The following is a 60,948-nucleotide window of genomic DNA, read 5'->3' as shown; positions in this document are numbered from 1 at the left end:
CCACTGGCGGATCCAGGGCCTTTGTTTGGGAGGGGCCAAAGTGGCGTTAGAGTAATATGGGGGAGGGGTGTAAGGGGAGGGGGTGGAAATTTTTCTATTGCTGAATGCCCTCAGATCAGCGGCGTAACGATGAGTCTGGGTGCCCCTGGGTCCAAGGAAGGAAGGGCCCCCCTGGCTGCTGCGGAGAATCAACCGATATGCGCGGAGCGCACATCACGAGCGCGGAGCGCGAAGTCCCAAAGGCGTGGGTCCAGGGCCCGCCTTAGGGCCCTGGAAGCTCTGGGGTTCTACAAGCTCTCTGGTGCAATCTAAGCCGTATATGGAACATTTCGTGGTGATTTTATCGACTGAGATTTTGGGGAAAATCTGCGTTCATAGACACATTTTTGGTCCGCCTTGTCTGTCATACTGGGAACATGAAAATACTGTGTTGCAAAGCTAGAATACATTAAGAGATTGAAAGGACAATAAGACCAAACGACCAATGTCCAATTAACATCAACATGTATATTTCCACCCGTGGCGTAACTCCTGTGGACAAATGGTATCCAAGTTCCCGAGAACTTGGAAAGGCTAGAGCTTGAATTTACTGAGCCTGGCCTTCTTGTCAGCAAACATATCGATTAGTCCATCTATATCAAGTGACCATGCCTCCTCGCTCTCGATGGAAAGGATAGCCAGCGAATCCAGCCGATCTTGAGAAATGGTTGAACGTAGGTAAGTCTTGATTAGCTTCAACTTGGAGAATGATCTTTCTGCGGTCGCCACTGTGACTGGAAGTGTAATAAATAGGACCACAGCCGATAACAGCTTTGAGTAGGTACTAAGGTCACACAGAAAAATATGTCCATTGTCTCGTTTATAGTTCCTTTTCCAACGAAAACGTGCCGTTTCAAAAAGAAAAGAAAAAAAGGGTACCCCTCTTCTAAGTTCTGTACATCAGTGCAGCGGGGGCCCCCTTTGGTCGGGGGCCCCTGGGTTTGCCCCGTCCGAGCCCATAGGCGTTACGCCGCTGCCTCAGATGCAATTTGGTGCGACAAAAGTGTACAATGGTGATGTTAATTTACTTCTAAAAAATGTTTCCCAGGTGTAATTTTCTAAAATATTTATAAAACAAAGTTGGGATCATCTTTCTCAATTTTTTTTATTTTTCATAGGTTATAAATTTCTTACAACCAGCCTGTAACTGCAAAATGGTGATAAACTGTAAATCCTCATGCTCATACATTTAATTTTAAACCAGAAAACGTAAAGGTTTAGACTAGTCTACCACTGCTATTCCTCTCGATTTTTTAAATTTCCAATCATATGATTCAGCGGACGTTCGGAAACACTTTTTGGCTCACCTTTGGGGGGGGGTGGGGCATGGCCCCCGTTGGCCCCCCTTGGATCCGCCAGTGTTAGCAACTAGCATGATTTTACCTCATTTTGTCTCAAAAGAAAACTTGTTCCTTGTTTCCCAATTTGCACATTGGATATTGCAGTGCTAGTATGCATATTTTCCTTGAGGGGGGGGGGGCGTTGATGGAGTGATGTGTATACGCAAATAAGATAATACAATAAGAGTTATAAAGGGTACTAAATATAAGGCTGCATCGGTCCAATCGAATTTCTGCAAAGTGCCCTTTGATGTCGGTGCCCCCCCCCCCCCCCAGATGAAAAGTGCTTCCGCCGCCCTTGCACCCGGGTCTTCCACGATGTTAATGTCATCCGGGTCTTTTAAGTATTACTTTCAGCCTGATGATTTCGGTATACAGTGATACAAGTCAAAGCGTTATCAGTGGTATACACTTCAATAAACACATGCCAAGTGTATTACGACTACCAAAATTCTTTAAGACAAAATGTAATGCTCAAAACTATAAATGGTTATTTAATCAGCTCTTTACAGCACAAAGAAATTGTTTCCTTCGGAACAATGCAATTCACTTTGTTGATGCTGAAACCAAAACCGACTATGAAAAACACTTGACAGTATTATCTATAAGCAGGGGGCTACCATGTATAGATGACAGCAAGGAGACTGTAAGTGAAATAACATATGCTAAATCGTTTCCTCAAACTTTAGTGCAATGTTTAGTTTACGATATGATTGGATCAACGATAACTATATTCTCGATAACTAAGCGACCTCTGTTAGGAAGAATATTCAAATATACGTACAAAATATAGAAAAGAAATATTCTTACAAGAAGTGATGGTAGCAAAAAGAAGCACGAAGTAAATTAAGTTCTCTTTAAGACTTACCTTGCATGATGTGCTAAGAAAGCCATATAATCCTTCACGAAAGGGCTGGAGATATTGACGTATAGGCCGTTGTCTTCCAAGAAATGATTGATAGTAAACTATTGTAAAGTCCTAGTGTTCAAACTTTACCGAAAACGAAAGTCAGTAACAAAAGAACCTTTAAAGTTGCAAGTTAATTCTAACATGAGAAATATACGTTAGTCACTCAATATCAAAAAAGACTTTTGCTTTTTAACATCGTGTGTAACAGTAAGTTGGCCTTACGTTTCGATCCTAGCAGGATCTTCTTCAGAGGCTAAATGACAAGTAACAGTAACAGAAGGATAAAAACACCCACAGAATACAGACAGGTTAATGAGCATGGTGAAGCTTTTTAACATCAACTACTTCGCACCTGGCATTGTATTTACTGCAAACTCAATGTTGTGCCGGCGTGATCAAAGCTGGTATGAAGCTGCTGAGCGTCGACAAACCTCTTGCGACAATACGGCATCCGGTGTTAGGGCAGAGCGTTCCCACAAAGAGAAGGGTTTGTTCGTGTTGCAACTAGCAATTTCCTAGCATGAGACACGTTGACAACAGACAGCCTTACGTTCATATAGACAGCTCAAGTTAGTAAGCTTCATTATTTATATCCTAATACGGGGCATAAGAAATCATTTATGAGTAATTGTTAAGTCCTACAGTTGATTGAAAAAGCGACTTGTTCGTGGAAGTCTTATTCGCTATGAATTGGTTCTATATATTTTCGGTGCGGTGACTTCACGCTGAATGTACAGGCTGGCTTGTTATTGTTGTACTATATGTATGGCTAGGATATTTATTGTAGCTGTACCCCATTGCGCTTGATGTTATGCCACGTGACGTTATTACTGGTGTATTTATAGTGATTTACTGTAATAGAGTGGTTTTGAGGATTACTAAACTGAAGTATGTAATCATAACTTTTATATAATGTTTGTCTTATGTTTGCTAAAGTTGCAGATTGAACCATCATCTCTGTTGTCATGATCATATTTGGTCATCTTATCATGTCAGACAGTTATCTTTACTAGAGTCATCTAAGAGAAATCTAGGAGCTATATCATGGAATAAATATGTAACACTGCAAATGTGTGTCTTGCTCATATTTACGAGACTCGCGCTAGACCTAAAACCGTCGAGCTTACTACAAGGAAATATATTGTAAGGTCGCAGTATAAGGGGTTAATTGATTATTAAGACAACATCTGGCAACACCTTAAATACACATGTATTATCTCCCATACGTATCATCTCGACCTGTTATAGTGATATTTTTATTATTACTGTTATGTTGGCTAATGTTGTAGATATGTAAAATATTATTTTTATGTAGTTTTGAATCGCACTAAATGCTAGATGTGCCATATTGTATCCCGTGGGTTTAAGCAAAGTTAACTCAATTTCTTAATAACCTATGTACTTACACTCTAAGTGTATTTAAGACAGGTCACGGCGTTGTTGAATCTATGATCGTGTTTCTTTAGTTCTCGCACTGTGTTAATATTTGCTTAGAAAATTGTGTTCACGCCGTTTTATATGATAGGTAGGACGTCAAGTGGTACACTAGGGAGATGCTGCGTTGCATTGTGTTTTCAAAACGTTTCGTCAGAATTAATTTCAGTATGCATAATATAAGTAACCGACATGTAAGAGTTAGCAGTTACAAGCACGTATTTTTTAACGTGTGTATACCATGAAGTTTGAATAGAGGGTACTGTTGTAACATGGCCACCTGTATGTTGTCTTCATTGCCATTGTTTTGTGCTGAGAATCTCTTCTGTCATGCACAGCTTCTGAAAGCTCACCAACCAGAGAATGTACGTGACAGTATAGAAAATTTCATTTAGGGCCACATAAGTTTACGTCTCCTTCCTTCATATTGCTTACTGTGAGCTGACTGGCTCATGATCCGTTGCCTCAACAAAACAACTAAGTCACATTTCTTGATGAGCCTCGACGTCAAAGATCATTATCTCTAGTATGTATCTTTAACATTTAGTTTTACGTTTAATTATTACCTAGGTTGGCATTTCAATTTCTCGTTGCGGCGTAAACGAGTTAAACGAAATAGTAACCATTAATAAGGAACACGGTGCATTTATTTTGTCCAGCTTTAATGTAATAATGTTTTTATTGCTCGTTTTTCTCCCTCCCCCTTCATTCCTCACCCATGAGAAAATATGTAAATAAAACATATTTCACCTAACCAAAACCTTTGCTCATTATATAACGCACACACAAGTGTGTGGTATCCCTAACGGATTCGATTTTCTTACTAAACACCTATTGCAGTAATGTTAAATATTACACATTAAATAATTGCTATTTTGTTAAGTATCTGTACAGAAATGGGTAATAAGTCAATAACTGTTTAAAGTGTGTCTGGTTGCGCTTGTAGCTCTATAAATTAAATGCTCTCGAACCTGATGAAAGATATGATTTCGTTTAACAAGAGGCAAATTATTGATCGCCGCACGTTCAATGGACAAAATTGCTTTTAGTCAATTGTTAAAAAAAAAAAAATTAAAAATAGCAGAGTAACTTTTGATATACGTTATTGGGAAGATATGATTTGTCAACATGGACAAAGTATATTTATGAATGACTGTGGTAAAGTTATATTGTACATAGTGTACAACATGTTTCGTGTGTTATACAACGTTTAGACGATGATCAAACGTTAAGCGTGTTATTCCGCTTAATGCAACGATGCGCTAGAATGACGTGTTTCAAAATTTTGGCAATTGTTGGATTGGTCATCTTGACACGTTTTAAAGTTCTACAAGGTACGTCTAATCTATCACATCTTTTGATTCATAAGTTACATTTTGCTAATTTTTTATCGATGGAACCGATCTGATCGTTCTCAGATAACGGGGGAGGGGGAGAGGAGGCGGCATGTAAGTGTATTCTACTATTTTAAAACTATACATGGTTCAGATTTAACGTTTTTATAGTAAATTTAACGTTTTCTTTACTGTTTGAAATGGTTTTACATGTTCTTGCCTTTTAGTACCTTCAGTGTGATTTCACATTTTGTATATTGATAGAAAACATGATTTTGAACGTATCACCTACTATTCCAATTATATAGTTTTATTAACGATTTTACCAACAGTATCGTTCAATACACTATTACATTTCAAAGGAATTTACACAGCCTTTTTGGATTGTAGGAACATCGTCTTTCAAAAATGGGTCGACTGACCAGTCGGGCAATTAGACAGAGACCGATGACCCATATCAATAGGAATCCACTGCTCTTCATAGACCCCATAGGCCTTGATTTTCTCCGATGTTTAGTTGGTTTTCCAATTATATATTCCAATAGTGTGGACCTTATCTATGTAGAATATGTTGTAACCAGAGTTAGACAAGTTGTAGACAATTGTCTCTGAATATCATCGATATGTTTGTAATGAAAGACTCGTCGAAACCATTTGAAAAGCAAGGAAATATGATATACGTCATCGTTCGGCTTCTTCGTAATTCACCGCAATTATTCATGCACGGAATGTTTCGTAGACAAATATCAGAATGCGTTAATTCAGAATGTGTACTGAAAATTTATTGTATTGGTTCCACATTAATATTATTTCCCAATATCTTGAGAAAGTTTCCTTTCTAAATTGTTTTGCAAATTTTTAATTTATTAATTGTGCCGTAATGAAAATAACTGTTATCACTAAACACATTAACATTTATTACATAATGATGCCACCATTAGGTGAGCGATATGTTTAAAATGATTACCCAGAATATAGTGTATATTTGTTTTCTATTAACAATCACGTTCATACAGATAAACTTGAGAAATGAGACAGAAAAACATATATTGCCGGAAGATGTTATATATTGTAGAATATTTGTGTATGTTACTAACAATTATGTAATTGGTTAACGTATCATTCCATATATGGTTTAAAATATCGTTGCAAAATATCGAGTGATAGATATGACAGTCTTTACAACAGTAAAATTTTTCTTTTTGTGTTGTTGAAGACGTAAATTAGCACATACATAGGGTAGAGAACGGTTTTCGTGCTGCGCGGACGTTAATTCTAGAATCGATATGTTCATATAATTGCACAAGATAGTCACATGTTGCATCGATCTTATTAAACACTCTTTATTTATAACACCAGCCTCTCCCTCCAGGACGATGTTCAATAACAAATAAATGGTCCATGTCTTTAGTAAACTTACCAGGACATACATGATCATGTACACGGACCTGGAGTATATGTAGTTAATAACAGTATAATGGTCATTAGCTTTTACGACGCCTTAGCGACCAATAATGTGGGAGAAGCCCACAAGAGCTAATGGAATATAACTTACACATCGGGTGGCTTCCAATTCAACATTTTAACTCAAATTTGGAATCTTTTCAATTATGAACTTCATTTCAGATGGTAAAACCGTAGATTGCTTTTGGATGAAGAACACACCTTATTATGACCCGGCCGGGTATCAAACCCGGAACCTCCCGATTGCTAAGCATCATTGCTTCAAATGCCAGCGCCTTTATCCACTCGGCATAGCACCAGTTTATAATAGTGTTGGGAAAAGAGCTCTTTCCTGGCTAATGTAATGTTTGCCTTGATGATGCCTTGATGATGCCTTGATGAATTACCTGATGACCCCATCAATGAATCTAGCGCATTGACTTGCACTGATTAAATTGTGATAATGCTTGCAACTCCCTTTCATCCTGGACATTTACTCCACAATACTCATTTTTTTATTGCTTTCTTCAGCTGGAGGAGATGTAAGAGTCAAGACTTTTGCATGTTCGAATCATGAATCATCAAATGCTGGTAAGCGTTCGTATTCATAGAATTAATAAATGACTGAAACTAAATTGTTAACTTTTTGTTGGTAAAATGAACCAACGCATATACATTTTCTTGTACCAAAATCTCCAGTACTGACACGTATGACTATACATGTAAACTCAAAGCAATACAATTTAACAAAACAAGACAACTTGCCTGACTAGAAGAGGAATCGATTAATCCTTAAACTACTTCAGAATTGTGTCAGCCCTTTTGCTTTAAATATACTTACATTACCATTTTAACAATAGATTGAACTTTTACCAGTATATTGAGGATGTACATTTGTCAAAAGTGATAACTTTTAATACATTTGTGATTATAATGCTCTATTATAAAGATGCTGAGCTAGTAATGTAGAAACTCAGGTAATTGGTTTTATATGCAAGCAATGGGCTTTGTAATCAATGTAGATTGTGTTGTGCTTTACTACAGCACAACAGTGTGTACCTGTGTGTAACTGAAGTGGGTGTTTGGGTGTAACTGAAGCGGGTGTTTGGGTGTGTAACTGAAGTGGGTGTTTGGGTGTGTAACTGAAGTGGGTGTTTGGGTGTGTAACTGAAGTATATGTTTGGGTGTGTAACTGAAGTGTGTAACTGAAATAAAACGGAACGATCTGTGTCAATGAAGTACACTATAAGACTGAGAACATATCACTTTGTATCATACAAACTGAAATTACTAATTACAAACAATCAGTTTATTATTTCAATGAAAACAAAATATCTGGTGGTTCTTGTTAAATCTTATGAAGTGGAACAATGTAATTAAGTATTAAATAAACTAAATGGCATATTCCGATGTGCAGATGGAAGCAGTAGAGTAATGAAGATAAGTTGTGTAGCACAATTTAACAAAACCTATATTAAATATGACTTTAGAACCATGGCTCTTAGAGAAGTATTCTAGCCTTCTACAAAGTTGACGTTTCATTTTATTGAGCGATCATATTGCAAGCATTATTTGTTTACATAGTATTGATAACATGAAGACATCTAAGGGAAAATGTCATATCAGAGGTGTTCCGTTTCCTCAACAGACAATCAGTATTGGCGTGATGACCATCGATGCGGGGGAGATTTCCTAGCACCAAATGGTCTGGTGGCGAAGTGTCTCGAAAACTGTTGCTCAAATTTTCTCTGGTGTGGAAATGAAGACCAATATTGTAGTTGTTCTTCGTGTGTGGATTATAGGGAGGCATAAAAGAATAATAGGGGTCTGTTTGATTTTAATATAGATCAGCTGGTTAAAGACACCATGGAGAAACGATTCTGTTTTCGTTTGTCTTACCGCATCCAGAACGCGTCCTTGCTCTTCATACTGTGGATGTTGGTGTAAGTATCACCACACGTTGACAATAGTAAGACTATGAGTATAAATCGTATGCCCGTCAGTCTTTTCTGGTTCCTGCCAGAATTATTTTTACATAGATAGACAAAAGGCGCGAAACAAAACTGACGATTTGTGAGTCATGCATTCAAGTTTTGCTGTATCCGATCAGCAAACATGTCAACAACATACCCTTTAGACTTGCAATTAATAAAAAATATCGCAAAATTACTAAACTGTTTGATATAATTCGTTTAAGATGAGAGCTTTATAGACTAATATTGACACAGTGAAAGATATTTACTGAAGATATCAAAGAGTAAGCATGAATCTTTATGGTTTTATATTAATAAGATATTTTTTTTACTTAGATTCAGTCGTAAAGGTTTAATGTATAATTTTTAGCTATGATTAAAATTAATGACGAATCAAACTTCAAATAAACAGAAGGAAATTAATGCATAAAATGACATCAGTGTTTTACACTAGCATTATATATCAACAGCTGCCGTGGCGAAGTGGTTGTTCACTTTACTTGCAGTGCGAGAGGTATTTTGGTTCCTGGGTTCGATCCCCGGTGCCGGCAGATTGCTTTTGCCGCGCTCTCATGTGGTCGCTTGCTTTCATTAGGGACTTGAAGTATTATACACGAGCGTTATATATCAACATCTGCCGTAGGTTTAATTTAATAGTAACAGGGAAAATACCAGTTTATTGGTTTATGTTAAAGAGGCGTTTTATAAGGATACCCCTGTCGAAAAAAGGCCCTTGCCGCGACCAGTTGCAGCGACTTCGCAGCAACTAGTTGCAGCGCAGTCGCTGCGACTTCACTTTTCACATGCAAATGAGGCTTGTCGCGACTTCGCCGGAGAGGGGGTTGCGGTGACTTCGCCGGAAAGGGGCCTGCGGCGACTTCGCAGGAGAGGGGCTTGCGGCGACTTCGCAGGAAAGGGGCTTGCAGCGACTTCGCTGGAGAGAGGCTTGCAGCGACCTCGCCGCGACTTCACTTTTCACATGCAAATGAGGCTTGTGGCGACTTCGCCAGAAAGGGGGTTGCGGTGACTTCGCCGGAAAGGGGCCTGCGGCGACTTCGCAGGAAAGGGGCTTGCGGCGACTTCGCCGGAGAGAGGCTTGCAGCGACCTCGCCGCGACTTCACTTTTCACATGCAAATGAGGCTTGTGGCGACTTCGCCGGAGAGGGGGTTGCGGTGACTTTGCCGGAAAGGGGCCTGCGGCGACTTCGCAGGAGAGAGGCTTGTGGCGACTTCGCAGGAGAGAGGCTTGTGGCGACTTCGCAGGAAAGGGGATTGCGGCTACTTCGCAGGAAAGGAGCTTGCTGCGACTTCGCAAGGAAAGGGGCTTGCGGCGACTTTCCTGGAGAGGTGCTTGCAACAAATATAAGACAGAAGAACTTTGTAGGTCTAAACTACTGTACTTTATTTTTAGTTCTATACTGTTAATTGTAAAACTTCTTATATTATTACTGTCTACTCTAATTTACCTCTGCCCCCCCCCTCCCATTATCCCCAACATGTCAGCATCACTTCAGTTTCTTCATCAGTCTCCTGGCTCTGCTGCACTTGATGTTGATTGCCTATGTGACATCAGCATAGATCTTCAGTACACTGCCACCATACACTGGAGAAGAAAGGCAAATTTCCCTCAGGTTAATGACAAATACCAATAAGTATCCTCTTCAATTTATCATTATTCAATACTCATGGAATTGCTGAATTTTTTCATTGTGGATATGAAATTTGAGAGTAATTATAAGTCTTTTCTCTATGCTTAGCCATTACTCTCCAGATCCTTCCTTATACAAGCAAGGAAACTGAAGTACCAGTTTCACAGGAAATATTTGCATTATGTATATTTACAGCTGATTTGGGAGGAAGCTGTACAGAATTTATGTCAAATGTTTTTTTTCTTCAACTACCTAACCTCCTTTAAAATATGTGGGAATTCTGCTAACTTACATCTAATAGCTTCCATCTGCAGGGGAAACAGCTTTACCACGGATGAATTGTTCCCCTGTGACATATCTTGCGGCTCGAAGAAACCGTCCATCATTTTCTTTACAAGAAAAGCCTCAGATTTGAGACTTGGAGAGAAGGGTACTATGCCAAGCAGCTGGTATGGCAACATTGCAGTTGACAAGTCTCTCCAAATGTGGTGATGCATCCTCCCTATCACTCAAAATGACCTAAAAGAAAGAAAAAAAATAACAACAAACTGATTAGAAGCAATCTGGATCTCTGCAAATTAAACATATTATTCATGGCATTTTTGGAATATCACTTCTGGACACTTAAACACGCCTCAACCCTAACACTCATCAACCCAAGTTCTGTTAAGAAATATAGCAAGAGAATTATGAGCAGAATCTGTTGATCTGTTCTCACTGATATCTATGTCATGACGTGTTAGCTTGATCAAAACTCAAGTGCCAGCCTTCCCTTAAAAATGGAGTGATCCTGAGGGTGGGTACTCCATGCATACAGGTCATTCTAGTTTCAGATATCAACAATTGGGGCTTTCACATTTGGTGCTCTTGACTCATTAAATATGCAAGATAATAAATACGCCAAACTTGTGTTTGGCTTATAACTGGCTATTCAAGGAAGATCGGCGAAGATTGAATGGCTATTCAAAGAAGATGTTCAGAGAAAATTTGCGCACTTTGCGGATATCAGGAAACCACTGAAGAACTTTCTCTTTCTGTGAGATATTTTCATTTACATTTGAAGAAAACTTAAGTGCTCAGTTTGCAAACTTCAATTTAACTTAAAAAAAAAACGTATTGGATCTAAGTATTGTGAATCATACTATCTATATTTAATCACTCTCTAGGGTCCACCACAACAGAAACACAGGCAATATCTTCACATCATTCTTAGAGGAACACACAGTTTCAATATTTGGCATACTGTAGCATATTTATCCCATTTCACATCTGTCATATAAAGACAGTACAGACTCAATTGTTTTGTGCTATGTCTGTGGTTGAACCATGGTTCCAATTAAAAAGTTCACTGGCTGGTTTGTTTGGAACTGGAACTTAGATTGATAGCGAATTTAACCAACTAGTTACAGTAGCTTAGTTATACCCCTTTAGACATGGGCAAATTACATTCCAAGCAGACATGCTATAGGCTTTAACATTTAAAGTTAACTTCAGGATTCTTTGCACTGAAATACTCTAAAAGAGTCCCTGAAGTGATAATAGTGATGCATGCCGCCTAGGCCTAGCCTACTCTGTGTTCTGCTAAAATATGCTTAACTATACTGCCTAGGCTTAGCAAGGCTATAGTCGATTTATATCCTTTAGCTTACTGGAACTTACCACCATAAGCAAACGATGCATCATATGTTTCTGAAGCTGTATAAAATGCCCGGAATTTTCCCCCAAAGGCCATTGAGATTTGTCCCTCGTCATCCATTAGCTACACCAAATTGACTGTCTATCAACCAGAAAAGGCAGATATGCTAGCAATCACCTCCAAGCGAAGATGGCAGCCCAAGATCCCTAGCAATTGTATCCACTTCGTCTTTTAAAAATTGCATTTTTTTCGACGTTAAGAGTTATGCAAAAGCAAGAAGGCTGGATTAGGTTTGCTTCGTTACTAACACCAATACTAACAGTAACCTACGCACTAAGTTTAAGTTAGGCTACTCAGTCAGGTAACGTGAAAACTTAGCAAAGTAAAAACGTTAACCAAGTCACAGAAAATCTCGATTTCTGTTCAAAAATATAAATATATTCCACAGAACAATGGTCCAAAGTATTGAGTATTTCGTAAAAAATTTTAATAAAGAATTCATGTAAGAAACCTAAAAGTCGAAAGAGCTAGAGAATATGAATGTCGATACAGCCGGTATTGTATTTGAAAGATGGATTGTTACGCAATCGAAAGCGTTCGCAGTTTCTGATTGGCCAATCATTTTAATAGACAACATCTGTCTCAATTTGTACATTTTTACGTTGTTGGTTATGATGTAAATTCGATCGTGTTGATGAAAAATGAATGAAATGGAGTACAAATTTTTAAAGGAATCACGCATCCAGACATTAAAACCAACTCAATTCAGTATCCCTTTGTCAAACTGTACGAGATGTTGTAAGTCTATCACCTTTTATCAGATCCTTTCTAGCAACTTATTACTGCGTACTTAAACCTGGTTGAAACCAGCCAACCTATATGATTGTATGGACAAAATAAAACAGTAACCTGTTGTGTAGACTTGTTTACTTCAAATTTACACAACAGTCGTCGAAGTTCCTGTGCTGGTAGAAGTATCATGAGCAGTTGCACGAGACGTGAAAAATAATTTTACACTCACTATACTACAGTATTAGTACAGTCACTACTCGGTCTATATTTATTTTACTATCATTCCCGGCAGGCTGCAGCATTCGATTGATATACATGATGGAGTAAGTGGTTAATCATTTTTTATTTGGAGATGCCAAGCCAAGTAATAACGATCCCATCGAACTACTTGAATACTAATTCTAGTAACGCTCAATCTAGGCTAGTGTTGTACTGGTAGTACTACTAGTAGTTAGTAGGGGGGCTTATGAGTGAGGCTACTATATGCCTTCATGCACAGTCAGTGTAGGAGAGTATCGATACAGAAATAGCCTATAGCCTATGCGGGTCAAGTCTATGTTTTGCTACAGTTAGGGTGAGGCTTAGTAGTGGTACTACAATGCTTGTAAGTAGTAGCCTAGGTCTAAGAGTATTTTACTAACTCTAATAATTAAAGATTAAAGTAGTATCCATTGGCTGCATATGCTGATTAATTATGTCTGTGCCTACACCTAGTGTCATTGTACCCTTTTTTCCCTGTAGATCTACTCAAAAAATCAACGACTCGGAATGAACTTACAGCAAACTATTTCCAGCAAACAAATATTGGTGAGTACAATTCCTATACAAAGCCTAGTCAGCAATTGAAATTAGCCTGCCCCCCCCCCCCTGCAGACATGACATGCTAGATTAAACAGCATGAATTCACAACCTTAGCCCTGGCTTTATGTCTCAGTCAATAAACTCTGCGTTTTAATCATAACATGTGGTGCCTGCTATTAGGCCTAATGCACCTATCAACTGTATGATGCACCTCAGACCCCCAGGATAGTTGCGTCATGTCAAAATTAAGCTGAACATTGACACTTCATTGCGCATATAATGTGACACCCCATTGCATTATTTAAATTTGACAGGGATTAACTTCATTTCATATATTATTTTCAGAGCCCAGTGTTACTCCTGATTTCAGAGGCCAACTTAGGCCTACTTGGTACAACCAACCACGTAGAAGAGAAATACCAGCTTCATCCAATGTTCAGTCAGTAGCTTTTACTCCAGCCTTATCTGAATTTTATATGGCTGGCCATACTGAAGGTGGCTCATCATCCTTTGTTGAGAGCTTGCAGCCAGATTATCAGTGCACTGATGAAAGTCCCACAACAATTATCCACCCATCATCTACCTTTAGCAATGGAAGTAAGTGAACTAATGAACATTACAAACTGGCAGGCAACTCTTGACCAAGATGGTCACATTTCTGATAAGTGGGAGGATACGTTGGGTGAGCCCGATGATACCTGTGATGCTTCACCTTTGGAAGATGATGAAGAGTCAGAGACAGAGTCCAGGAGTGGTTCATCATACATCTATAGAGGATATTGGATGACGTATAAACAAGTCTTCTACTGATACTCACATTTGCAACTACGCATTCCATCACTGATGTCCAGCTGTCTGATATGCTAGCACTAATTAGTCTCCATTGTATGGAAACTCACTCTGCCATTGGTAGTCTAAATATAAGTTTAAGAACTATTTTGAAAAGGCAGATTCACCAGTGCAAAAGTATTATTACTGTGGGTCCTGTTTTAGCTCTGTTGAAGATGGCCAGACCAACGTACTGTAATATATGCAGGATGACAATTGACTTTGAGAAGAACAAATTCCTCAATGTAACACTAGAGCCTCAAATTCAAAACTTGTTTCAGCATCCTGGTTTTGTAGATAAAATTCAGCATAGATTTAAGGGAACTATATATGGATTGTTTCTCAGTGACTTTCCAAATTTTAAGAACCTGATTAACATTTTAAACCTATTAACTCAAACCTATAAATTGATTAACAGAAACTACAGTGAAGTTTGGTAGAATAATGAATAAGAATCTTCCTGAGTTTTGTTCTCAGAGTTTTGAGATTACTTTTAAGATTCTAAAGATTTAATAATTTGCATTGCTTAGTGTTATTTGTGGGTTTCCTGTACGAATTAAAAGAAATGAAAAGATCAGTAATTTTTTAATTGCTGATCTATAAGCCTTGATGTTACAGTAACCTATTTGAATTAAAGTACAGAAATCATAATCTCTAATGTGCCTCTCCTCATGTTGTAACCATTACAGTTTGTTCAGTGGTACCACATATTTTCTATTCCTATAGGAAAAGTTAAAACATTTAAAAGATGATGGCTCTTTAATTGAAACCAATAAAAAGAAATCCTAAAAAATGTATGATATCTGTTTGGTTTGTGTAGAGTTTGAGTCTGTAAGATTGTATGTAAGTTTCTCCTTGTTGTAAAGATAAGTTAACTGCAGAACCCCTGCACTACACTGAAAAAATAAACTAGTCAATATTGCCACGGACTAACGTTAAATTAGTCTGTAACGTTAGCCAATGCACACGGACTACCAAAAATCTTCGTTTCATCGCTGCTTCTTAGTCAGTTTACACTGACTAAGGAAAATATAATCGCAGCTTAGTTGGTGGCGACGGACTAAGGTATTTTAACCCATGGACTAAGACCGATACGGACACCCGATTTACGCCATAATCGTAGCTTAGTCGGTGTCGACGGACTAATGTATGACGGACCACTTCGATTCACTTCAAATTGGAAACCGAGAGGCAACGGCAGCTTGCTGGACTTGGCATAGTTCCATACGATCACTCTAAGCAACTTTCAACCGTAAATCACCCAAGAAGGTCTTTAGTAGAATGGAGGTATTAACTGCCATCGTCGGCCTACCTGTTATTCCTTTAACTTGAAGGTAAAATTAAAGTTAATTGTTAGGCCACTGGCACTAGTACTGTATTATGGTTAGTGTAACGCTACCGTTGTAACGCTACTGTTGTCACGCTGGCGTTTCGCAATACACAAGTGCAATGACAGTGAGTAGCCTATAGGCTTCTATTGGGTACTGCAGTGCATTCTCAACACTAAAGTGTGCATTCTAAACACCAATTAACAATGTGTTATGTGTGTATTGGGCTAGATTGAACAGTGGCACATAATCTTCTAATTTATTCCCAAACAAATGCTGGAACTATAAGTCTCAATAGTTTATCATTTTTTAGTATTTAATTTCCGGTCACACCCAGGAAACAATTGCGACATTCCTTCACGGTCGACTTGTTTACTGTAAGAAGTATTAACCGTTTTTTCTCAGGAAAGCTTGATAGTCTGAAGTTATTATAACATGTGCTTTTAGTATACTGCCAAAAGAGTAAGTTGTTGTATTTGTATTGATATTTTATGTAGAAGTAACGGAAAATTTAGTATGTTTAGTTTGGTCTAATTGCACGTTTTTTTTCTTCTGTCCAATGTAGTGCAGGGTTCACTTGCGCGAATTCAAATTATTCTGTTTATGTATATGCATCGATTCGTAGATTATGATGTTTTTTGACATTTATTTGTAATTCAAGCATATCTGTTTAGTAGCAAAGTTTAAAGGTTAAGATTAATTAGTTTTCTCTTTTTGATCCTAGATTGAATGAAACTCATTGACGTAAATAATTGATCAGATCATACAGTTTAACGCAGTTCCTAAAACTCTGGGTATTCTCTAGTCTTCGCCGGTCCATTATATACTTTAGTACTACTAGTAAGACTAAATCAAAACGACCGAAAGACAAACTTAGTGTAACAAAGTACTGATTCTCCTCTAGCCTAGGTCTAAACAGGCTTGTTATGTGAGCAAGCAAAATAGCAACTAAAAACGATTATGCCTATAAATAAGTTGGCTCAGTGCATTTCTGTTTCTAAAATTTTATATTATTAAAGATCATAAAAACAAACAAAGATTTAGCCCATGTTTTATTATCTCTGTATTCTGGGCATTTGATTCTGGTTGCAATGGTGATGACACTCTCGTTCAAATTTTCAGCTTTATACAGTCTGCTTCAAACTTTGGGATTGTTTTTTGAGACTATAGTGGAAGCAAATCTCACATAACTTTGTGGTGACAACTTTTTTTTGTTCTTTTTCAAATGATGAATACTTTGCTGTTTTTTTTTTCCAGCAGGAATTGAAAAGCCAAATATCTAAGTCAAGGGTGAGGTTTCCTGTGATGTACGACACCAGTGTGGAGGCAACAACAGAAGAGGAGAACTGTGTTATATATGGCTTAAAGACATGTTTTAAGATGATATATTGGTACCCTTCGCAGAACAAAAGAGTTTATCCAAGAGTCCAAAAAGCAAAGGAACAAGTACCATAGAGAAAAAAGATGGAAGAGTGAGTTTAATTATTGTACCCAACTGTTTAATGATATTAAAGATACTTTTCATAACCTGTTTTAAAAAAAAAACAGTCTAGTATATCATTTACGTGCAAGCTTCATAAGTTTGGTCAAATTTTCACTGATCTGTAGAGCGGGAGTCCAGAGGGTTTGGTTAGCTGGGAAGGTAACCAATTGCCTGGTACATCACAATGTTCACAATGCATTCCTGTATATGAAACCTGACGACTGGCAAACCGACTGTGGTGGATGTGGCTGGGAGAGCAATTTAAAGTCACCTACCCTGTAATAGCTAACCTAGATCAGCTTTCATGGTAACCACATCAAAGTAAGAACAATGTGTCATGTATGGCCCCAAGAGCAACAAATGGCCATCGCCAGTAATTATTGGTGGTGGGGTACCCCTGCCAGTGATCAACAATTGACCCCTCACGGCTGACCTAGGTCAGCTCATGAGGTAACCACTTGAAACCTACTGGAAAATGTTGGTTAGGACTTCAGATAAAAGGGATGGGCATTGCCAGTAATTTTTATTGGTGGGGTACCCCTGCCAGTGGACCCCCAATATGCCCATCCCCTCATTGACCTAGGTGAGCTCATGATTTGACCAGTTGAAACCTACAGGAAAATGATAGGTATCACTTCATATGTAAGGATGGGCATTTCCAGTATTTTATATTGGTGGGCCACCACTGCCAGAGTTCGCCCATCCCTTACATATAGAATCCTGTCAATCATTTTCCAGTAGTTTTCAACTGGTTAAATCATGAGCTGACCTAGATCAATGAGGGGGGGGGGGCATTTTGGGGGTCTACTGGCAGGGGTACCCCACCAATAAAATTACTGGCAATGCCCATCCCTTACATATAGTGTCCTGCCAATCATTTTACAGTAGTTTTCAACTGGTTACCTCATGAGCTAATCTAGGTCAATGGGGGATGGGCATTTTGGGGGTCTACTGGCAGGGTTACCCCACCAATGTAAATGACTAGAAATGCCCATCCCTTACATATGAAGTGATACCTATCATTTCCAGTAATTTTTCAACTGGTTATCTCATGAGCTGACCTAGGTCAATGAGGGAATGGGCATTTTGGGGGTCTACTGGCAGGGGTACCCCCCCCCAATATAAATTACTGGAAATGCCCATCCCTTACATATGAAGTGATACAATTTTCCAGTAGTTTTCAACTGGTTACATCATGAGCTCATCTAGGTCAATGGGAGATGGGCATTTTGGGGGTCTACTGGCAGGGGTACCCCACCAATAAAAATTACTGGCAATGCCCATCAGTTGTATCTGAAGTCCTAACCAACATTTTCCAGTAGGTTTCAAGTGGTTACCTCATGAGCTGACCTAGGTCCTTGAGGGGTCAATTATAGATCACTGGCAGGGGTACCCCACCACCAGTAATTACTGGCAATAGCCATTTGTTGCTCTTGGGGCCATACCTGACACATTGTACTTACTTTGATGTGTTACCATGAAAACTGATCTAGGTTAGCTATCAGGTGACTTTAAAATTGCTCTCCCAGCCACACTCACCACAGTCGGTTGCCAGTCGTCTGGTTTCATATACAGGAATGCACTGTGAACATTGTGATGTACAAGGCAATTGGTTACCTTCCCAGCTAACCAAACCCGCTGGGCTCCCGGTCTATTGGGATCATTATTAACATGATTAACATAATTATTAAGCTTTGAAAAATAACTTGGTGTTATGCTGTTCAAAGCTAATAATTATTTGGTAAAGCTGCTATTCCTGGCTTATAATTTGAGGGACCTAGATTTAAATGTATACCTCCCAATATGTTATAAAATTTTAATGTAAATGTATGTTTATGATAATGTGAGTTATCATGTGCTATATCTGTATCTGCGCTTACACGTATATCATATTTTCTGTTCACAGGTCAATAATGGTGCAGATTTTGGCTTCCTGAAGACAAGTGGGAGGCCATTTGTAGTTAAGAGAAACACTCTTTGTTCGTGAAGACTTAACTGGTGTCGATTTGGGGTACCACTTTAAAACGAAAGTCATGAGGAACCCTTGCCCAAGATTCAACTTTGCATTATTGTGCAGTGCTATACTTTTGCGATTCATGTTTGATCCATGAACTTGTCTTAACTTTGTTGGAATAAAATCATATTTTCAGATTTTTGTTTACAGTGATTTCTTCTCTATCTGTCGAAAGTCAGCCTTTGTAGACATCAGAAGTTTTATCAGAAATAAATACTGCCAACGTACACATTATTTGTGTTTCTTCTGCTCTCTTTTCTTTCAGTGATGCTAGTCAGTGAAACTAGTCGGGTATAATTCTTTCAGTGATTCTAGTCAGTGCAACTAGTCAGTCGATACCGACTAAGGAAGGTTAGTCGGGAGAGGCACCATCCTGACTAATGTAAAACCTGCTATAAACTAGTCGGTGGCTCATATAAATTAGTCGGTAAAGACCGACTAATGTCACCAATTAATGTAACTGACTAATATACATTTACCGACTAAGAAATTGTTGATCGACTAAGCTGACGGACTAAGATGACCTACTAAGAAATCCAACTGACTAAGGAATAAATTAGTCGGTATAGCAAGTGACTAAGGCTATGTTAGTCGGGAGAGGCACCAGATGGACTAACGTTATGTTAGTCGGTGAACCAATTTAAGTTTTCAGTGTATGAGCTTCATTATGCTGCACTATGAAAGCTTTCTCACTGTGTAGTAAATACAGCTAATTGCAGAAGGGAAACCTGCCCATGAATCATGATCATGCAGTAATAACTTGAGTTCCCACAACTAGTTGCAGGAATGGTACCTTTCTGTAAAGTGATTATTTCTTGACGTAAAGTATCTGCGACTGGTTGCAACAAGAAGGCCTGTCCTGCAAAGTAACTTTCCTTGCCGCGAAGTAGCTGCGACTGGTTGCAACAAGAAGGCCTTTCCTGCGAAGTAACTTTCCTTGCCGCGAAGTAGCTGCGACTGGTTGCAACAAGAGGGCCTTTCCTGCGAAGTAATTTTCCTTGCCGCAAAGTAGCTGCGACTGGTTGCAACAAGAAGGCCTTTCCTGCGAAGTAACTTTCCTTGCCGCGAAGTAGCTGCGACTGGTTGCAACAAGAAGGCCTTTCCTGCGAAGTAACTTTCCTTGCCGCGAAGTAGCTGCGACTGGTTGCAACAAGAAGGCCTTTCCTGCGAAGTAACTTTCCTTGCCGCGAAGTAGCTGCGACCAGTTACAACAAGATGGGCCTCCTGCGAAGTCATATTCCTTTGCTGCGATGTTGCTGTGACTAGTCGCAGGAGCAAAACCCTGCGGCGAAGTAATATTTCTGCTGTCGCGAAGTTACGGCAAAGTCACAGTAAAAGTGAAGTACTGCGAAGTCTTGTAGCGAAGGAATTCCTTCGCAGCGAAGTCGCAGCGACTGCGCAGCGAAGTAACCCTTTTGGTAGGGGCAAAACTAGTAGTTATGAACGCCAAGAACCAATCATTAAATGAAGTATGAAGGATTTCAAGTTAATATAAAGTTTGTTGAAACTGGGGAAGATTGATTGATGTTAGCATAAAAATAACTAGATTTAATTTTAATTTTGTGTTTATGTTTAAAACGACACAGCGACATCATTGACTACATAAATACAAAGCCTTGGATCGTCTTCATTTCTGAACATCTTTCTAGTTGTAAGTCTTTCAAATTTGTAATACTTACCACAGTAGTATACAAACGAAAGACCGTCTTAAGTATGAAGTATATGTACAATGGTTGTTTTTTTTTTCATTCTTTGCGGTAACTGTATACTATACCGAGACATAAACATGAGACGGAGCGGTAGCATGTACTCAAGAGTTAATATATTTCTTCATTATGTTCAATAAATCTGTTGTAAACAAAACACTGAGCAAGCTATGTTTAATGCTGTATTCATTCTTTCATTATACTTTATATTCCAACTAACCATTTGGCGCAGGAGACCGAAACATATAACATATTATAAATGTGACCGCATCTTCATATTATTTCTCTACTGAATTAATGTTTTTCATTCTATTCCATTCCATTAACATACAACATTAGAAGCTATTATACAAGACAGCATTTAATTTGAACATACTTATTTGGAAAGTTGTGTTAAATAGGACGTTCAATCACTATTATTGATACATATGCTATAAAACAATTAAATATTGCTCTTAATTTCATTCGACATAGGAAACACATGATAACACATTAACACAAAACCTTCTTAAACCTTAATTGTCAGTTGAATATTACTTATAAAATGTAAACACTGATACTATATCGTCGTAAATATGAATATGTTCAAGACAAGTTTGTGCTTAATTCCAATTCATTTCATAAACATATACATAACTGAGGCACTGTGTCTTCAGTCCGATTATGCTTTGATGTTATACCTTCTTTTTATTCCATTTCATAATATTCAGTGCATGTACTAAATCATTGTTTATTTGACATGCTTATTCTACTCCATAAACATATCATATCCTATTGTAATGTAGTATGAAGTATTATCATCATTGTATCACTTTAAGCGTGTGCTTTCATGCCTCTTTGTATTAAGAGTAACAACTTGCTTCCTGTTCCTGAACTTATTCATTCCTCACCCACATTATAGTCATACAAGCCCCCTTTGTCCTAATTCCATGAAATCCTCATGCCTGCCCACATATGACAACCTGTTGCATCTCATGTGTTAAAAATGTGGTTAGTCATAGCCCTTTTCTATGAGACTTAGTTATTAGAAGTAAATATTTCAGCCTATGTCACAAAGAGGTTATCGCCTCTTCTCGGAATTTTTAATGACTTAAACACCGTAGTATTTTTAGAATGAAAGGACTAGCATTTCAGACTTAAGAAAGTGCAGTTCAGATACACTATTCTGCATATGCACTCCAGCAACAAAATTGTCTCCGAAGAAATAAACTTTATATTCTACAATAATATCTATGTCTGGAGTTTCTCTTTATCTGATGTTCTACCTATTTAATAATTGAGCCCTGAAATAATTGAGCCGGAGCACCCCAACATAACACTATCATTATTACACGAATGGTCTCATCTGACATCATCGTAGGGTTTACCTTTTTGAATTCCGTTCCCTAAATATGTAACGTCAAAATATTTTTTTTTATTGAACTCCATTCCATAAACATATAACACCAAAGCACTATTAAACGAGAGTTTCTAAACCAAGTACGATCCGAGTTTTCAAAAAAAAGGGGGTCCAATGAGTACCGCACCGAAGGCAGGAATGAGGCTGGAAGTGCCGAATGGGAGAGGTTTCATGAAGGATGTGTCACCCTACCCTTTTAGCAATATGTGTACTATTTTAATTTGTGATGCCTGGGCAGAGTTTAATTTTTCCATTCCTGAATGGGATTATGTTAATCAATGTGTATTAAATAATAGTTTAATTAGAATTGATAACTGTATTATTTACTTCGATGCTTTAAAGCAAAATAATGCGTGTTACATTGGTGACTTTTTTAGGCGGAATGGCCATATTCTCGTATATCGAGGTTTTATTAATGAATAAATATAATTAATGTCCTGGTAATTCAGACATAATTGGTATAATTTCAGCGATTCATGTTAGTTGGAGGGTAAATTTAGGGAAAAAAGAAGGTTTAAATTTTCATGAGCGTTGTCTATTAACATGTTCTCTAACACAGAGTGCAAACATTTTTGTGTATAGACCAGTCTCTTAAAAAATGTATGTTGTTTCTAATTTCATCAAAACAAAATGGGAAGAAAAGTTTTCTTGTAGAAATTTTAGTTGGAGTTTTATTTTTTCCCCTCTTCTTTTCATTGTAGTGCGGGAGGCTAAAATTCAGTATATTTAGTTTTGTTATTCGCAGAGAATTATTGGAACGAATGAATTTTTGTTTCGTATTAAAGATACTCCTCTTTGTTCTTTTTGTGGTTTGGAATACAAAACATTTGAACATTTAGTTTGGAACTGTTGTTGGTTAACAAATTCTATTAAAACATTTGTGGTAAAGGTTTAAGAGAGACCCGTGAGATGGAGTTATTCACTGTGAATTTTGGGGTAACAAAAGAAGGAGAATTTTCTATGCCAAACATTTTATATTTATTTGTAAACATAAAGGGGTTCCTCCCGGTGACATATCATTTTTACGTAAATTCAAGTTTGTAATTGAGGTTGAAGTGTCTATTTTGGATAAAAAAACAGAACACATTTGAAATGATTTGATTTTTATTGTGTATTGTTATTATTATTATTATTGTTAAGATGATTTAAAATGTTGTTCTTACATTTTTTTGTTTATTTTTTTGTTCACCAAGCAAATGAATGAACGAATATATGTGATGCAAAGTAAGAAAGAAAGACGTACTGTATGTAACGAATGCATATTTTAATATATCTAACAGGCTACCACCCAACTTCAGGAATAAACCTCTGATCACTGATGGATGGTGCACCTTCCTACAAACGTCAGCAGTTTAGGGTATAAGTATTTTTACTCCTAAAAAGGGGGTCCGGCCCCTCTGAACCACCCATTGGATCCGCCGCTGAACATATAACATACAAACAGTATTACATAAGAGTTTTTAATCCAAGTTCATCAAAATACTGCCTTTTTCTTTAATTCCGTTCCTTATACATATAACATCAAAACATTATTACACGAGCGTATTTATTGTTAAAACATCCAAGCACTTCCTTTAAAAATTTCAGTTAAATAAACGTATAACATCCTAACTATATAACATTAGTGTTTTTAGTCTGAGTACATCAAAATTAATTTCCTTTTCGAATTCCGTTCTATAAACATATACCATCGAAACATTATTACACTAATGTTTTCAATCGTAATACATCAAAGCACTTTCCTTTTCCATTCCAGTTACATAAATATATAACATCCAAACATTATAACATTAGCGGTTTAATCTAATTACATCAAAATTAATTTCCTTTTCGAATTTCGTTATATAAACATATGCCATTAACACATTATTTCACGAATGTTTTTAATCTTAATGCATCAACGCACTTTCCTTTTCCATTTCAGTTAAATACACATGTAACATCCAAACTAAATGACATCAGTGTTTTATGTCTCAGTACTTTAAAGTAAATTATTTTTTTAAAATACGTTCCATAAACGTATAACATCCAACCATTATTACACTCATGTTTTTATAATAATACATCAAAGCACTTACCTTTTCCATTCCAGTTAAATTAACATAAAACATCCAAACTATATGACATTCGTGTTTTAATCTGAGTACATCAAAATTAATTTCCTTTTTGAATTCCGTTCTATAAACATATACCATTAAAACATTATTTCACGAATCTTAAAACATCAAAGCATTTTTTATTTTCATTTCTAGGTAAATAATTATATAACATCCAAACATTATGACATCAGTGTATAATGTCTGAGTACTTTAAGGTATATTACTTTTCGAATTCCGTTCAATAAACGTTTAACATACAAACATTATTACACGAGTGCTTTTAATCTGAGTACATGAACGTATTTTCCTTTTCGAATTCCGTTCCATAAACATATAACATCAACATATTATACATTAGTGTGTTTTTTCTTCGAGTCCATCACAGTAAATTACTTTTCGAATCCGTTCCATCATCCGTTCCATCATCGATATTTGTACTTGTATAATTCATGCTCGATGAACGTTAACGCATTATTCGGTAAAACTAGACAACTCTCTGTTTCGTGAGACATAAAAAGTAGTGCTATAAAATCAGTGTCATAGTCTAAACATCCCTTATCAAATTAAAATATATATTTGCTACAATTCTTTTGTGACAAACAACGAGTTTATTAGTAGGTTTTAGTGCAGTAAACATAGATATCCTCATTAAATACTCTGGTGATGACAAATATATATATACACCCACTCTGGTATTTATGTCCGTATCTGGTACAGAAACCTATACTGTTGTGTTAGTGGTTGCTTACAACGGAATGCTATAATTAATTTCATGTTACATTATATTACAATAGTCAACAGGCACCTAACAACCATACTACAACACGCGCCTACAGAGTGCGACAATGTCCTGATAAAGTTTCATTTCCTACTACCTTCTTTATATAATTTTTTGACGACCATACTGCAGAAAGATGAAAAAAATTGTTTTTCTCCTTTACTGTCGTTTAATGTGAATATCGCAAAGAAGAGTAGCCAATGTAGGCTATTCCATCCAAGTCGTGAAAATGGCTTTGTGACTTTCTTTTCCGAATGTTCATGTTAAACATACTTCATTGTTATTACTCCTCTGATAGTTATCATATTAAATGCTATTTTTAATAATATTTCATACCACTAGCTTCAACATGACTTCGATATCCTTTGTGATTTTGACCAAGTTAGTATAATCTTTGTTAATCGGAGTTTATTGTTTACTGCATTTAAATCAGAACATTTTCATTGTGACTTATTGTCATTACTTGCACGCGTTGATAAGGCAGACTGATAATTTAATGATATTTCTGGTGATTTCATGATGGGCAAAATGAGGATCAAGAAGATTGCTCCAAAGGCTTCTTTACCATTTAGATCAATTACTAATTAAGCACATGTAACGATTACAACAAGTATAGACAATCCACAGACTAGCAGATCTCATCTCAAAATTGAGATATATGACCATTATGAAGTGATCACTTTGGAGGCACATCAATCATCATACACCTATCAATTGAGAAGTGAATGAGCTTTAAACTCACCTAATTCATTACCTTTGACATTTGACATTTAACAATACACTCTAAACATGTTTCAAAACAATATGCGTTCAAAGGCCAGAAGTGTTCCTTAATAGTCAAAATTCACCAACGTTGAATTTGTTCAGGTTGACATCTAAACCACACAATAAAATAATCTTTTTTGATAACATCGTAGAAGATATTTTCTGTCACTTTTCCTAAAAGAGAAACGAGTTCATGTTGACTAACAAATGGAGTAACATGAACAGCAACAAATAATTCCATATCATAAAATGTTGATGTATTTTGGTGATCTTATTGCTAATTAACGATAAATAGCTAAGTTAGAACACCTTTTTAGTTCATATCCCAAGTATATCGAACTGTTTTTCGTATTGTATTAATGCCGTCAGAATTTCATGACGTGAGTGTTCTTGGCAAGCAGTGCAATATCATTTTTCTGAGATGTGGTGTGAAGGAAAAGCTTTGTTTTCAATTCATTGGAAATGTATTTTGTCGACTTTTTTTCCCTACAGAAACGGATTTCTACTTGATGCCAGACATTTGTGACATTTAGTCACGACAAGCAATCGCAATATAATTTAAGCATAGTACAGTTGCATGGTCATTCATACAACTAGCTAATTTCATTTCGTGTTTATCAATTGTTATATTAAAAAAAAAATCCTTTGTTCTTAAAATAAACTTTGTTAATCCAATCATCTAATAAATTCCACTTGAAAATCAATTCAAGATAACACCCATACATGTTTGCTAACATCATTAAGCGTCAATACTCTGCTCGCAGAGAACGTCATTTATATCGTTATTTGAACAGTCGTCAGTTTGTGTTATATAAGTCTCAGACTCAGTGATAATAAAACGTCTACATGCTCCTTGGGTCATATCTTCCGGAACTGCAAATATGAAAATAAATATGATATCGATATATCTATATTTATAAATATAAATATACATAATTAGACAAACACAGACAAATTCTAATTTAAAAAAAATACAATGCCACTTACACTTACCTAGCGTCATACTTCTATTGTGTTACACATGTTGTACTTTTCATTGCCCTGTCAAGTATTGCTGACGAAGGTCCCAGTGGGACCGAAAATTCCAAATATGTTTTCCCGCCGGGACCTTCATCAGCAATACTTGGCAGTGGATTGTAAGAATAACAAAGTGTTACACAATGAAAGCATGACGCTAGATAAAAATTTCCATAACTATGACGAAAGTCTATGCTACGAACTGATGAATCATCATGAATTATATCCTTTTCTTACAAATAATAATAATATTCAACGTAAATACAGGAAACTTTCAAGTGAACATTATCCTTATTCAGTACAAAATGTACATACCAGTAGGACACGTTTGAGGATTGGTTTTAATTTTGACAACTTTGCGGGAGTAACGTTAAGCCGGATATAGTCAACAACTTTGATATAAGAGATTCAATGAGAAGTTAATAGAAAATAGTATCATCTTAACTTATACTTACCACATTCATATGAAACTTCAAGGTATTTGTATGTGATTGGACATGGATCATCATCATTGAATGTCGCCTTGTTTGCTTTTACGTTACATGTACTCTTATTTTGACAATTGTCAGTCACAACTTCGTATGAATTGGTCGAGTTGCAATTCAAATCCTATAAAAGAGCAAATTAAAAGCAGTAAAACACAATTCACATACTTAATCTTTACGGCCATTTACTACTTTTCAGTATTCCTTTTGCATTTTCCAACCTGTTAGTGTACTACAGATAGTAGGTCATGAATATTACGACAAGTACATAGTACAAGTGTGCGTGTGTGTGTGTGTGTGTGTGGGAGGTGGCGTGAGGGAGTAGGAATCAATGAGGGGAGAGGGGTTAGAGCTTCGGGTGAGGGTGTGTGATCGTGCCATCATGTATTTACGAATTCATCACACGACTCTGGTGGGTCTGTAATCAGGAAGCGTAGATGGTCACGATAATAGTGGCGAGGACTACGTTTTAGTTTATCTATATTACTGAGGTATATTACGGGTTATAGTGCCATGTTTGATAGTGTATGGATGTTGTTTATATGACTTGCAATGTCTCCATTTTATTGTTCAAATCGAAAGCTTTTGACGTAAAATTTACAACATACATGAATAGGAAGTGTTATTACAGTTTATGACAACACACTTAGGAGAGGTTTATGATAGTGGATATATTTGACTAAATTAAACTTAATTATGAATTTATAATATATATTTAACACACTTTCGCCGGTTTTCTCTATATATGAGCATTTGATCTAATAACATTGTGAAACTACTAACTTTTGTTTCCAACAAAATAATGGTACGTTTGTCTTGAATAATTTGAAATTAGCATTATCAAATTATCAAAATGTACGTTTTTAGCAAACTAATATAAGTTAATACATGCCATCTAAAAGTATTGGAAATAACATAACGATCATCAAACTGAAGTGCATCGAGTAAACTGGCTTTGTTAAATTTATCATTAAAATGTATGATGATGTCTATTATAGCCAAGTGATATGCAGATGATATATTTACTTTTCATGCTAGAAGCCTAAACTAATTTCCGTTATAGTTTAAGTAAAATTATTGGTAAAGTTGGATGGATCACATTAACAAATGACACCGAAAGGTGACCCTGGAAAGTATCGGATATACTTACCATTATACTCGGATGCGGACAAAACTTTCCATCATGCATCCTCCCATATAAAGCATGTCGTATATTAATATGTCCATGGTCACATCTGATTGCTACGTTTTTTTCTGCACATGCAAATGTTGTATCTAAAAAAAAAATTGAAAGAAAGCATATTAACTAATAAAATGTCAAATAGTTCCAGGTTTACAATATGCTCACAACCAAGTAAACATATAATGTAATCAAAAGTATAATTTCTTCATTGATAGATGCAGGTTTCTTGCATCTTTGACATCAGTATGTAATATTATTTTTATACTGTTTTATTGCGTACCGGATAAAATGCCCGATATCATCGGGTAAAGAGTACGGTGGTGTTAGGCTAGAAGCCTACCAATCACCAATTGGCGATAACTGAAAACATTTAATATCCTGCTATTTTGGGTTCAAGTGAATGTTAAATTATTAGTTAAATGTTCAATCACTTACATTAGAACGGTTGCTACAGTTAAATAACGATCAATGACAAAAAAAATATACTAGAAACTTAAGGACGACTGCTATGATCCATCTACATGAACATCTTGCATCTTAAACCACATTATTCTGGGAATTAGCTTTAGATCATTTCAAAGTAATATCGTTAAAACAATTTGATCACGTCCCAGGAATACGCTAAATTCTTGGAGAGTTATTCATTTTATCTGTAAGTAACTTCAATAAAATTCTTACTATTGCATCCATGGTATTCAAACCTTGTTTTGCTTGGTGACACCAATTTCACCCGATCATCTTAACAACCTCCCAGTTGTTGATGTTGTGACCTTGAAAAGGGGTCTATAGAGCAGGGGTATCCCCTTCCTTTCAATAAGCTTGTCCTTTGATTACAGATGCTAATTTGCAGAACGATGTTATATTTACAATTTTGGCGACCATTCAATAACATTTTGGTGATCCCCGGTTGGATTTATTAGGAAGTTAAAGTGTCTTGAAAGAACATACGAAGTAGCCCCTGTCATCTTTTGGTGAAATTAGTTGTTTGGATACTACCTAAAGTGAAATTATGAACAAGATAAGACATGTGTGCCACGTAATTCTAGGAAAATCTTAACCAGATCTCTATTCATTTGCTTGAATAAAATATCTGATAAGCGTCTTGGATAAGCTATTGTCGTTGCGGATAGTATTAAACTATATAAAACGAATGCACTTAACGTAAATAGGGGCAGACAATAAGTAGGCTTATTATTTCTGTTTAGCGTCACATCGTTGTATTGCTGTTAGTGTTATGTTATAATGCATTTTATGTAATGAAGCCTTCTCTCTAAGTCCCTTTGTAATTAAAATAACCAATAAATTGTAGGTATTTTATTACAAACAAATATTGGTTGCCAGTCAATATTGTTGCCAGTTTCAAACAAGACATTTAACCTATAAAACTCCGAATAAATAAAGCCTTGCTGTTCGTAGGATTAATTATATCTATTGCAGTCATTTCTCAATATCTAGGAACTCAAGTATTTTTACCTATAATTTAGTGTACTAACAGATAATGCGAAATGCCTCGTATTCATCGCATTATAGAAAAATTATTTATATGGAAAGTGGATCTGACACTTGATGTTTAATCTATATATAGTCAACTTGAAGGGGGTACCTCTATCAATGATATCCATATATACTTACGATGCAATAAGACACTAACATCACGGAACTTCATATAGGGGCGGATCCATTTTAATAAGGACGGAATGGCAAAATGGGAGTTGTCAAATCTGGCTAGCCTTTTGGAGGGCTAAGGGGTTCTTCCACAGGAACAAATAAAACAAAATAGGAACTCAAATGCGGCATTCTGAGGTATATCTGGACTATAAATTACGTCTATAATAAGGTATAAAAGCAAAGTTACGCCAATGCAGGGACGTAGCCAGGGGGGAGCAGGGGGAGCGACCGCTCCCCCCCTTTCAGTGTCGATTTTTTTTTTTAAACTGTCGTTTTTTTAGCATGGTATTTTGTCAGTGCTCTTTTGATCTTGAATACTCGTCAGCTCCGTTAACTCGATTGTAATCGTAGTAACATTCATGCCTACTGATTCAACTACTTAGTTTGGCAGATGCAATTAGCTAAATTTAGCTTATAGCCAATTACAAGCCTACAGTTGGCCACTGCGCAATAAAATACATATTGCCTGCCTAACCGCACTCTATGGAATGTCACGAACTGTAAACACAACAGGCGCGTATCCAGGGGGGGGGCGTTGGGGGCGCGCGCCTCCCGGGTAAGAAAAAGAGGAGAGAAAAAAAAAGGAAAAAGAGGGGAAAAAAGAGGAGGAGGAGACGAAGGAAGGGAAAAGAAAAAGAAGAAAGAGAGAAAAAGGAGAAAAAGAGGGAGTAGAAGGAAAACGCCAAGACACCGGGAAGAGAAAGAGGAACAGTGACATCATTACAGCGCTGGTCCCTATTATATACACAGGGTAGTCAGTGACGGATCAAGGATTTCGGAAGGGGCGCTTGCCTCACCCTACCCCTTACACCGACAACTCCATTTTTGACGTTTCCATTTTTCCTCTCTCACTCATGATCTATATACTATATATGGTCTATCATAACGCGTGTGTGTGTATACGCCTTAAACAATTGTAGAATTGTGCTATGAAACCAACTGTGGCTGGTCTCGAACTCGACCGTGTCGTCGGGGAACCTGACGCATTTCGGGAAGGGGGCGACCGCCCCCCCCCCTTCCCCTTCAGCATATTTTTTTATGATATCGCCAGTAATTTCAAAATAGAAAGTGCTTAGATGCAACTTACAAGGCCTGGGAAGTGTCGTTTCCAGCGATCTGGGAGGCATTTTCGGCCAAAATTTACTTGTACGCTTCGCGCCAACAAATGGTCCTGGGTAGTGCCATTTCCAGTGATCTGGGAGGCATGTTCGGCCAAAATTTTCTTGAACGCTTCGCTCCAACTTATGGTGGCGCTACGCTTAGATAATTTGCCTACAGGCTTCGCCCCTCCCTTGGCAAATTCCTCGATACGCGCCTGTTCGAATTTGTAAAGCAACCGCAGCAGATATCACATCATATCAGTGAGCATGAAAATGGCGTTCCAGGATGAACAGCCTCAAAACTGTCCGACTTGCCCGAAACAAATAACCAAAATTTCGTTCAACATGTTATGGTCAATATCATATAAACAAGCATCGGTTATTTACCCAGGGAGTTGTTATGGATCCGTAACAACTCCCTGATTTACCCTACATCGCATGCCATCGTGTACCGTACGGTCCGTGAAAGTTGCGCAGTGTACCGCGGGATGCTAATGTAAACAACCAAATGTCTTATGTAGATGGAGAAAAAGGCATGGAGGTCCAATTATGTCAAAACTCTTTTACATTAGAAATGGCGAATTAGGGGCTGCAGCCCCCCCCCCGCCTCCTACGCCTATGTGGGTAGTGCTCGGTTTCGGAAATATCTGCTATTTTTTTCATTTCCTTCAACCAAGTTTTATAATAGCCGTTATAAGAGGTTTTAATATTTCTACACCAATAAATTAACTGTGTCTGAATTTTCCAAAATTTCTGACCAACATTCTGCATCACACTTCCCTCTACTCGTGCAATTTTGACCGGTCTGTTAGGGGTTGAAGGAGGTTTTTCTATATTGGTTGTCCATAGATGAAATTTTGTGCAACATTATGAATATGTTTTGAAGTGAGTTTATTCACGAGAAATGTGAATTTTCAAATTCTGAACAAATAATGGGCTTGGAACCTTGAAAAGTGGGCCTGACGGATATTGTGGGCCGCGACGTAGAATCACCTATAAAAAGCAATGATCCACAGGACATGCGATGAGGTCGAACATGATTTGTGACTGGTGAAAATCTTCAAAAAGGTTATGGATGGAAAAAAACTATCGGGAAATACTTGGTTCTCAGGCAAAAAGTGTACATCTGGTTGGTCATTTTCAAGCCCGAGAAGTGCCATTTCCGGTGATCTGGGTGGTATCAAAACCAGAAATTTTCTTGTACGCTGCGCGCCAACGATGGTGGCGCTCCGCTTAGATAGTCGTGCCTACAATTTTGAAAATCCATATCAATCGCAAAAAGTGCTCCCCCCCTTTCAAATTCCTGGCTACGTCGCTGCGCCAATGACTACTTTTTAAATGCGTGTCAAATTGACAATTAGGCAGTAAACAGAACCCGAAACGCCCCCACCCCCCCCCCCCCCTCTTTGAACATAGCCTGCAGATTTTCATAATGCCTACCAGCAGTACAATCTCCCCAGATGCTGGCATCAGCAGACAGATCAAATGTCTCATAAACATGATTGCTTTCATCGAAAGAACCAAAGCAAGCCAGATGGGAATTGCTCGAGATACTTTTACAGGACTGGTAGGCATCATTCCAAGTCACACTGGGTCGATGAATTAAACAATAGCTGCTATTGCCAATCGTCTTCCAATCGCCACTGGTGCAATCTGTGGAAAACGTTAAAACGTATTATAAAGAACTGTCCCCTCCGTTTCCATTAATGATGGGTACAGTCATCTCGATCCAGATGTGGCGGATGAATATGTTCAAGGAGATTTTATAACTGCGTGTCAGATTGACAATTAGGCAGTATACAGGACCCGAAACGTCCCCCCCCCTCTTTGAACATAGCCGGCAGCTTACAACGTAAGGGGATCATGACGACACCATTGCTAGTACCATTATTCTTTCGCGTTAGTTCAGACTCGATTGGAAAACTCTGTGTGACAACCAATCTCTCGATTTGGTTAATTGATTTTTTTTCATGTAAGATTGACAGAACCCACCACTCTCAACTCTTAATGTTAGAACTTGACTGATTTATTCAGAAGATAATTCTTTAAAATGCTCCACAAGGCAGAAGTGAGTAATGAACCGAATCAGTCAGGTTCTTTGAAATAATTTGCATACTTTTTAATGTAAGATTAGACCTGCTGTATGTGCAGTGAACAAATGTTGCTCAGTTTTGCAACACTTGTTATTTTAACAGAAACCATTAAGAAAAACGTTTACGCTCTCTAAACTTTAAATCATTCATGAGCATTCCATATTACTTTTTTCCTGTTATATGGCTGAAGCTACACCACATTATGATAGCAACATGCATAACACAACCTATTACAAAGAAGTGAAGATCAAGAATTTGATCCTTTCCATAGTATGACAACAAATTTTATTGTAAACAGGAAAATATTAAAGTTTAAAGCAACCGCAGCAGAGGACATTAATGATAGTTTACATAATTGACATTATTTCACAGACAATTTAACACCGTCTCAAATGTTTACAAACATTGGCAAGTCAAGATCAATAATTCAATTCTTACCAGAATTTTTTTCATAGGACAACAAATTCCATTGTAACCAGAAAAATATCAAATGTTAAAGCTAGATGTCTTTCAAGATAATTTACATTATTTCACAGACAATTCAACACCGTCTCATATGCTCTGATAAGAACTCTTGGTTTTCAAATGCTGAATTTGGTGGCTTCTTTTGGAGGCGGTCCTATTTCGTAACGATTTTTCATTATACATATTGTGAAATATGCTGACCAGTAGGACCAACATTGAATCGCATAAATCAAACGAGGCAGACGAAATTCGAACAAAAGTTATGAAAATAGAAGAATAATATAGTTTGCATTGTGTCTGCTCTGTGCATAACGAACATCGACATCAAGTCCTCCCTGGGTTCACCTTTAATTTGGTAAAAGTATTATTGTATCTTGCAAGCAAAACAGAATGCCAGACTCTCAAACTGTAAACACTTTACTTGATGTCAAGTGACAGCTTATAATATTCCCACCATTATTTTTAAAATAAATCTGTCCTGTCGTATCCATTTTACAATAGCACTATAACCTTCGCTAACACAATACATAAGTCATCGTTCCTATCATAAACGCATAAAGGAGGCCTTTCTGTAATGTATGTATTCTACAATATACCCATAGCATGTACATGTTACAGTTAATTAGCTTTGCCAAAGCCAACCAACCAGTTTGTTGCATTTACATAAAACACTGAGCTAAACGTTTATGTTATTTGTTTCTCAAACAGCTTCACTGAATACCCAATGTTTGCTAAAAGCTTTATCAATTCACTTTTGAGTGATTCACCGATTTGCTGAATGATCACATTCTTTTCACTGTGAGCGCCTTGTTTTATTTATAGTCACTTTATGAGATGAATCGAAACTTAACAGCTTCAGGGCGATTGTCAATATATTTAAAGTCATGTGTCATCAATATTTCATAACAGACAGCTTTCAAATCGATTATTACTTCTTGTACATCAATATGTTTGCTCTGTCGACATCAGGCCCGTTAATGCTTACAAGTACTTGTTCAAAGTGGGTATCTTATACATAATCAGTTAGTGATACAGCAACAGCGTTATACAACGTCGTTATACAGTTCGCCAGTTCGCTTACCTCATATAAAGATTGCAGTAATCAACAACGATTTCATACAAATATGACATGTTTTTGGTTAATTAACTGTTTCATAATGACAATTGTACTGCTGTCAAATTAGCTCTTGAAGGTTTACGAATTGTCGAATTCGATATTGCGAAAATTCCAGTAGTTATGATCCTCTCAGATTAACTTAAATTGTGTATAGGTTTCTATAATAACCCTTTTCATTCATATATACATATTATATTTAAAACATTTTGGTGCAAACTATAAATGCTTTATGGCAAGTGATTTGTTAAGATGTCTTGGTAACCGCAGAATGCAGCTTTTATCAGCAGAACTGTAAGCTAAGATTTAAGCATCCATGATCCATCCATCCATCCATGATCCATCCATCCATCCATGATCCATCCATGATCCATCCATCCATCCATCCATCCATCCATCCATCCATCCATCCATCCATCCATCCATCCATCCATCCATCCATCCATCCATCCATCCATCCATCCATCCATCCATCCATCCATCCATCCATCCATCCATCCATCCATCCATCCATCCATCCATCCATCCATCCATCCATCCATCCATCCATCCATCCATCCATCCATCCATCCATCCATCCATCCATCCATCCATCCATCCATCCATCCATCCATCCATCCATCCATCCATCCATCCATCCATCCATCCATCCATCCATCCATCCATCCATCCATCCATCCATCCATCCATCCATCCATCCATCCATCCATCCATCCATCCATCCATCCATCCATCCATCCATCCATCCATCCATCCATCCATCCATCCATCCATCCATCCATCCATCCATCCATCCATCCATCCATCCATCCATCCATCCATCCATCCATCCATCCATCCATCCATCCATCCATCCATCCATCCATCCATCCATCCATCCATCCATCCATCCATCCATCCATCCATCCATCCATCCATCCATCCATGATCCATCCATCCATCCATGATCCATCCATCCATCCATCCATCCATCCATCCATCCGTGATCCATCCATCCATCCATCCATCCATCCATCCATCTATCCATCCATCCATCCATCCATGATCCATCCATCCATCCATCCATCTATCTATCAATCTATCTATCTACGTATATATATATATATATATATATATATATATGCATCTATCTACGTATATATATATATATATATATATATATATATGTATATATATATATATATATATATATATATCTACGTATATATATATATATATATATATATATATATATATATATATATATATATATATATATGCAATGTTCTGCGTAGCACTGAGAATTCTAGTAGAAAAATAGTAAAGTTTGCTAGTGCTAATGATAAAGAAAACTAACACGACGTTTCGGGTATAAACCCTTTAACAAAGTGAGCAAAAAGACTACTAAAACTGTAAACAGCGAACAGTTTTCTTTATCATTAGCACTAGAAAACTTTACTATTTTTCTACTATATATATATATATATATATTTATAGATATATATATATATATATGCTTCCTAGTCGAGTATGTCTTGCATGAGACAAACACAAGTTTTAACAAATTATACGATTAAAACATCGACGCCAGCTTTGTTAGTTACATTAGGTTCAAGATGTTTGATGTTATATCGTGCAAAGCTGTAACAGCAATTTCGTTCATTTGTTTAACTATCTAAGTCTCATTCAAGTAAAGTAAGTCTCATTCAAACAAAGAAGTAAACGTGGAACGCTTTGAGACAGTCCAACTTGGTGTTAATGTTATTGCGATGAATACTATCGTGGACTGGTCCACTAGTTGTAGAAAACCAAGTGTTAGCAACAAGTACTTGGTCATCAACCAACCTGTGGTAAACAAAAGCCACGGATAGTGACAATGACAGTCTTTTCTTGAGCAATTCTTTTCATTTCGCCTACAACTGAAATGCGTAATGCTTTACAAGTAAGTACAAAGTAACGCAGAAGGGCTTGAAAGGAACAAAACATGTATACAAATGTATTTGAAGACAATCATAGCTCATTTTCTTAATTTAGGACATTCAATAATGTAATCATTAAACTGTTAGTGTTAAACTTACGATCAGTTGTTGTCTGAGTTGTTTCATCCTCAGTGGAATCTTCTATTGAGGAAACTTCAAGGGAATGTCCAACAGTGGACGCTTCCGTAGAATCGCCAATACCTTTTGAAAATATAACATTTCCATTGTGGATTTACAGTTTTCATACGTATTAATTCTAGATCTGGACACGGCTTGTTAATAACCAACAGATTAAATCATTGACTCTAAATAGGTTGGGAAAACATTTTACTGAACACTGATCACGACATTTTAAGCAATTGAACGGCCAAAAAAACTAAGCTGGTCAAAATGGTCAGCATTTTACTTGTAGATACAGACAAATATACCCATATTCTTAAAGCAAAACATTTTAATAGTGTAATATTTATTTATATATATATATATATATATATATATATATATATATATATATATATATATATATATATATATATATATATATATATATATATATATATATATATATATATATGCTTCCAAGTCGAGTATGTCTTGCATGAGACAAACAAATGTTTTAACAAATTATACGATTAAAACATCGACATTTTAAGCAATTGAACGGCCAAAAAAACTAAGCTGGTCAAAATGGTCAGCATTTTACTTGTATATACAGACAAATACACCCATATTCTTAAAGCAAAACATTTTAATAGTGGCGTAATATTTATATATATATATATATATATATATATATATATATATATATACTCTTTTGTTCTCACTCTCAAATATTAAGAAAAGTTTACTAATTGTTTTAAACATTTTAGAATAATAACATTTCATTTTGCCACAAGTGTTCATCTCTAGAACCCACGTGTCCATATCAAGACATTCGTTGTAGGCGTTGCTTACTTGTAGACACATATCCTATTATAGCCTTTCCCCCCATATGTTAGGCAGAGCTGTAGCTAATCGCTCTCGTTCGGCAGATCTGAATTATCAATCGATTCAAAATGTTCTCATCGTGAGGTTTATTTTAAGTTAGGGCCGATAAGAGACCAAATGATTCAACCTTTTAAATTAGGCAATCCAAGAAATGTCCTTAATTTGACCATTCAACATTTGCTAATAAATTGTCTCTGCATATCATGAATGAAATCCTGATATCTGAGATATAAAACAACGATATTCGAGTAGTCGGTTGTATATTTACATCATACCATATTCCATTGAATACTGTCAAATTAGGAATATTAGGGTAATTGTACAAGGTTACCCAATGTTCCTTAGTACTATTTAAAAAAAAATCATTATTGTTTACATTATTGCTTAAAATGGTATCTGGTGTCATGGAATTATTTAGTTTAGTAACTTACCTTGGTAGTGTCTGTCTGGTGTAAAATTTAGCAGTGATGTCACAATGGACGAATCGGGTGGCACTTCTAAGTCATGATCCCCGTGGCAGCTAGTCTGTCTGAAAATGGAGCTACGATCAGACGTTTTGTGGTAAGAGTAACAGATGCTTGCATCTAAAATGAGGAAAGTGGGATAATATGATATATTTGTCTTGTTAGTCGATAAGTTAATTGAAAAATATTGTTACGCAGTCCAGATATCATGGTTTGGGAAACGAAGACAATAAAGTAGGTTAGAGAGATTTTGTTTTTAAAATGAATCTAATACGTGTCTCTTGGTAACAAAAATATATAACTTATCATAAATACATTACATACCTTAATACTTAAGTTAACTTAGCGCGCACGCAAGGTACTACCTCTGGGTTCTCCGTCGGGGTGTCAAATCCCAGGGTAGTCGGTGTTGATTAAGTAACAGTGCGGGTGTGTCTGGAAGCTTCCGGAAGGCGCTTTACGTAAATAACAGTTCCGGTAGAGAACAGGACCAGGTAAGGTAAATGATAAGTCCATAAGAATGGTATTCAAAAGAGAGTTAAGAGAAAGTCACACACAGAGTGGTTGGCATGGTGAAGAGAGGCCGAGACGGAAAAGGTGGGTTTTTGTAAGTGCTAGGCAGACATAGTTGTTTTACGTGGCGTGACGTACAGCTTGGTGCCACTGGGAGAAGAGACCGAGCCACTCCTTGGAACTAATTTACATGACATTCGGTGAGGTAACTCTACCGTAGCTTAGAACTGCATTGGTTGTGCTCTACGTTTACAAATTAGCATAATAATAATACACCATTTAAGCATTGCATAACATCAATAAGCGTAGTAAACCTTTAAAGTAACATGCTGCATCATAACACTATTCACCGAATCACTATTCATAATCATGAGGCACGATATAAACCAACACCCTTAATTAACATCCTAGAAATGATTGATTCAACAGAGCTGTTTTGACAGGGACGATCGTAGATGTGTCATCTTAAACTCTTAGATTGTCTCTAATAGGCCAATAAACGATCAGAGACTATATGAGGTATAACCACTAAATCAGACAAATGAGTCACTTCAACCTGATCTACAATATAGTCTGATCGTTCTGGTAATAACTGTAACATTCTTCGTGAAATATAATAGACTATTGTATAACATATTTATGCCCCTCCACTCCCTTTCCCCTTTAGTCCCCGTTGCGCATATCAACTAATAGGAAGGTGGTTTTATACAAACGATACCTTCCTAATTAAGATTCCATTCACTTACATCTAAATAGCAAATCCAGAAAACAGCAATGGATGAATTTATAGAGAAATTGTTGTCCTAAATACTAACAAATAAACAATGTACAGAAATTGAATACAATCAGATGGTGAGCAATGTTGACAATACGACTTTTTGAGTTGACGAAAATAGAAATGTATCTCGAAAACATCAATTGGACACGTTCTAAAACTGTTAGTGTTAAACTTACGATCAGTTGTTGTCTGAGTTGTTTCATCCTCAGTGGAATCTTCTATTGGGGAAACTTCAAGGGAATGTCCAACAGTGGACGCTTCCGTAGAATCGCCAATACCTTTTGAAAATATAACATTTCCATTGTGGATTTACAGTTTTCATACGTATTAATTCTAGGTCTGGACACGGCTTGTTAAGAACCAAAAGATTACATCATTGACTCTAAATAGGTTGGGAAAACATTTTACTGAACACTGATCACGACATTTTAAGCAATTGAACGGCCAACAAAAACTAAGCTGGTCAAAATGGTCAGCGTTTTTTTCAGCCTCCACCGGGATATATATATATGTATGTATGTATATATATATATATATATATATATATATATATACATACATATATATATCCCGGTGGAGGCTGAAAGTTTTTTCACTGTTCTTGATTTTCCAACGCATTACGATTTTCATATATATATATATATATATATATATATATATATATATATATATATATATATATATATATATATATATATATACTACTATAATACTGAGAAATTTAATGCATCCTTGCGAGCGTGCGTACTGTTTTGTTCTCACTCTCAAATATTAAGAAAAGTTTACTAATTGTTTTAAACATTTTAGAATAATAACATTTCATTTTGCCACAAGTGTTCATCTCTAGAACCCACGTGTCCATATCAAGACATTCGTTGTAGGCGTTGCTTACTTGTAGACACATATCCTATTATAGCCTTTTCCCCCATATGTTAGGCAGAGCTGTAGCTAATCGCTCTCGTTCGGCAGATCTGAATTATCAATCGATTCAAAATGTTCTCATCGTGAGGTTTATTTTAAGTTAGGGCCGATAAGAGACCAAATGATTCAACCTTTTAAATTAGGCAATCCAAGAAATGTCCTTAATTTGACCATTCAACATTTGCTAATAAATTGTCTCTGCATATCATGAATGAAATCCTGATATCTGAGATATAAAACAACGATATTCGAGTAGTCGGTTGTATATTTACATCATACCATATTCCATTGAATACTGTCAAATTAGGAATATTAGGGTAATTGTACAAGGTTACCCAATGTTCCTTAGTACTATTTAAAAAAAATCATTATTGTTTACATTATTGCTTAAAATGGTATCTGGTGTCATGGAATTATTTAGTTTAGTAACTTACCTTGGTAGTGTCTGTCTGGTGTAAAATTTAGCAGTGATGTCACAATGGACGAATCGGGTGGCACTTCTAAGTCATGATCCCCGTGGCAGCTAGTCTGTCTGAAAATGGAGCTACGATCAGACGTTCTGTGGTAAGAGTAACAGATGCTTGCATCTAAAATGAGGAAAGTGGGATAATATGATATATTTGTCTTGTTAGTCGATAAGTTAATTGAAAGATATTGTTACGCAGTCCAGATATCATGGTTTGGGAAACGAAGACAATAAAGTAGGTTAGAGAGATTTTGTTTTTAAAATGAATCTAATACGTGTCTCTTGGTAACAAAAATATATAACTTATCATAAATACATTACATACCTTAATACTTAAGTTAACTTAGCGCGCACGCAAGGTACTACCGACAATTGGACACGTTCTTTATAATTATCTCTACTTTAATGTCAAGCTTCAAAGCACTGTTACTGACAGAATGAGCAGTATAAATATAATGTTACTATCAGAGACAGCTTAAGAACTATTCATACTGTCAGCAAACTACGATGAAGCATGATATGAGAGGACAGTATGTTGTGGTATTAGAATTGTTCCAACTTGCTGGAAAAATAGTGTTAGACATTTTCATTTTAGTTAATCTGCGGACACTCGTCGGTAAAACAAATTTCAAGGAAATATTTGGTAGATTAAGTATTAACGGGTAAAACAGGGTATGTTAGAATTTACCAATTTGTGTTTATTAGACGTTGATACCATCATTGATTTCATGGTATGAGGAGTAAACCAAACTTTAAAAATAGTTTAAAGGTGAAAACTTTGCAGACCGAAGTAGATAAGACAATCAGTTGGCTGAGCTCAATCAGTTTTAATATAGTTATCTACGACTTGTCGGTGTTAAATTTATTGCTATATTACATAATTTAATGACACAAAATATCAATGACATCATTTTAACGACTGATGTATCTTGGCAGCCATGCAGAAATCACAGTAACAGTTATAAAGAAAACATTGTGTCACAAATGAATAACCCATAAAGTTACACAGTACCGCTTCAATACAATTAGATAGATGGTGAATTGGTCACGCGACCACGCATCAACCTTGTTAAATATTATAAGAAGAATGCATCGACATTCGCAAGACAATTTTAGGGTGCAATCCACCAAGATCGAAAAACGGACACAATAATGCAAGCCGTTAGTTCCTTTTCTACTCACCTTTATTTTCCACAGTTTGGGGTGGAGGGGCACCTTCCGTTGATATGAAACCTAAATATGAATTTAGAACAAATGTAATGAATAATACACTAACTACATGTTGACCTGGGTAAGATGAATGCAGCTATTGAGGATCTTTGGGCATCCTAGCTTGTTGACCAAAAGCGATGTACAAACTTTACACCTGGTCTCTGGATCCGCGCCTTGTTAAGCGCTTATCCGCAGACAAACTTGGTTTTCGATTCACGAAATAACGAGCAGTACAGTCAAAGTTAGTGCATGCAGTTATTTTAAGTCTTGAAATTCAAGGTGATGCGAGAACGAAGCAACGAAAAAGAAAGCAGTACAAACCGTATAGGATGAGTAGTATTACAGTGAGTCCTATCTCCATCTTAGTATTTGATGCAGCTTCTTCTTAATAGTAATAACGCTGTTGTAATTATTATGAAAGTGTTCCTTTCCTTCTTAGTCAATTCTGTCTTTTATTAAATATCAAAGTAGTATTTATAACAAAAATAGAAATCAGTGCTACTGCTGATGTCGTTATAACGACCATCCTGTTATCTAATATCAATGGTATAAGCGACTAAGCAGCAATTACATGGTTCGTCATGGCGTCAACAAAAAGAGATGTTTGATTTGTAGATTTTATGAAGGTGTACTTTCTTCAATCATTACATTTCCTTCCTTTGTACCAATGTCATATAAATTTTATATCTTCAGTTGCTATAACAACCTAATACAAATATTCAAATAATACAAAAGAAGAAGCTTTCTCTCACAATTACCAACCGTACGATTTAATGTATTTGCATGTTTTATGTCACCTTAACCAAATGAATAATCCCTTTCATAATAAGCATGAAACGTATGTAATGTAGCATACAAGTCTTTCGATTGATAAAGGCAAATACTTATATTGCGCGTTTTGTCAAAGAACTGTGGTTCATAAAAGGCGGAACAGACGAAATAACGCCATGTAGGCTATATGGCTGCTATATATAAAGGTTATCGCAACCCTCCTCCGCCCTTTTGTATCGATAATTACATCTATTTAAATACAAGTAAAACCGATGGGAATCTACAAACCTCCTTCAACCCTCCGCCCTCCCCCCCCCTTTCCGCCAAATTAAAAATAAAGAAAAATATTGTGACAATTATGTAACGAAATATTGAAGCTTTTCGTTCTTATTTTTTTCTTGAAACCAGCCGTATATGAACCTCCTTTCAAATCATGAAACTAAACTTAGGTAAAGTCAGAATGGAATAGCTTATTAATTGTTGATTACATGCGAAGGTAGACCATGCAATACTACGTTAAGAAACTGTTCTTATGTAGGTTACGATATAAGACAGTGCAAGCGAAAAATATGTTGCAGACATACCATGTCTAGTTGCATTGAGACACTCATTTTGTACAATCTCGTAGACACTTCCAAGCCTTATGACGTCACATGACCTGCCGAATGACTGGATTAAACTCACCGGGGTCGAATCGAGAGCACTAATAGTTGAGATGAAGCAGACATGACGCTCTAGAAAAGGATTTTGTTGATGTTATTTATTTGTGATCAATTGGAACTTTTCAAAAATGATAATAATAGAAACAGTTCAGACAGCAGAAGCTCCAAGGAAAGAAGTTCAAGAACAATAAATAACAGATAATAATGTTTGTACAATAGATCGATAGCTTCGATTCAATACTATTCAGTATTTCACAATTAAATGTAAACCATGGTAGAAACATTCATCTTAATTTCGCCCATCCTCTCCCCCTTCCAAGACCGACAGAGCTGGCTACGTGCCTGGATATACCGACTGTACAAACAGAACCTGCTGCCTCTCGCTTGCTGCTCAGCGTACCAGAGACTGGAGTGGGGCAAAAGGGTAGACAGACTGGCCGTTGTGCTTGTGGAGCGTGTAGCATGGTGGTACCAAATATTACGCACTTTAATGTTTCAATTGTTTATATTTCTCTATATACCAAATCAAATCTTGAACTTATATCACCACCAGAATAACTATGTTTTTTCTTCCATTAAATGTATTATTGACCAGTGGCGGTTGAAAGCACATCAATTATGAACCCAAGAAACAACAGTCTGGAAACTGGATAGGCGTTTGAATTAGGGAACCTACTTAGTGCGCAGTGAAATGTGATAGTGTGTTTTGCATCTCTTTTTCTTACGATGGTGTCCTGTTCGTTTTAATCTCATGCTTTGTTATATTTTCTCTAAAATCGTAAGTTGATTTTATACTTAAGTTCCACTTTTGATATTTGCTACGTGGTTATTGGCGTCTAATTAGATTTACTGTTTTATTATTTAAATGTAACTTAAATTATTTTTTATTTTTCCGGTTTGATCTCCATTCAGAAAAACCACACTGCTCCCATTTTGTCAGAAATGACGATGTTGTTGAAGTCCCCGGACTAGGCTTAGGGGACGCGAAGGAAATTCGGCTGTGCGGAATTTTGTTCAAGTTGGAAATCTCGAAAAGTTCACTCTACTAACAATATAATGTCGATAATTTATTACAACGTAATTATACGGAGCCATTCCCAAATAGGAAATGGTAAATGCAGTTCTAACAGCATTTTTTGCAAATTCGTACGAATTGCCCCTTGGTCGAGGGCATGGGTGTAGAAAGCTTTAAAAATATGGGGTCAAATTTTTGGAGGGGCACTTCGGAAGCATCACAAATCGGGAGGGGGGTGGCATGTGTGGTGAAAGAAAATCAGGCGGACAAACCGTTGTTCGGGGACTCCTATACCAATTGAAGCCCAGCTGGTACTGATCTCTAGGCGTGGTGGAGGGGATGGTTTCTGGGGTTAGCCCAAAGATTTTTTTAAAATTAAAGACCTTTAGATTCGATATCCTGTAACCTGACAGCCAAAAATGGAAGGAAAAATATTCTCGGCTATTTTACATTGCAGAATACATTTTGGAAAGACAGTATTAGGTGTGTGAGGTAATTCACTTGCCCACCGTAGCGCCGGTGGGCAATTTCCAATTTCTAGGGGCATATTTGTTGGCAAGTGCTTCTGAGGGAGATATTTTAAAACCTTTCGGGGATTGCACCAGTCTGAAGTCGGTGCAATATTATTGCCTTTCGGTACCCCTGATTAGTAAATGGTTTAACACATGGATGTTTGATGCGGATCAAACCATATGTTATTCAGCAGTTTTTGTGTTTTGCTACCATCTTAAGTAATGTAAACAAAAACCGTTGCAAGACGGTTTACACGCGCGAAGTGCGAAAAGTAAAACATTATTACATAAATGTTTTTAATTGAAGTACATCACAATACTTTCCTTTTTCTAATTCCGTTCCACAAACATATAAAATCAAAACATTATTACACGAGGGTTTTTAATCTGTGTATATGAAAGTACTTCCTATTTCGGATTTCGTTCCTTATACATATTACATCAAATCTTTATTACATAAATGTTTTTAATCTTAATGCATCAAAGTACTTCCCTTTTCGAATTCCGTTCCATAAACATATAACATCAAAACATTATTACATTAGTATCTTAAATTTGAGTACATCAAATTAATTACCTTATCGAATTCCGTTCCATAAACATATAACATCAAAAAATTATTACATTAGTGTTTGAAATAAGAGCACATCAAAGTATCAATATTTACATGTATATAAATATGAATAAATAAAAATAAATAAATAAATAAATAAATAAATATATATATATATATATATATATATATATATATATATATATATATATATATATATATATATATATATATATATATATATATATACATGCATACACTTCAACTGAACTATCTCTATCTAACTATCTAACTTGTTACTTTATTTAAATTTTGAATAATACCGCTACGTCATTGTCTACTTGACTATTGCTGGTACTCTGATGCACACCAAGTTCAATATAATAACCGTTTGCTTCCTTAAGATCTCGTGGTTTTGTTCTTTAGTATTTAATGTTTTTTATATATCTTTTTAACGAGATTTTAAACTGCTTTATTGAGCTATAACGTTTCAGGAAGTATGAAACTATACCAGCTCTACTATACACAAAATTCAACGTAAGACTCGTTTGTTCCTCCTTGAAGATCTCATTGAAATGATACATCATGTAAGATCTGCAATACAAGTTTATGGGACTAGTAATTTCTTTCTTTCTTTGTTTTTAATTACATCTTTTTAACGAAGTTGCTTTAACTCTATTTGTGTTATAGGAAGCATGCGACTGTCTATGTCGCTATATGATAACGTTTGCTGTAGCATAGAAGATCAATGGCTTCAGTCAGTTTAAAATTATTTTTGTGATTTGTTACTAAACCAAGCAATGAGCTACCCTTTATCATTTTACGGGATTGAACGTACCCAACATTACTTACCCATTTGCTTTACCTATCTTTGGTGATTTTGTGGCCAATATGTATTAATCATGTATCTGGGAATGTGCTTTTTCGTGTTATGCATGTACTGAAAATGTATTGAGAGTGTTTAGCATGTGTTTTTCATGTATTTATGCGTGTATTGAGAGTGTGTTAAACATATGTTTTTCGTGTATTAATGCACGGATTGATAATGTATTGAGAGTAATTAGCATGTGTTCATTCATACTTAGTGAAGATTCCTAAATCCTATTGGTCCATTCAGGTCAGCTGACCGTGGTTAATCCTGTGAGTAACGCACGGTAAAATTACCGGCGGATGAATACAATTGTTACCATGTTACCATGTTTTGTCGTCTGCTTTGATGAGCTATCGAAATACATCAAAAACACAAAATCTTGTTCAAAAGTCTTGCAAGATGCCAACAGAGGTAAAGGACGCGAAAACATGGATCCGCACTCGAGTCTAGGCCAAAGTGTAGGCTGCACAGCTGTTGCCTCCAACAATGACATTAACGTTGCTGCTGCTGTTAGGGCTGAAACGTCTAACATGTCCAAACTGTTCTCCAAATGTTCTTTCCAAAGTCCTGTGAATGTTTACTTCCAAAATTCATAGTTATATCTGTATTAAAACATCAAACAGTTGTGGATGCTTTGAGTTTAAATATATCCAGTATCTGTCCGTAATTAAATGTTCGCAAGGCCGTTATGTTGCTCATAGTGATATAAATTTACAGTTAAACGACCGCAGTGCCAAGCACTGTGTATCGTGTACGTTCAAGTGAGTGTACGTACGTAGGTACGGTACGTACCGTACGTGTTCAATACAAGGCCTACTATGTTATCGTATGAGTTGACTGTATACCATACGTACATGTTTGTCCCTAGAATGGTTGCTATGGGAACCAGAAGCTGTAGGGTATTGATATGATGAAGCCAACTAGTAATTGTTTGTAGTTCCTTGTTATTGAGACCTTTCAAAAATAGTTTTATGGCCGAAATATTGCCAAACATAAGTTTAAATGTTATTATGGTTCATCTTTTATGAATGACAGCCTTTCAAAGACGTTTCCTTTATAATTATTCACTATCGTTCAGTATTACTTTATAATTGCACATGTACATTGTTATGCTGGTATTCGACTTACCGGGCATCACTTTAATAAATCTTTGGTTATATGTAACCAAAAATGTTTTGTTTTATGATTTTTTCCCCACACAAATGGTAGTGTATGAATGAACGGGGTTAATCAACGGTCTAGCGTGCGTTACTCACATGATTAATGCACTCCGGGTGTTAATGCTATCGCTGGATGCACTCGGGCTCCGCCCTCGTGCATCGCTTGCATTATCCCCCGATCGTGCATTAATCCTGTGAGTAACGCACGCTAGACCGTTGATTAAGCCCTTATTGTTCATGTTATAATTCATGTATCGATCATGTTTTGAGAGCTGTTTAACATGTGGTTTCATGTATTAATGCATGTACAGATAATGTATTTACATTGTGAAGCACGTGTTGTTTATGTTTTATTGCATGTGTTAATCATGTACTAGGAGTGTTAAGCATGTGTTTTTCATGTATTAATGCATGTATTGAGAGTGTGTAGCATGTGTTGTTCATGTTATTTTGTATGTATTAATCATGAATTGAGAGTGTGTTTAGCATACGTTTTTCGTGGTTTAATACACGTATTTATATTGTGTTATCAGTGTGTTAAGCATGTGTTGTTCATGTATTAATGTATTTATTGAAATAGTATTGAGAGTGTGCTTAGCAAGTGTTTTGCATGTATTTGATAGAGTATTGGGAGTGTGCTTAGAGTGTGTTGTTCATGTATTGATTATATTTGGGAGTGTGTTTAGCATGTGTTGTTCATGTATTGATCATATTTTTGGAGTGTGCTTAGCATGGGTTGTTCATGTATTAATGCATTTATTGCTAGAGTATTTAGAGTATCCTTAGCAAGTGTTTTGCATGTATTTGATAGAGTATTGGGAGTGTGCTTAGAGTGTGTTGTTCATGTATTGATCATATTTTTGGAGTGTGTTAAGCATGTGTTGTTCATGTATTAATGTATTTATTGAAATAGTATTGAGAGTGTGCTTAGCAAGTGTTTTGCATGTATTTGATAGAGTATTGGGAGTGTGCTTAGAGTGTGTTGTTCATGTATTGATCATATTTGGGAGTGTGTTTAGCATGTGTTGTTCATGTATTGATCATATTTTTGGAGTGTGTTTAGCATGGGTTGTTCATGTATTAATGCATTTATTGCTAGAGTATTTAGAGTATCCTTAGCAAGTGTTTTGCATGTATTTGATAGAGTATTGGGAGTGTGCTTAGAGTGTGTTGTTCATGTATTGATCATATTTTTGGAGTGTGTTAAGCATGTGTTGTTCATGTATTAATGTATTTATTGAAATAGTATTGAGAGTGTGCTTAGCAAGTGTTTTGCATGTATTTGATAGAGTATTGGGAGTGTGCTTAGAGTGTGTTGTTCATGTATTGATCATATTTGGGAGTGTGTTTAGCATGTGTTGTTCATGTATTGACCATATTTTTGGAGTGTGTTTAGCATGGGTTGTTCATGTATTAATGCATTTATTGCTAGAGTATTTAGAGTATATCCTTAGCAAGTGTTTTGCATGTATTTGATAGAGTATTGGGAGTGTGCTTAGAGTGTGTTGTTCATGTATTAATGTATTTATTGAAATAGTATTGAGAGTGTGCTTAGCAAGTGTTTTGCATGTATTTGATAGAGTATTGGGAGTGTGCTTAGAGTGTGTTGTTCATGTATTGATCATATTTGGGAGTGTGTTTAGCATGTGTTGTTCATGTATTGATCATATTTTTGGAGTGTGTTTAGCATGGGTTGTTCATGTATTAATGCATTTATTGCTAGAGTATTTAGAGTGTGTCTAGCATGTGTTTTGCATGTATTTGATAGAGTATTTAGAGTGTGTCTAGCATGTGTTTTGCATGTATTTGATAGAGTATTGAAAGTGTGCTTAGCATGTGTTTTGCATTTATTGAAAGAGTTTAGCATGTGTTTTGCATGTTTTGTTCATGTTATTAGGCATGTTTTGATCATGTATTGAGAGTGTGTTAAGCATGTTTTTTCAAGTATTGATGCATGTATTCATATGTTTGGCATGTGTCGTTCATGTATTATTGCATGCATTGATCATGTATTGAGAGTGTGTTTAGCATGTGTTGTTCATGCTTTAATGCATTTATTGATAGAGACCACAAAACTGTCACTGGATTTAATTGAAAGTTATGAAGACCAAAGTGTGCTTATTTTACTTGTATATGTTTTAAGTAGTAAACTTCGTTGTATGTTAAATATCAATCTGAGAATTTGTTTAAACATTATACCGAAGAGTTACAAACAGAAAAGACATAGAAAGGTTACGTGATGTTCATACAAATGATTTTATTACGATAGGAAGTGAAAGGTAAACTATGAAGTGATATTGCAAAATAATTAATTTGAAGGAGTCTAGACTAGACGTGGAAGTGGTAAATAGTAGTAACAGCTACCTTCTCGGCCTTTTGGGTAAGATCATGTGTAGTATCTGTTCCCTTTCGAGGGGAATGGTGATGCACACCCGACGATGATCACACAGTCACAGTCCCGATGCAAGAGGACTGGGGTTGAGAGCGGATCAGTCGTTCGGTAGTTTGGTTTTCGTGCCCAGGTTCTTTCTGGGCGACTTTTTATTAAAAAGTAGTATAACAGCTACCTCAAAAGAGACATTAAAAACATTTCCAAAAATATTTTCTAAATAATATTTTGTCATTTTAATTTTTTTTTATATAAATTAAAAGAAGGGGTTGGGTACGATGGGTTATAGGTGAATAATTAAAATCAACCAAATTATCTGTTGCATAATGAATATAACTTCGTATATCTTTTTCGCAATTACAGGAATTGGAATCCATGCAGGGCCTCCACCCTCCCGACCCGTATTACGGTCACCATCATAGAGACGTTCTTAAAGGACTCTTCGATGTTGACTTTTGAAGAATTTTCTGTTGGTTCGTTTGCAGCCAGGTTACTTGTTCCAATTCAGTAGAGTAACGTCTTAGAAACTTACTGTCTTGTTCTCTTACCCCATCCCTCCCCCTCCCCTCTCCTAATAATTGTCTTTGTTCTTCATTATGTTAGTTACTTGTCTCTACTATGATCGCCAGGAAGCCCCATATATAATGTATTGTCGTTATCGTTATCCTGCAAATCGTCACTTTAGGGTATTAAGTGAAAGTCGATCAGTGAGTAATTCTATAAACAACATGTAGCTAGCATGCCAGTATGGCATGCTAGCTACATGTACTAACTGTTACATTAATCTCTGTTGTACTGTCCATTCATTGCTGTGTTTTTTGATTTAAAAATCTGTCATTTTTTCGCTTGTATAGCAATGTTGAAAATAGTTTACATTTCAATGTCATATTTGCATAATCGTATGATTGGCTTTCTGCAGGCCAATCAAGTTTGAAGAGATCTTTACGTTGCCGACAGGTCATATATTGACCTTGACGGTACAGGTCACATGTTAGCCTTGTCATCTTGTATGTCTATGAAAGAAGTTACTGCGCAATTAACATTTGGCTGGATAGAATGGTTTTCTGCATTTACTAATAGTGATTTTCCAACACATGTACATCACGGATCACCGTATTTCAGGTAAGATTCAAAACGTAACTGGAATTTGTTATGTCTGAATATACTAGTAGTGATAGCTAATTCATTAAGCATCAAAGAATCGGTTTCTTTGAAATGATTTAAAATGAATTGTTTTGGTAGTATATTATAACAGTATATTTCGCCATAGTTTAATATGTATTTTGATTTTCAGTTTTGTTTTGAAGTAAAGAAACATGGAACTCCCCCCCCCCCCCCGCCCTAGCAGCACGCAGACTCCCCGTTCCTCATTGAAACATGTTTACATATATCAGTAATACATCTTTTGTTTTTATATCAAATTATGTGGCTCTCTATATGGCATAGTTAATAGGATGCATGTTATACGTATACAGAGTATTATGTTGATGTTTTACACCATCTGTAAGTTGGATTAATCGTTAGGAGTTGTTTGTAGACATTTCTCTCACCCAATTTCTAATTCGGATATCATTTATCTATTGTTTATACCAGGCCCGTCGGAAGGTATTTGAAAGTGGTACGGTATTTTTGTTGACCGGTTCGATTTACTATCTAAGCGGAGCGCCACCATCGGTTGGCGCGGAGCGTACAAGAAAATTTTTGAATCTTCTAACCGCCCAGATGGCTGGAAATGGCACTTGCGGGGCAAAATTTGGCCACGATGTTGTACACTTTCCTCCTGCGAACTCAGTATTTTTTCATTTATAACTACATGAACTGAAGAATCCCATCTTTAGTCATGGATGTTCTACCTTCTCGCGCCCATGTCCTTCACAGCTGCACCGGAAGAGCATATAGCACTTTAAACTTACAAAGTGTATGCAGGGCGGTATAGCTACTAGCTAGGGTCTTATAGTAGGGGTATGAATGGTAGAAATTCCGACGGGCTGGAGGTCTTTTCCAACTTAGTGGCGGGACGGCCGCACCGTCGTTACGCCAGTAAAAATAAATGAAAGGTTCAGAACTGCCTGTACTGTAATAGTTACAGTTTATCCGAATTTGATAATTTTGCTAGTTCTTATGAGTGTTACGATTATCTAAATGATTCCTCAATTAGTCTACCTTCCTTTGAGGTTAGGGCCTCAAAAATGTTTTGTGGGTGAGCAAAGATTTCGCCGAGTGCGGTTAGTCTCTGTGAGGCTTTTGAAATTATGCAATAAACGTTAACAATGATTATTTCGTTACGGCGTTGGTGACAACCAACACCTGGGTGGAATCCTCTCCATACTGCAGTACTTTTTCCAATTTCCAAATTCCAAGCATTGTTCTTTCTGCAGTTGGGGCGCAGAATATAGGATATTACCCGATTGCCTGTAGCAATTCAGTTGTATAGGATGATCTACTGTATCCTTTGTTAGAATTGAGGATTAGAGTTGTAGGGTCAGCAAATGTGAGCATTTTTCGTATAATTTAGCCCTCTTTCTTCCTGGAATTAATGCTCCTATAAGCTCCCGGTATCACAACGACTACTATACTGAAGAGCATGGGTTCCTGGGCATGGGCGCTGTTAAAAGGAGCACCGGCTATCGGTTAGTGTGCAGCGTTCTACTGCGAACTCAAATCAATGGAAAGTACCAAACACCGAGCGTCGATGGTCTTTGGCACTGGTAAATTCGTTGGCTGCATCAACTAGATTCAATCGATCCGCATAATCTTTGTGTACATGTAAGATCATAAGGTGGTTGAGTCGCTGCTGGGTCATTGTAGACCTTAAGTAACTCTTTACACGCTTCATAGCACTAAATGAGCGTTCACTTACTGCATTTGTCGCAGGCATCACTAAAATTAGTTTGACAAGCGTGCACACTTGTGAGAGGAGCTCACGATTACCGAAACTCAACCCTCGCATGTGGTCAACAACCTCTGGCAAAGTCCACTCTGATTGTTTGGCCGTAGCTTCCATGGTTTCCCCAAGGGTTTCTAGTTGGACTCTGAGCTCGCCCTTACGGAGATCCTCGCCGTAAAAGTCACATACGAATTTTAACAGTTCTTCGTCAACATGTTGTTGGTTACACGTTTTGAGAAGCAGCTGCTGTAGTTTTGAGTAGATTTTGTAACCCTCCTGATCAAATCTATCGCGGATGCAGTTGACAATGGTGTCAACTGCCTCCAGGTATATTCGCCTGAAGTAGTCCTCCACTGATTCTGGAGGCATGATATCCGCGGCCGAACCAGAAACTAATCTGGCTGGCACTTTCCTCTGCCGTTTTTGTTCAGGCTCATCTACGGCTAATTTTAAGGCTTCCGACGTGACATTGGTCCAAAACGACTGGAATTGGTCACGCTTTTTGGCAAGGATGGCGACAGTTTTACTGGCACATTCTTGACCCTCCGCCGCAGATATAGCTTTTTTCTGGAGAGTTCTGCTGAGATTGTCACTGTGACTCAGAAGGAGGTGACCCAACTTGGCTCCGAAGAAGTAATCGAAACTCTTCATGTATGACAGGATCCTAATTAGCCGGACGGTATTTACTGTTACACTGCTCAACTAAGTAAAACATCTCCGGGTTTGACACCTTCTTAGGGAAATGGGGGGAATTCGGGGGTTTGGGGAAATTCGGTGCGACTCGAATCGTAGGCCCCTATCGCCCCAGTTACAACTTGAAATTCGTTGAATAATTCGTGCCGGCTCATCCGGGGCTCATCGCATCATAGGACACAATGATGGTACAGAGGGTCGGCTTTGGTCATGAAGACTCGTGCATTTTATTGATTCGAACTGTATTTTCTAACTCCCTCACCTATTTTCTTCTCCCCCTCTCTCTTTTTTTTTTTAGCTGAAAAGTGGTACGGTAAATACCGTACCTACCGTAGCGGGTGCGACGGGCCTGGTTTATACAGGTCTGTTTATCAAATAGTCTCAAAGGCGCTGGACAAAGTTGATCCTAATTAAAGAGGCTAAACCATTTCAAATTTGATGATACTATGAAGTTGTACGCATTCCTATGGATTACAGTGACTTTGTACTATGCGCTTGGGCGTATAAGTAAGTGGTTTCTTTTATTACCTACGTTAATCCTATGTATATAATATGTTTACGTAACGCAGGGGCGTAACCAGGATTTTCTAACCCAGGGGGCGCGGAATTACTATCTAAGCGGAGCGCCACCATCGGTTGGCGCGCAGCGTACAAGAAAATTTCTGGTTTTGATACCCCCAGATCACCGGAAATGGCATTTTCGGGCTTGAAATGACCAACCAGATGTACACTTTTTGCCTGAGAACCAAGTTTTTCCCAATAGTTTTTTCCCCATCCATAACCTTTTGAAGATTGTCACCATTCCTACACCATGTTCGACCTCATCGCATCTCCTTTGGATCATTGCTTTTGTAGTTAATTCTACGTCGCGGTCCACAATACCCGACAGCCCCACTTTTGAAGGTTTTAAGCCAATTATTTGTTCAGAATTTGAAAATTCACATTTCTCGTGAATAAACTCACTTCAAAACATATCCATAATGTTGTAAAAAAAATCATCTACGGACAACCAATATAGAAAAACCTCCTTGAAGCCCTAACAGACCGGCCAAAATTGCACGAGTAGAGGGAAGTATGATGAAGAATGTTGGTCAGGAAATTTTCGAAAATTCAGACACAGTTCAATTATTGGTGTACAAATATTAAAACCTCTTATAACGGCTACTATAAAACTTCGTTGAAGGAAATGAGAAAATACCAGATATTTCCGAAACCGATATCTACACACATAGGCGTAGGAGGCGGGGGGCTGCAACCCCCCCCCCCGAATATCTTTTTCTGAAAATTCGGGCAATATGCTGAGAATTTTTCGGGCACCTACTGAAAGAAAAATAAATTGCAATACATAGCTACATCTAAAGGAAATTAATTAAACATTATCTCCTTGGTAATTAAACTAAGCTTGGCCGACTAATTAGCCATTTCTAATGTAAAAGAGATTTTTTACATAATTGGACCTCCATGCTTTTTCTCCATCTACATAAGACATTTCATTGTTTACATGGGCATCCCGGGGTGTACTGCGCAACTTTCACGGACCGTACGGTACATGATGGCATGCGATGTAATAACCGATGCTTGGTTTATATGATATTGACATTTACCTGTTGAACGCGCGAAAAATGTTGGGTATATTTTTCGGGCAAGTCGTTACAGCTCCCCAAATCAAATTGGGCTCCTACGCCTTTGACTACACACACAGACAGTTTTGAAGCTGTTCATCCAGGAACGCCATTTTCATGCTCACTGATATGATGTGATATCTGCTGTTTGCTTTACAAATTCGAAGAGGCGCGCAGCGAATAATTTGCCAAGGGAGGGGCGAAGCCTGCAGGCAAACTATCTAAGCGTAGCGCCACCATGTGTTGGCGCGAAGCCGAAAATGCCTCCCATATCGCTGGAAATGACACTTCCCAGGCCTCGTTAGTTGTATCTAAGCATTTTCTATTTTGAAATTACTAGCGATATCATATAAAAATATGCTCGGGGGGGGGGGTGGTCGCCCCCTTCCCGAAATGCGTCATGTTCCCCGATGACTCGGTCGAGTTCGAAACCAGCCACAGTTGGTTTCATAGCACAATTGTACAATTGTTTAAGGCGTCAATACACACACACACGCGTTATGATAGACCATATATAGTATATATATATAGATACATTAGTGAGAGATGAAAACTGGAAACGTCAAAAATAGAGTTGTCGGTGTAAAGGGTAGGGTGAGGTGCACGCCCCTTCCGAAATCCTCGATCCGTCACTGGCTACCCTGTGTATATAATAGGGATCAGCGCTATAATAATGTCACTGTTCCTCGTTCTCTTCCCGGTGTCTTGGCGTTTTTCTTTTACTCCCTCCTTTTCTCCTTTTTCTCTCTTTCTTCTTTTTCTTTTCTCTTCCTTCTTCTCCTCCTCCTCTTTTTCTCCCTCTTTTTTCCCTTTTTTCTTCTCTTTTTCTTTCTCTCCTCTTTTTCTTACCCGGGGGGCGCGCGCCCCCAACGCCCCCAATGAATACGCGCCTGATAACGCTATTTTTGCTCACATACGCTAAGTTATTTTCGTTTCTCTCAAACTTCCGTTCGATATTTAAAGATAAAAGGGAAATCCTCTTTCGATAATGTTATCTTGTGCTATTTGGCTATACATCGGAATGTTGTGTCAATTCAGTTTACAACACTAAAGCTATTGAGTGCGAGAAAGGGAGACACTGGTAGAGACAGATAGATAGAGGTGAAGATAGTCGGGACGAGGGTGTACGGAACGAGCTGGAGTGGTGGGATTGGGGGTGGGGGGGGGGCTGGAGGAAGGTTTTGCTCGCTCTTATTGGGGCGGTCCTTTGCTACAGCATTCTCAACCTGATACAAGGTTAATAATGAAGATGCTTGTACAAAGATAAGAAATTGAAGGACTAATTTAAACACGTAAGCAATCCTCGGAGATGTAGATATTATCCCATTATTTAGCACGTGACCACTATGGTATCATCACTGTCGAGGCGTATGGATTATCATACACTTGCCAATTATTATAAACGTGAACTCACTGACCTTTGATATCCTACGATAATCAATACACTCTTAGCGTTCATTCAAACAATACTCAGTCAAACAGTCATTACTTTCTATTCTGATATTTTCATCGATTTCAGCGTTCTGTCTGGTCTTCTGACTTGGTCTTCTGACTTGTTCACGACAGCCAGAAAAATAGTTTTTTATTAAACTTATACTTTCTGCAAATTTTGTAATCAACTTCAGCGATATGGATATCGCTTTAAAATTTAAAGAAAGTTAGCAACACACTTTCGGTCTCTTCGGTATGCTCAAAATTGGCAAATTTGACCCTTTGATCTCCATTGACAATGCGACCTTTGACATTTTTCATTAATTAATGTAACAGTAAACTTTCAGGGTGCACATTTTTTATGGGTTTGAGGGTTTCGGCCAATTTATCAGTTTGGTATGTGCCCTATGGTCAAAATGCTGTCTTTCATTATTTGACCTTTGGCTTCTGACATGGGTGTGACCTTGGCCCTATGACATCATAAGTCACAAGGCTTTACATCTCATATACCAGGTACGTACACTAAGTTCGAGTACATGATGTCGGAGTTTATCGGTTAGAGGGTTTCGGTTAGAGGGTTTTGTCATTTTGATATACGCGTAATGGTCAAAATACTATTGGTATGATTGTTTGACCATTGACCTCTCACCGTTCACTCGTGAAGTCCATCGGCTTTACGAATCGGGGGAAGTACGCGACATACTTTTGTTAAGCGTTCAGGGACTCACTTAGCAGGGTTGGCGGTAGAAGGTCAAATCTAGGGAGCGCGCGGAAGGGGGGGGGGGGTGGGGGAGTAAGGACAGTGTGGCATCTCTTATGTGAATTCAGGGTCTTCCAACTCCTCCAGGACTACAGTGAAACAGACAGAACTTGCTGAGGGAGACGTTGCAGAGCCTTATAGACGAGATGAACAATGTTGCAGCTTTCATGATTAACATTGTTTTATAATTGTTGTTAGCAGCTGGCTGGAATTGCGTTTTCTCATTCTTGCATGTAATAAACTACAGGGAATGAAGTATTTTATTTCATTGACAATTTGTAGCAAATGATACTGAATTTGCAGGCCAACCTTACATCCCTTGAGGGATTCTATAAGCTTAAATTAAGGTTTTCTCCATTTCACGTTATGTAACCAACAATACATACTGCTTTCATCACTCCAGAGTAGCTGGAAAATAAAGCAACCTATATTTAAACGTGACATATCTCACATATTATGAAACACAGAAATCAACTTCGATGTACAACGGCAGATACTGTAGCAACCAAAAGCACACACACACACAAATCAATTACAATTTAAAGACTTATGCAGCTTCTTATAATTAAAAGAAAAGTTTACTTATAAGCAGTTCAACTTCTAAAAATAATTTAAGTTTATAAAAGAACTCATCAATAGTCGGAATCACATTTGTTTGGTTACAGTGGGAAATATTATACTTTGCGTGAAAAATCAAGAAGTTGTCAGTTATTGTAACCAAAGAAAATGTCTTCTTCCGAGAAAATTCACTGACGGTTCAGAAAACGTTCTTCAACGTCTAAATGAAATGAAGAAACAATATGACATTGTTAACATAAATGATCATCTGCGAATGAATCACACACATCCGGAGTCTATTCATGCTAAGTTCTTCAATAGCGCCCTTATTTCCTTTCGGCGTAACATTTCATATTGTAGTTTTGCTTTTATGAGACTGCCCCCACAACTCGCAGGCGGTGTTCTTTGAAGTAGTAAATTCCCATGCGTGTAAACTTTGGGATATTTGCAGTCATGGCTCTCTTTGACAAATGTGATACCAGCCAGACGAGATACAAGTCTAATACGCACGGTAGTTTTCTTATCATTTCTATCAACCAAGCTGGTAATGTTTATAATACCACGGCACCTCGACTAACTGTTCGTAGATATTTTAAGTGCCTAGAATAATATTTTGTGCATTTCAAAGTCATGTGAAATTGCTAGCAAACTGCGATATAGCACTGAGGGGGTCTAAGTTAACTACTTTAGGCTTGGTGTTATTAACCGATTGTTTACCATTCACGCTATCAAAGTTAGTTTCGCTCTGAACTGCGTGAAACTGTATGTACGTACGTAAGGATCAGTGCTGTGCGGTCAGGGGCGTCGGAAGCTATTTGGGATTGGTACGGCAGATCAGAGTGTGGCCATCTATCATAATTATCGGGGGGGGGGGCGTTTGGTAGGTCAAACTACGCTACGCGCCACCATGGTTGGCGCGAAGCGTAACGGAGAAAATTTTGAAAAAATGCCTCCCAGATTGCAGGAAATGGCACTTCCCGAGCTTGAAAACAAGACCCCTGGCATGCCAGAGTAGTGACATTTAGCCTACTTGCCGTCATCATTATTGAAAATTATTGAAAAATATACCTCCCAGATTGCATGAAATAGCAGTTCACATGTGTCATATGAAAAAACAAGATTCTCCATTGTCTGTTTTTGAACCCGATTAATCTTCTGAAACACATTTTTGAAGTATGTTTCATTTTGGTTCTTTATATTTTGCCATTTTTTTTTCTTAGTCCTATTTTTTTATTTTTTTGTTGAGCCATGAATATTGGTCCGGCGTTCACCGGACCTGCCGTACCGGCTCCGACGCCCCTTGCAGGGGCGTCGGGAGCTATTTGGGATTGGTACGGCAGATCAGAGTGTGGCCATCTATCATAATTATCGGGGGGACGTTTGGTAGGTCAAACTACGCTACGCGCCACCATGTTGGCGCGTAGCGTAATAGAGAAAATTTTGAAAAAATGCCTCCCAGATTGCAGGAAATGGCACTTCCCGAGCTTGAAAACAAGACCCCTGCCATGCCAGAGTATAGTCAAATTTAGCCTATGTGCTTGTTTCATTTTGGTTCTTTATTTTTTGCCATTTTTTTCCCTTAGTTCTCCATTTTTTTTTTTTTTGCGCCGTGAATATTGGGTCGCCCTACCGGCTCCGACGCCCCTGGCCAGTAGGCCGTCTCTCCATACGGTACTTAAAGGATGACTTAGGGTAGATTATTAGTCTTAATTTTAGTCTCAATATGTTAATTATAGTCCAAGAAAGACAGGGGAAAAAAAAGCATTTCATAATAAAGCATAATTTATATTCATACAGTTATTCCATTTTTCAAGATACTGATCTTTAAAATTATGCTACAGATCTCGAATGCTTTATTTAAGATTAAATTGAATATTGACAATGACGACGGGCTCCGTCAGTTGCAGGATTAAATGTTACTCTCAATGCACTGTTTTAATTGTTTAAATTTAATTTATAAATTATAATATCTCAGTCATGAGATGTTAATACTTTACCTTCATATATAAACAACAGAGCAGCCTCGAAACGGATGGCATTCAACAACGTTTTGTCTTTTAACAAATGTGTAAGTAAATAGTACACAAGTCATTTGGGGCCATAACATTATTATTTTCCTATCGATCATTGTACCTGAGGAATCGACCTACTGGTCTGTGTTAGACGAAAAAGGCCAGTCACTGCCACGCCACTGATGAAAGGCAGATGTTAAAAGCGTCATTTGTCGATATATACATAGCAGAGAAATTTAGATATGACTGATAATTGAAAAACAAGGAGTATACTGCTTTAGACAATATGATATAAATACAAGTATCGTAAAGTACATCGACCTATACTTTGTATCCTATAACGCACTGTCGCACAGTTTGACCCTTTCATCTCGGAAGAGTGCTTTGCTCCTTCACCCGATGCATCACATGCATGAGTAAATGCGATAGACGCTTGAAAGAATGACATGGTAGGAAGCTGCGCAGTGATAATTGCTAATTTTGGAGGAAAAAAAAGTGTTGGTCAAATATCAACATCCAGATTTATTATAATGGTATATGAAGAATACCATCTACCCGCACCATTCAACATCAACTCATCACATGTACGCATGCGTAGCATCGTGGCTGCTCTGGCAATACAACGTCGAATTCTTATAACCAAACAAATATCGATAATATCGATATGATGAGTAATTCTTCCTGACGTTGATAAATTCAATTTAAGATAAAGATAAGAAAAAATAAGAGTTTATCGGATGTATGCATGAATGCTAAAAAAAAAACTAAAAAATAAACGCCCACATTGAATTTGAATTAAATGTAGTATGACCTCAGTGATAAGATATATGACGTCATTGGATGGAGCCTACTATAGGATAGTGTGACCTTCTAAGTC

The 60,948-nt window shown here is 37.2% G+C and overlaps 1 protein-coding gene and 4 long non-coding RNA genes across 5 annotated transcripts; 3 read left to right on the top strand and 2 right to left on the bottom strand.

Annotated features, from left to right (window-relative positions):
* Positions 1-4,797: 4,797 nt before the first annotated feature.
* On the top strand, positions 4,798-9,180 carry LOC139977341 (uncharacterized). Its single transcript, XR_011796505.1, has 3 exons — positions 4,798-5,057; positions 7,032-7,091; positions 8,149-9,180. It is a non-coding gene; the product is annotated as an uncharacterized lncRNA (long non-coding RNA).
* Positions 9,181-9,182: 2 nt separating this feature from the next.
* Positions 9,183-12,319, bottom strand: LOC139977338 (uncharacterized). Its single transcript, XR_011796502.1, has 3 exons — positions 11,782-12,319; positions 10,415-10,641; positions 9,183-10,076 (listed from the first exon to the last, which is right to left on the bottom strand). It is a non-coding gene; the product is annotated as an uncharacterized lncRNA (long non-coding RNA).
* Positions 12,320-12,499: 180 nt separating this feature from the next.
* LOC139977340 (uncharacterized) lies at positions 12,500-14,974 on the top strand. The gene is made up of 3 exons (XR_011796504.1): positions 12,500-12,873; positions 13,292-13,357; positions 13,697-14,974. It is a non-coding gene; the product is annotated as an uncharacterized lncRNA (long non-coding RNA).
* Positions 14,975-15,441: 467 nt separating this feature from the next.
* Positions 15,442-19,658, top strand: LOC139977339 (uncharacterized). The gene is made up of 3 exons (XR_011796503.1): positions 15,442-15,969; positions 16,765-16,979; positions 18,897-19,658. It is a non-coding gene; the product is annotated as an uncharacterized lncRNA (long non-coding RNA).
* Positions 19,659-29,397: 9,739 nt separating this feature from the next.
* Positions 29,398-42,754, bottom strand: LOC139977358 (uncharacterized). The gene is made up of 8 exons (XM_071986647.1): positions 42,497-42,754; positions 42,146-42,196; positions 40,932-41,084; positions 39,753-39,854; positions 38,253-38,405; positions 36,934-37,035; positions 32,645-32,857; positions 29,398-29,432 (listed from the first exon to the last, which is right to left on the bottom strand). Exons 1-8 carry the CDS (start codon positions 42,534-42,536, stop codon positions 29,398-29,400), a joined length of 849 nt encoding a protein of 282 aa, XP_071842748.1. The 5' UTR covers positions 42,537-42,754.
* Between the last annotated feature and the right edge of the window lie 18,194 nt (positions 42,755-60,948).

The sequence above is a fragment of the Apostichopus japonicus genome, chromosome 12 (assembly GCF_037975245.1).
Source record: "Apostichopus japonicus isolate 1M-3 chromosome 12, ASM3797524v1, whole genome shotgun sequence".
Classification (NCBI taxonomy): domain Eukaryota; kingdom Metazoa; phylum Echinodermata; class Holothuroidea; order Aspidochirotida; family Stichopodidae; genus Apostichopus; species Apostichopus japonicus.
Note: the sequence above shows the minus strand (reverse complement) of the source record. Positions and strands in the feature narration are given on the sequence as shown.

Bases quoted from the DNA above. Each gene is read 5' to 3' on its own strand.
- LOC139977358 (XM_071986647.1), bottom strand. From the start codon at position 42,536: ATGGAGATAGGACTCACTGTAATACTACTCATCCTATACG. The intron at 37,036-38,252 runs GTAAGTTACTAA...TATTTTCAAAAG, and splicing joins ACCAGACAGACACTACCAAG to GTATTGGCGATTCTACGGAA. The intron at 29,433-32,644 runs GTAGGCATTATG...ATTTCACTTTAG, and splicing joins CTGGGGAGATTGTACTGCTG to GTAGTATCCAAACAACTAAT.